The sequence below is a fragment of the Oncorhynchus gorbuscha genome, linkage group LG01 (genome assembly GCF_021184085.1).
Source record: "Oncorhynchus gorbuscha isolate QuinsamMale2020 ecotype Even-year linkage group LG01, OgorEven_v1.0, whole genome shotgun sequence".
In the NCBI taxonomy this organism is placed as follows: Eukaryota; Metazoa; Chordata; class Actinopteri; order Salmoniformes; family Salmonidae; genus Oncorhynchus; species Oncorhynchus gorbuscha.
Window position 1 is genome coordinate 57,267,488 of NC_060173.1, and position 57,628 is coordinate 57,325,115.

The window sequence follows — 57,628 nt, forward strand, 5'->3', positions numbered from 1 at the left end:
CGGGTCGTCTGACATCTCACTCATCAGACTATCCTCCCAGGCTCCCGTCAGCAGCTCCATCTCCTCCTCAGTCCCCTTCGGACGGACCTCCTTTACTGCACTTTCCCCCGGGGCTTTTGCCACCGCTCGAATTTCCTCGAGAACCTCCTCTATTGGCCATAGGGGAGATCCCGCCGCGCCTTCCTCAGGGCCATCGCCGGCTGCCTCAGCATAGGTCCGTTGTCTATTTGGACAGTCTTTAAACAAATGGCCCTGCTTCCCACGGCCATTGCAGACTCTAGCCTCCCTGCAGTTGGCTGCACCGTGACCTGGTTTCCCACAGTTTCTGCACTTCAGCAGGTTGCACCCCGTGGCCAAATGACCGAAGCTAAGGCAGTGTCTACAAAAACTTGGTTGGCCTGAATAAAACAGGTATCCCCGGTCCGCTCCAATGGAGAAATAGGCTGGTGGGTGAGTTGCTCCTTCAGGGAAGTGGATCTCTCCCAGTCGACCGACCCGCCGAGGTTGCCTGCCTCGTACTCGAGATAGAGCAACCTTTGGATATGATCCACCTCCCTCCTTTCCTCCCTTTTTCTCCTCTTACAAAGACCCTAATCCTTACCTTGACTAAGTCCCACCACTCTAACACCCCCTTGCACATGGACCGGAGGCCTTCAAGCCCCCGAAACACACCAATAAAGGCATTAACGAAAGCTTGCTCATCCAGCACATCCCGATCTAATTTCCAGTACCCCCTACCGAAGAGGCAGACTGGAGAACTCACCTACAGGAGCACCCCGTCGTGATCTGAAAAGAAGACGGGCAACAGACAACTGACCCAAAGACCTAGATAGAGAAATATAGTCAAGCCTCTGCTTAACTCCCAGTGGGGCCAGCCATTGTCGGAGTAGTGTGCAGGCCTCCATCAACCAGACCATGGCAAGCCATTAGCCCGGTGATGGCGCCTGCACTGCTATCCCCCCCTACCCCTATATCTACATTAAAATCCCCTCCTATCACCAACTGCCTATTTGTGGCACACAGGGGCGTCAGACAGTCCATCTCCCTTCTGTCTGCCGCCACCTGTGGCCCATACACCACCACTAACCTATAACTACTATCCCTAAAAGTTATATCTACCCCCAAAACCCTCCCTTGCATAACAACAAAAGTATCCTCAACCTCCCTATGCCCACACAAAAAATCTACTCCCGAAGAGTGAACCCCCCCCCCTATACCCCAAAATGATTCCCTCTTATCCCACTCCCTCTCAAACCTCACAACATTCCCTCTATCCCTTAGGTGAACCTCCTTTAAAAAACAAAAATCATACCCCACACCCTCTAAATAACTAAAAACCGTCCTTCATTTTTACCCTATCCCTCAACCCCCTTACATTTACACTAACAAAAGTGATTGTATCCATAAGGAAACAAAAATATTATTCTACCTCCCAAAAAACAAAACAGGAGGCTCACCCGATGCTCCCCTGCTCCATCTCCTCCAGGGATGCAAAGATGCTCCCCTCGTTCGATTACAGGTCTTCTTCAGAAAAGGCCACCTGCTCGCCACCCACTAGGCTCTCCATGTTTTCCCCTTGCCCCAGATGCTCTGCCCATGACGGCGGGATTGGGACGCAGGCTTGCAGTTTCACAGAGAACCCCTGCAGCCCCTCTTCCCCCAGGGCCATAGACAGAGTGGAGATCGTACTGTCAATATCCTCTAGGGGCACAGGGACAGAGTCGTGCAAACACAGGGGGGCACCTCAGTCTTTTCCCCCCCCCCATCGCTCACCCACCCCCTCCCCTAAGCCCCCCACCTCCCTTGTTCCTGTTCCCAAGAGAGCTAAGGTAACTGAGCTAAATTACTACCGCCCTGAAGCACTCACTTTCTTCATCATGAAGTGCTTTGAGACAAGTCAAGGACCATATCACCTCCACCCACAGGTCCACAGATGACACAATTGCCATCACACTGCCCAAGCCCAATGGGGTGTTGTTTTTTAGAGGGTTAATAGTTGGTAAGGCAATTTTCCCTTTTCCCATTTATTATTACCGTATCAAGAATTGAATGGAGGTAACCAGTTCAGATCCACCAACCAAATCCTTTAATCCTAAATCTTTTTTCCATTTTCTCCTTCCAAAATAAATGTTATATTAGCCAAATTTAGTCAGCTTTCCCTCATTGTTTTAATCAAATCAACACCTTTCTCGATATACGAACGGAAGGAAGTGGTAATAATTAATATTTCTCCGTGATTCAAGTGTTGACAACTTTGTGGAATGTCTTGGTCATTTCAATAAGTGCCTATGTGATATAAAAAAAAACATTTAGCAAGCTAACTAGCGAAACTGATCGCGATGCCATCTGGTGACCATTTAGGCAATGGCGTTCTCAGCTGAGTTGGCAAATTTCACTCAGGAATAAGGGGTAGAAATAAAAAAAATGACTTAACATGCATTGTCCAATCAAAACCTAATAGAGGCGACAATTATCAGTGTGCCAGTTGACTTGTGGCATGCTGGCCTCAGATAACTACATATGAGCAATTCCCTCAAACCACTTCTCAGCTGAATGCATTTGTTTTTAAGTGGATGGGCAAAGGCTGAAAATGGGGTTGAGAATTACCCTTTAAATTAGGCCAAGCGGTTCATAGCTACGGAGGAGCAGCTTCTAGGAGGAACTTTTAATGTCCTTGAACTTCCCAGAGCTAGCTAGCAAGCTTGTGTGCGGAGAGTGACACCAGAATTAAAAACACATCTTTCCTTTTTGTAGTTAATAAATCCTATGTGAAACTATAGTATCCATAACTAGCATTGAAAATGTAATCCATTCTCTAATGAAAAGTGTCAGGCTACAGTAGTCTAAGCTTCAGAGGGGGAAGGGCACATTACCTACCAGCACACACAGGCAAATACTTTTAGCTGGTAGAGTAGTTTGTGAGAGTGAGGGCTTCGGCATATTTGGACAAAAAAAATAATTGCCCGGAACAAAGTTAACAGATTCCCATGCTTTAAAAAAATACTGCTGTTCACTTTCGTTCCAGTTTCTCTAGAAATGTATTCCAACCCCTGATATCGACACACTAAGCGACCGTTCTCTATGCATGGCATTTGGGGAAACGCATGTGACATACTGCCATTGTAGGAAAGATGCATCATTAAAACACCCGTAAGTTCCATCGCTATCGGGAAACCAGGAAATGGGCTGTAGGTTTAAATAACCAGATTGACTGAATCAGAAACAGGGGATGTTGCATAGCACCATTTAAATTAGGCCTGCCAAAAACAAAATTACACCATCAAATACATGATACAGTGGTGTTAATGCCACTAACGCCAACTTGAGGCATTGCTCTTTATTCTTACGACCCAAAGATTGAAGACTGACAGGGTAGTGTTTCTCAAACGTATTTTTTATTTTATTTGTCATAACTCTGCAACTTTATGCAGTCTTGGCAGCCTTGGAACGCCTCTTCACCACCACCACACGCTTCTGGCTCATCAGGATGGCGCTGGCACGACGCAGAGCAGCCTGGGAAAACATAAGACATCGTTCAACTTTAAGATGTTATACTTGGATCCATCTTTTACTTGATACAAGTCTGACCATAAACCCATTACACAACTTTAAGCCCTGTGTTTATTCATGTCCACTGCAAGGGTCGGATTCCTGTACACTAATACCCTGACTACACGACTCACATCGGAAAATACATTTAGAAATCTATATTATTAAATTATTGCACCCATACTGCTCGCTCGCGCCAACGGGGGTCTGCGTTGCCAAGGGCTAAAATAGAAGTCAGATCTATTTGTGACGCAGATTGCACTGCAAGTCCTGCCTCTCGCATCTCATTGATTTATAGACGCAGGTACCTACGTGCCATCTCAATGGTTATACCGGGGTGGGTGACTGAAAGACGAACGAGGTCGGTGGCGGTAATGCACCTAATTTATGAAAGTTGCCAATCGCAATATAATGTCCGGAGAAGGAAAAGCCTTGGAGGAGAGGTGACTAGAAACGATTCGGGTTGACCGTTTTATGTGTGGATTAATTGTCGGAGTAGAGGACCTTGTGCATTTCAGGTAAATTAACAACTCAATGTTTATATCCCAGGACAAATTTGCTAGCAACAGCAACCTAATGGGACAAATTAACTAGCAAGTGCAAGCTAGCTAGCTAAATTGCCATACATGTTTGATGCTTTTTGACCTGTCCCCAAATTAATGCACGATGGCACACGCACGCGCACACACACGCAGCCAGTTTGGGTTCTGTGTAAGCTGGAGCTAGACTAAAAAATACACTTTCAATTGCGAACTTCCATTAGACATACTTTAGTCCAGGACAAGACTCGGCCTCAATTCAATCAGATTGAGCTTAACCCGCGTTGGCAGACATCTGCACAAGAGGTCGACCGATTTCAAAATTTCACAACAATCGGAAATCTGTATTTTTGGGCGCCGAGTTTCCAAATTTTAATTTATAAATTATTAGTATTTTTATATCTATACACCTTTATTTAACTAGGCAAGTCAGTTAAGAACACATTCCTATTTTCAATTACGGCATAGGAACGGTGGGTTAACTGCCTTGTTCCAGGGGCAGAACGACAGATTTTCACCTCGTCAGCTCGGGGGATCCAATCTTGCAACCTTACAGTTAACTAGTCCAACGCAATAACGACCTGCCTCTCTCTCGTTGCACTCCACAAGGAGACTGCCTGTTACGCGAATGCAGTAAGCCAAGGTAAGTTGCTAGCTAGCATTAAACTTATCTTATAAAAAAACAATCATAATCACTAGTTAACTACATATATATGGTTGATATTACTAGATATTATCTAGCGTGTCCTGCGTTGCATACAAGTATCTGACTGAGCGGTGGTAGGCAGAAGCAGGCGCGTAAACAGTCATTCAAACAGCACTTTCGTGTGTTTTGCCAGCAGCTCTTCGTTGTGCGTCAAGCACTGCGCTGTTTATGGCTTCAAGCCTTTCAACTCCTGAGATGAGGCTGGTGTAACTGAAGTGAAATGGCTAGCTAGTTAGTGCGCGCTAACTAGAGGCATGGAATCTCTACTGTTACACTGGCAATACTAAAGTGCCTATAAGAACATCCAATAGGCAAAGGTTAATGAAATACAAATGGTAGAGGGAAATAGTCCTATAATTCCTATAATAACTACAACCTAAAACGTTTTACCTGTGAATATTGAAGACTCATGTTAAAAGGAACCACCAGCTTTCATATGTTCTCATGTTATGAGCAAGGAACTGACATGTTAGCTTTCTTACATAGCACATATTGCACTTTTACTTTCTTCTCCAACACTTTGTTTTTGTTTATTTAAACCAAATTAAACAAGTTTCATTATTTACTTGAGGCTAAATTGATTTTATTGATATATTATATTAAGCTAAAATATGTGTTCATTCAGTATTGTTGTAATTGTCATTATTACAAATAAAATGTAAAAAATTGGCCGATTAATCGGCTTTTCTGGTCCTTCAATAACCGGCATCGAAAAATTATAATTGGTTGACCTCTAATCCGCATAGGGGATATTTTGGCGGTGTCTGGTGTGAGCAGCTGCTCATGTCACAAACCTGCTCATATCCTTAACGTGTTAGAAGTTCAAAACAAAGAAAGTGTATTCTAATGCATGTTTATTTGAATGGGGTATAATCAGTGTAATCAAGGTGTATACGATTGAACATCACGCATTTGAGTGTTTGAACTTGTAAGACATCTGCATGTCTTACAAGTTCATGACATCTAAAGTTGGGTACTTTATCTGAAAACCCATGCAGATGTCTTACAAGTTCAAACACTCAAATGCGTGATGTTCAATCGTATACACCTTGATTACACTGATTATACCCCATTCAAATAAACATGCATTAGAATACACTTTCTTTCTTTGTTTTGAACTTCTAACACGTTAAGGATATGAGCAGGTTTGTGACATGAGCAGCTGCTCACACCAGACACCGCCAAAATATCCCCTATGCGGATTAGAGGTCAACCAACTATAATTTTTCGATGCCGGTTATTGAAGGACCAGAAAAGCAGATACCAATTATTCGGCCAATTTTTTACATTTTATTTGTAATGGTTTCATGGAAAATACAGTGGCAGTGTCCGCAATAAGGAAACGCAAGGAGCCGCTTGTGGATTTGACCACTAACACAGTTCCACTTCCTATACTGCAAAAAACAACCTCTATGCGGATGTCGGCTAGCACACATTTGATAGAATCTCGCCCTTTATCCATGTCAGGGAAAATCGGCCCATCAACGTCTAAGATGCAAACTTGTGTGGGACTACAGAAGTCTTCAATCCTAGTCCTGAATCGAACAGGGTTTACAGACTTGTCAAAGCCTGGTTGGTCCCTAGCACAAATATTGAAGACCAGTAGAAAAACAAGTGGTTTAGTAGTGTGCTCACCATGCGCAGGTCCTTTCTGTAGTTGCTCTTGCGGATGATGTGCCTCAGGCTGCTGAGAGTGGCACGTGAGTTCTTGTTGATGGTGATCTTCTCATATGAAGTGGCAGGCTTGCGCTGGCCTGAGTAATAAAACAAGCCGAAACTCCCTCAATTCACATTCTTAGAGTATGCTTTGACCTAAATCAATGACATGTCAGCCAGGTTCACAGGTACAACAGCTACCAATATCTTTACAGCAAGACAATTAAGGTGATTCATAAGAGGTGGATTATGACAAGTATTGAAGAATCTCCATAAACAGGTATGTGGTGGAACTGTACTTCATTTCCTGGTTGGTATAATGGAGAACCATGTTTACCTGCACGCTTCTTCAGCACGACAACGACACCCTTTCCATCAGCTGCAGGCTGAACACCAACAGTCTTCCTGTGCACCAGCCCGTTGAAACGGAAGGAGTTCTTGGACTTCAGGTTGTTGGGCTCCTGTTAAACAAATGCAAATTACATTTGACTAACAAATCCCATTGAACTTGTTTCTTAAATCCTCAATCTGCAGCATTGACAAATCCTGACCTTGCATGGTCAATCCATGTGTATACTGAACAAAAATATTAACGCAACATGACCTGAAATAAAAAAATCCCAGAAATGGGTTCACACATTTGTTTACACTCCTGTTAGTGAGCATTTCTCATTTGCCAAGATAATCCATTCACCTGATAGATGTGGCATATCAAGAAGTTGATTAAACAGCATGATTATTACACGAGTGCACCTTGTGCTGGGAACAATAAGGCCACTAAAATGTGCTATTTTGTCAACACCACAGATGTCTCTAGTTGAGGGAGCATGCAAAAGGCATGCTGACTACAGGAATGTCCACCAGAGCTGTTGCCAGAATTGTATATTAATTTCTCCTTTTGTTCAGTGTACATTCATCTTTGTTATGTGAATAAAGAAGTGACAGACCACAGACAACTTATCAACATTTCAACAAACTCAAAGAACATCTGACTGCAAGCATGACCTAGTTCATGTTCCACCAGGTATGTGGGGTACATTTACTAGGACCACTGATTCTTGGCCGTCTGTTAGTTGTACTCACGGTGCTGTAAGTCTGTCCATTCCTCTTGATGAGGAAGCTGGAGCAGTTCCTAATGACCATCCACTGCAGATGAGAAGACATGTTGACGAACCTGGGACAGACAATAAGCGTTAAGGGAATAGCAGATACCCATAGACTTCCAGTCATTGCGCCAAGGCTAGTTAAAATTGGCTCGCGAAACTTCCTCCATACTGGACAGACAAATGGTACCGAGTTTATCGGACTCTGGTGAAGTCGATAAAGGGATTTTGGCAATGAGGCCGTTTAATACAAGTTAGTCAAGTAACACGGGAATCAAAGGCACATTTAGCAGAAAACGAACGTTAATAGAACAAGTTCATTGTTTGTTTGGCTAACGTTAGCTAAAAGCCAGGCTATAAAACAGAGCAACTTGGCAGGGTCGTTTTGTCACCTTCCTATAGTTGGCAAAAATGTACCCAACTAGTAATTGGCTACCTCAAACGAATTAAATTAGCTAGGATAGGGAGTTAGATACCTAAATTGCTTGAATATGGTCCAGTTGAGTGGGACTGTGAAGATCGCGTGTTCCGATTAAAGGGATTTACAAAATGCTAAATATATATAGTTGACAAAGCATTAGCTACACCAGATTACAAATGAGGGCGCACGTCGAAGCCCCGTGCTCTGTATAGGACAAACAACCACGCCAGCTAACTTTACTTCGTAGTATGGCAGACTGATTTAGGGCCTAGCAGCAGGCTGACCGATTTGAAATAGTTCGATTAGAAATGTCTATAAAAAGTATCGCTACAATCAATATCACACCTATGTAATAAAAATGTACGCTGTTATTAAACAATTAGCAATCTAAACATAGCAGACAGGTCAAATTGTTCGACATTTTTTATACGACTACAAGAACACCAAACAACCACGTTACCTTCAAGCGGAAAAAGAGGACAGAAAAGGGCGGAAACCGCATTACATTGAGTATTTGATAGATCCATGCACGTTGAAATATGTTTTTTTCTCCTGAGAAAATCAGAAGATGAATCAGAAGTCAAAGGGCAATATTTTCAAAAAATGTGTTTATAAAATAATTTTTGTTTGAATAATTTTCAATGTACTTTTTATTTAAATGTATGTCGGAGGGACACTAACAGAACGTTGTAGTTTGTCTCCGACGTCATCACTGTGCGCCTCTGTTGATCGGTCATGTCTTACATGGGTCGAGCTCTCATTAAAAGTAGTTGTTTTTGCCTTTTCTAAGCCTAATTATCCCAATCTGCTATGAAAAGTACATTCTGATAAAAGCATGATTCCTTCTAGCTATTACCTTGTTTTCTAACCAGAGTCGTAGCTATCAGGTCTCTCTTTAAGTAGTGCTGTCTCACTTGTGATGTGTGTTTTGTCCTATATTTATATATATTTTTTTTTTATCCCAGCCTCCGTCCCCACAGGAGGCCTTTTGTCTTTTGGTAGGCCGTCATTGTACATAAGAATTTGTTCTTAACTGACTCGCCTAGTTAAATAAACCAACAACAAAAAATCAGGGATCCGTTGGACGCCCCTACCCTAAACCGATTTTATATTCACACATTCAACATACATATGCCAAATGCCATTTTAAATGGTAAAAATCAATAACTAATTAATTGTCACAGAAACATAATATATATAGTTATTCTATAAATGTCTAGTATACTTTTACAACCCTTGTTTTGAATAAAAATTCCAGTTTTGATTTGATGGAAATGCATACAATCTTTAAAATGCCATTTAAAGCTGTATAAATCAATAACTAATGTACAATTTGTCACAGAAAAATCAAAACTAGGTATGATTTATTATGTACATTTCTAGCATAGAAATAATACAACCTTTGTTTTGAGTAAACATTACAGTTGAATTTATAGAAATACATAATCAAATGCCATTTTAAACTGTGTAAATCAATAACTAATTCACTGTCACAGAAACATCAAACTAGGTATGATTTATTCTATAAATGTCTAACATACTTTTACAACTTTTGTTTTGAGTAACAATTCCAGTTTTGATTTGATAGAGGGCATGTAGTCCGTCTAGAGGGCATGTAGTCCGTCTAGAGAGCGTGTGGTCAAAGTTCTAACGAGTCTGTTATACCCTATTGGAAGGGGCCTGGCATAAAATGCTGCATCTTCAGTCATATTAAATTAGATTACAAAAAAGACAGGTGGATGGATCAAGAGAAAGTAGTCCTCTCTCTTTTGCGTACAGAACGGCGTTTGGGTCTTTTGCATACGGAACGCTGTTTGGGTCTTTTGCGTACGGAACGCTGTTTGGGTCTTTTGCGTACGGAACGCCGTTTGGGTCTTTTGCGTACGGAACGCCGTTTGGGTCTTTTGCGTACTGTCAAAGTTGTATAAAAAAAAGAGTCTGCAAACAAGTACACACCGGCATCGATGTCTTTACAACTTAGCGATGGTAATAAGGCATTATTTGTTTGACCGAATGGGAAAAAAATATTTGTGGGAAACATCTGAATGGGAAAAGATCTTCCAAGGAAACAGCTACTATTGCTGGAGTCCAGCAAAACGTAGGCAGTTTATACAATTTTAAAAAGATTACAATACATTCACAGATTTTACAACACAGTGTGCCCTCAGGGCCCCACTCCACCACATATCTACAGTTCTAAATCCATGTTTATGTGTGTATGTGTCTGTGTTGCTTCACAGTCCATAAGGTGTTTTTTTAATCTGTTCTTTAAATATAATTTTACTGCTTGCATCAGTTACTTGATGTGGAATAGAGTTCCATGTAGTCATGGTTCCAAGTAGTACTGTCCGCCTCCCATAGTCTGTTCTGGACTTGGAGACTGTGAAGAGACCTCTGGTGGCATGTCTTGTGGGGTATGCATGGGTGTCCGAGCTGTGTTCTAGTTGTTTAAACAGACAGCACGGTGCATTCAACATGTCAATACCTCTCATAGTGATGAAGTCAATCTCTCCTCCACTTTGAGCCAGGGAGAGATTAATATTAGCTCTCTGTGTACATTCAAGGGCCAGCCATGCTGTTCTGAACCAATTGCAATTTTCCTAAGTCCCTTGTTGCGGCACCTGACCCCACGACTGACCAGGTGCGACAAAACTAGAGCCTGTCGTTCCTGCCTTGTTGATAATGCTGTTAAGGTAGAGTAGCGCTTTATTATGGACAGACTTCTCATCTTAGCTACTAAATGACTGATGATTGGCTGAGGGAAATTGGTGATAAAAATATTATTTTTAGACTTCAGTGCGTCTTTTGACATTATCGATCATAGTCTGCTGCTGAAAAAAAACGTGTTAAAGCTTTACACCGGTTAGTTTTTTTTTCTCCCTTGATTTAACTAGGCAAGTCAGTTAAGAACAAATTCTTATTTACAAACGACAGCCTACCCCAGACGATGCTGGGCCAATTGTGCGCCGCCCTATGGGACTCCCGATCACGGCCGGTTGTGATACAGCCCGGGATCGAACCAGGGTCTGTAGTGACACCTGCCTTAGACCGCTGCTCGACACAGGTTGTATTAATAGGTTTTGACCATTAGTTTACAATCCAGGGTTACTCCAAGCAGTTTAGTCACCTCAACTTGCTCAAATTCCACATTACTTAATACAACACTTAGTTGTGGTTTAGTGAATGATTTGTCCCAAATACAATGCTCTTATTTTTAGAAATATTTAGGACTAATTTATTCCTGGCCACCTCTCTGAAACCAATTGCAGCTCTTTGTTAAGCGTTGCAGTCATTTCAGTAGCTGTAGTAGCTGACGTGTATAGTGTTGAGTCATCCGCATACATAGACACTCTGGCTTTATTCGAAGCCAGTGGCATGTCCTGATTCTACCTGGATTATGATGGAGAGGCTTCCATTAAAGAACGCACTCTGTGTTCTGTTAGACAGGTAACTCTTTATCCACAATATAGCAGGGGATGTAAAGCCATAACATATATACGTTTTATGTATTGAAGACATCTGCAAAGAGGCTCAAAGCAAAATCAGGCTCAGGTTTCAGTGACTTGTTGGGAAGAAAGAACCAGCAACAGGCAGGTAGCAGTTAGATGGGGGCCAGATAGGATTGGACCAGGCACATCCAGGTAAGGCCAGGGTGTCCTCAGTTGTCGTCATAGAGCCTCAGGCCATCCAGAAGGGGAGACAGAAACAAGTTGGGAGTTAGTGAGAGCATGACTAAGAGCATAGTACACCACATGCACTGGATGTGGAGAATAATCAATAGCGTTGCTGTGGGCACTGGATAAATCTGACTAAAACACAACTGTTTGACCTCGCTGTGATACTGTAGGTCTACTTATGTTACATTTCTGAGTCAGTTCAGGTAGAATTCATTGTCCTGCATTGTGTCAACCATGGCAGCCAGCATTGGAAATAGAGATAAGCAAAAAAGATAAGCCTATTTCTTAAGCCTTTCCCTTTATTGTATTTTTTATGCCAGGCCCATTTTATCAAGTAAACACAATTTATTTAAATCTCTACACTCTTAGGGGGGAAAAATTGTTATCGAGAACCTAAAATGGTTCTTCTGCTGTCCCCACAGGAGAACTCTTTGAAGAACCATCTTCACAGAGGATTCTACATGGAACCCAAAGTAGTTCTACCTGAAATCAAAAAGGGTTCTTCTATGGGGACAGCCAAATAACTGAGTAAACTATGTCGTTTTGTTCTGGTCACAAGATAATCCCGAAAAATAGTGGTTAACAGCGCCACACTCAGGCAGGAAACTGAATATTCTATTCTCAGCCAGGCCCATCTTTTCAAAGAAAACACAATTTAATTCTCTCTACTTGAGTAAAATATGTAGTTTTGTTGTGATCACAAATTCTAACAAAACAGTTTGAGCACCACAGTCAGGCAGAAAATCGGGTTTACATATTTGTTTTGCTTGAGCAAGACTGGCTATAATCGGTCTGCTAATACGGGACTAGTAAGGGCCCAGTGCACTGCTTTTGTAAAGAAAAAAATCATTCAGACTTTTCAGGGGGTGTTGCAGCACCCCTACTTCCCGCGGCTATGGTGGTAGAGAGAAGCTACCTTCTGGCCATTGAAGTCGATTGTGACGCTGGACAGCGTCAGTAACATTTTGAATAGCTCCCCGTGTTTATGCTACTTACCGTTTCGTGTAGTGGCTGCAGCTCAATTCACTCTTTCCGACAATATAAAGCTCGCGCCTATTTAATAACATGGGGCTTGTGAAAGGTATTTTTCCACATAAGAGGAACCAGACAAGAACATACTCACCAAACGTCGGTAAAAAAAAAAAAAATCACAATATTTTGAGCTACAAACGAATAAAGCACCGCCATTGAAAGATGACACCAACACGAGTGTCGGAGATTTTGCTCTGACATCACTAAATCTTTACGGCAGTCTGTTTTGCCATGTAAAAATGTGCTATTCAACGTGTTTCTTTGGGCTGTAGCAGTAAAGGCCGAATTCTGTGTTTTACCTTCAGAAGTCCCAAAATAAAACATCTATTGGCTTTATGATACATTATGACCAACTTGAAATAATTCCATATGTTAGCTTAGTAGATATTGGGATATAAAAGGGCTTAGAGACCTACATTATAAAATTTCCATAGCAATTTGCATGAGGCAAATGGAAGTTTATGGCGCTGTCTGAGAAATCATTACTTATCTGACACTTTTTCCTTATCTTTTGTTTTAGTTAGTGGAGACAGTCTCAGCCTCTGAGCTCTACAGTACTCGATTACAACAGCAAACTCCACTTGCGTAGTTTGGCGTCCCCAGGCTGTGCAAAATGTGCATACCTCCTTATAATAAAAATAAAAGCACACATGACAAGGCCAATATTATATTTACAGATATTTTTATGTTGCAAACAATCACATACAGATATATTGGAACACAAGTTTACTGTGCTTATGTGCATCTGTGTGAGTATGTGACAAATAGAGCAGTAAGAGTTCAGAAAGCAGAAGGAAATCCCTTGGTGAGGGACACCTCAAGAGGGTTAACAAGGCAGACACAGCAGAGAATGAGTGGGCATGGGGTGCTCTTGGGACACACAACAGCAGAAGTTTGTGTATGTATTTGGTGTGTGTGTAACACAAATATAAGAGTCTGCTCACCTATGCATCTTCCTTGAAGTGTGTGTATGACGGAGCGAGATAAAGTCTTCATTTGTGTGTGTTCTTTACAGCATAGGGATCTTTAAGAGCCTTGCGAGTATCTACTTGAAGCCAGTCAGTTACCAGTAAGTGAGAGGGAGTATAAACAGTGGGACAGAATGCCTTGCCTCCACACACACAACCTCTATTCTCTACCGCCATACACACAGACTACACAAAGTACGCACAGACACTACCATTCATCTCTTATTCTACTCCTCAAGTCACAATTTTCTTCCTTTCACACTCTTCTCTCTCTCCTAGGTAGCGTCAGAATAACAGTGGCAGGAAGAAACTAAATAAAACCCAAACCAAACCCTTAAAGAACAGACGTGATTGGTTTATGTGCACAGTCACAATTACCCAGCATCCACTGGGGAAGGACACAGGAACCATTTACCCTTTGACCCCCATGTCATGGCAAATTTACAGTATGCACGTTTTTTGAGAAATCACTAGCCAAGGAATACTGATTTTTTTCTTTTAGTGTGTGTGTGCGAGAGAATGTGTGTGTAATATTTATTAAGCATACTCTACATCCAGAATAATTTACATAAAAGGACAATCAATATTTATTTTAAAACAGGGCCGGGAGATGAGGGGCAAAGCCTGGATAACAATGGTATAGAGTGCGAGAGGTTGGGCTTAGGTGAGTGTCAGAGAGAAAGTGTTGGATTGTGGGTAGGAGGGGGTATAGGGCTGTGGTTGGAGGATAGAGGTGGTGAGTAGGGGAGGAGTGGCTGCTATTTAGGGGAGCACTAATGCTGCTTCTGGAAGAGAAGAGCAGGAGATTGGGGGGGGTGTATAGGGCTGTGGTTGGAGGGTAGAGAGGAAGATGAGGAGAGGGAGGTAGCAGGCAGACTCAGCGACACTCCCACACTTTGACTGTCTGATCAACGCTGCCAGTCACCACGTAGGGAGCAGTCCGGTGCATATCTAGAGAAAAAAAATACAAATACAGACTGGAATAAAAGGTTGCACCTATTTGCTCTCCGGGAAGATGGTTTGACCACCCTTGATGTAAACAGTGCCTTCAGAAAATATTCATAACCCTAGACTTGTAACACAGCAAAATGTGGAATAACCTGAAATAAATATGAATAAAGCATACTGAACAAAAATATAAACATGTAAAGTCCTGGTCCCATGTTTCCTGAGCTAAAATAAAAGATGCCAGAAATGTTCACACACAAAAAGCTTATTTCTCAAATTTTGTAAACAAATTAGTGCACATCCTTGTTAGTGAGCATTTCTCCTTTGCCAAAATAATCCATCCACCTGACAGGTGTGGCATATCAAGAAGCTGATTAAATAGCATGATCATTACACAGGTACACCTTATGCTGGGGACAAAAGGCCACTTAAATGTGCAGTTGTCACAATACCACAGATGTCTCAATTTTGAGGGAGTGTGCAATTGGAATGCTGACTGCAGGAATATCGACCAGAACTGTTGCCAGAGCATTTAATGTTAATTTCTCTACCATCAGGCGCCTCAAACATTGTTTTAGAGAATTTGGTAGTACGTCCAACCAGCCACAGAACTGCAGACCACGTGCAACCACACCAGTACAGGACCTCCACATCCTGCTTCTTCACCAGGTGGATCATCTGAGACCAGTCAACCAGACAGCTGATGAAACTGAGGAGTAATGAAGCCCTTTTGTGGGGAAAAACACATTCTGATTGGCTGGGCCTGGCTCCCATGTGGGTGGGCCTACCCACTCCCAGGCCTAACCATGGCTGCGCCCTGGCCCAGTCATGTGAAATCCATAGATTAGGGCCTAATGAATGTACACTGCTCAAACAAATAAAGGGAACACTTAACACAATGTAACTCCAACTCAATCAAACTGTCCACTTAGGAAGCAACACTGACAATAAATTTCACATGCTGTTGTGCAAATGGAATAGACAACAGGTGGAAATTATAGGCAATTAGCAAGACACCCCCAATAAAGGAGTGGTTCTGCAGCTGGTGACTACAGACCAGTTCTCAGTTCCTATGCTTCCTGGCTGATGTTTCGGTCACTTTTGAATGCTGGCGGTGCTTTCATTCTAGTGGTATCATGAGACGGAGTCTACAACCCACACAAGTGGCTCAGGTAGTGCAGCTCATCCAGGATGGCACATCAATGCGAGCTGTGGCAAGAAGGTTTGCGGTTTCTGTCAGCATAGTGTCCAGAGCATGGAGGCGTGACCAGGAGACAGGCCAGTACATCAGGAGACGTGGAGGAGACGGTAGGAAGGCAACAACCCAGCAGCAGGACCGCTACCTCTGCCTTTGTGCAAGGAGGAGCACTGCCAGAGCCCTGTAAAAAGACCTCCACAGCAGGCCACAAATGTGCATGTGTCTGCTCAAACGGTCAGAAACAGACTCAATGAGGGTGGTATGAGGGCCCGACGTCCACAGGTGGGGGTTGTGCTTACAGCCAAACACCGTGCAGGACGTTTGGCATTTGCCAGAGAACACCAAGATTGGCAAATTCGCCACTGGCGCCCTGTGCTCTTCTCAGATGAAAGCAGGTTCACACTGAGCACGTGACAGACGTGACAGTCTGGAGATGCCGTGGAGAACGTTATGCTGCCTGCAACATCCTCCAGCATGACCGGTTTGGCGGTGGGTCAGTCATGGTGTGGGGTGGCATTTCTTTGGGGGAGCCGCACAGCCCTCCATGTGCTCGCCAGAGGAAGCCTGACTGCCATTAGGTACCGAGATGAGATCCTCAGACCCCTTGTGAGACCATATGCTGGTGCGGTTGGCCCTGGGTTCCTCCTAATGCAAGACAATGCTAGACCTCATGTGGCTGGAGTGTGTCAGCAATTCCTGCAAGAGGAAGGCCCGTTCCCCAGACCTGAATCCAATTGAACACATCTGGGACATCATGTCTCGCTCCATCCACCAACGCCACGTTGCACCACAGACTGTCCAGGAGTTGGCGGATGCTTTAGTCCAGGTCTGGGAGGAGATCCCTCAGGAGACCATCCGCTACCTCATCAGGAGCATGCCCAGGCGTTGTAGGGAGGTCATACAGGCACGTGGAGGCCACACACACTACTGAGCCTCATTTTGACTTGTTTTAAGGACATTACATCAAAGTTGGAACAGCCTGTAGTGTGGTTTTCCACTTTAATTTTAAGTGTGACTCCAAATCCAGACCTCCATGGGTTGATAAATTTGATTTCCATTGATGATTTGTGTGATTTTTGATGTCAGCACATTCAACTATATAAAGAAAAAAAGTATTTAATTCATTCAGATCTAGGACGTGTTATTTTAGTGTTCCCTTTATTTTTTTGAGCAGTGAAAGATGCTTTCTTGGCCAGGGCTCACTTGTACAATAGATGTAATTCTCAGTGTGTCCCCTGGTTAAATAATCAATAAAAACATGTGTGGAGTATGAGTGAAATAACTCTGTTGGAGAACCATAAACAATCAACTGAACTATCATGTTTACTACTACTCTCGTCGTCATCTTTTCCACACCTTTATCTTCACTCCCCCTTGATAAATTTGATTTCCATTGATAATTTTTCAGTGATTTTGTTGTCAGCACATCAGACTATGTAAAGAAAAAAGTAGTTAATAAAAATATTTCATTCATTCAGATCTAGGATGTGTTATTTTAGTGTTCCCTTTATTTTTTTGAGCAGTGTATTTCATTTACATTTACATTTAAGTCATTTAGCAGACGCTCTTATCCAGAGCGACTTACAAATTGGATTTCAATTGGGTGATTTCTTTATATGAACTATAATTTGGAAATTGTTCTATGTTGCGTACATATTTTAGTATATATATATTTATATATTTTAGTATATATATATTTATATATTTTAGTATATATATAAATAAATATATATATATATAAATAAATAAATATATATAAATAAATATAAATATATAAATAAATATATAAATATATATAAATATATAAATAAATATATATATATAAATATATAAAATATATAAATATATAAATATATAAATATATAAATATATAAATAAATATATAAATAAATATATAAATAATATAAATATATAAATATATATAAATAAATATATAAATATATAAATATATAAATATATAAATAATATATATAAATATATAAATATATATATATATAAATATATAAATATATAAATATATATATATATATATATATATATAAATATATAAATATATATATATATATATATATAAATATATATATATATATATATATAAATATATATATATATAAATAAATAAATAAATAATATATATAAATATATATATATATATATATATATATATATATATATATATATATATAAATAAATATATATAAATATATAAATAAATATAAATAAATATATATAAATATATAAATAAATATATATAAATATATAAATAAATATATATAAATATATATAAATATATAAATAAATATATATAAATATATAAATAAATATATATAAATATATAAATAAATATATATAAATATATATTATATTTATATAAATAAATATATATATAAATATATATTATATTATATTATATATATATTATATATATTATAATATTATTTTTTTCTCTCACCCATCTACACACAATACCCCGTAATGACACAGTGAAAACATTTAGACATGTTTCCATATTAATTGAAAATGAAATAGAAACAGTGCATTCGGAAAGTATTCGGATGACCCCCCCCAGGACACAATACCCCTTAATGCAAAAACAAGTTTAGAAATTCTGGCAAAAAAACTATTAAATAAAACGTAACATTTACATAAGTATTCAGACCTTTTAACTCAGTACTTTGTTGAAGCACCTTTGGCAGCGATTACAGCCTCAAGTCTTCTTGGGTATGCCGCTACAAGCTTGGTACACCTGTATTTGGGGAATTTCCTCCATTCTTCTCTACAAGTCCTCTCAAGCTCTGTCAGGTTGGTGGGGAGCGTCGCTGCACAGCTATTTTCAGGTCTCTCCAGAGATGTTCAATCGGGTTCAAGTCCGGGCTCTGGCTGGGCCAACTCAAGGACATTCAGAGACTTGTCCCGAAGCCACTACTGCAGTGTGCTCAGGATCGTTGTCCTGTTGGAAGGTGAACCTTCTCCCCAGTCTGAGGTCCTGAACGCTCTGGAGCAGGTTTTCATCAAGGATATCTGTACTTTACTCATCTTTCCCTCGATCCTGACGAGTCTCCCAGTCCCTGCAGCTGAAAAACATCCCCACAGCATGATGCTTCCACCACCATGCTTCACCGTAGGGATGTTGCCAGGACAGTTATAACCCGCGTTGACCTCAAACTAAAGGCACATTGCCTGCTAATTATCTTTAGGCTGTTCAACTTGTCAATTTAAAATTATTTTCTAACAGTTTGAATTGAGGTGTGTTCCACCCCATTAATTCACATGAGAAGCATTTCACTGTTGCAGACAATTTATGTTTGAGGCTTTACTGAGCCGGACAAAACTTATTTCTTCAATGAGAGCCAAAGCACTTCCCTAGTGTTTCCCCAGATCATGTATGAAGACATTGCGCATCTCTAGTCAGAACAGGCCATGCAAACTTTTCCCCCCAGCACATTTTATGACTGGCAACCCGCATGGTCTTCATTGTTGTTTTCCTTACAAATTGTGGACATGTGTGCGTTCCTATCAAAAAGGAAGTGGCTTATTTTCTGTATATCAATTTGTTGTTTCTACTGTAGCATACCATATGTATGGAGCATAATGTATTTACGGTTTTATTCACATTTTCAAATACTGGTGACAAGTCAGGCATTCCAATTCTTGCATAGATTGTAATGGACACATATGTAAAATACTTTTGAAGGTTCTACTGATTATGATGAGCAAATGCTAAGCTATTTGCCAGCTATGTGGGGCGTCATGTTTGTTGACATCATACAATACATTCTGGTTGTCACGTAAGTGTCTGTCAGACCAAAGATGTTACAACAAGGAATTTTTCATGCGACCGACTTATGGTGCTTTCAAGACAACTGGGAATTCGGCAATAAACAAATCATGATGTCAGTGATCTTCAAGTCGAAGCTGTAGAAAGAGGCCTGAGTTCAAGGTGGAATTCCGAGTTGGATGACCATTCATAACGATTTTCCCAGTCTCGTTTTTTCCGAATTCCCAGTTGTCTTGGACGCACTGAAGTCGGAAATTTCCCAGTTCCTTTGAATGTGCCCCCCCCCCCCCAAAAAAAGGTTTTATCCCGGTTTAGCTTTCGCGCTACGGTTAGGCTAGGCAGTAGGCTTGTATTTAGCATGATGATCTGCGAGATCATAACATTTTATTTGTTTTGTGATTTGTCAAAAAAGTGTTCCAGTTCTTGTATACACAAACATGTACATCGAAGATTTGGAATATGCTGAAAAGTGGCCAAACTAAGTTCATATTTTTAAGGCAATGTCCACAGCCATTTTTGACTTATTTGCATTTTATAGTGAATGGCATTCTGTGGTTAGGGAGTTTTTGCTAGTCAAACTTAACATGGCTGCCATCATAAAGAATTTATCTGCTGTTAGCTTAGCCGACGCGCACCTCTTTTCTAAACAATATTACATTTCTCCCTTGTGCTCACCAGAGATGTTACATTGTAAACAAGTCCAGCTATAAGCTTGCTCATTTGTGTTTGGCTGTAAAGACCTTTATTTCCAATCAAGTACAAAACATTGTTTAGATGCTTTTCAGAATGGCAGGGATCAAACAAAAACTCAACAATGATCACAAATATGTGATCGCACATGTCAAAGTGCCTTGTTGCGAGGAACACGAGGAATGTTTTGGAATATTGATTTCTATTCGGTACAGCCTTCCTTTTCACTCTGTGATTTAGGCTAGTATTGTGGAGTAACTACAATGTTGGTGATCCACCCTCAGTTGTCCTATCACAACCATTAAACTCTTAACGGTTTTAAAATCACCATTGGCCTCAAGGTGAAATTAATGAATAACTTCACCATGCTCAAAAGGGATATTCAGCATCTGCATTATTGTATTTTTACACCTCTACCAATCAGTGCCCTTCTTCACAAGGCATTGAAAAACCTCCCTGGTCTTCGTGGTTGAATCTGTGCTTGAAATTCACTACTCGATTGAGGGACCTTAAAGATAATTGTACATAAGTGGTACAGAGATGGGGCAGTCATTCAAAAATCATGTTAACCACTATTATTGAACACGGAATGAGTCCATGCAACTTATTATGCAATTCGTTAAGCACATTTTACACCTGAACTTTAAGCTTGCCATAACAACGGGGTTGAATACTTATTGACTAAAGACATTTCAGCTTTACATTTTTTATTAATTTCTAAAATGTTCCACAAACAAAATTCCACTTTGACATTACGGGTATTGGGTGTAGATCAGTGACAAAATCTCAATGTAATGAATTTTGAATTCAGGCTTTAACAACCTGGAAACGGTAAAGCGGGGCAATATCCCATTCATTGGATGCCCAAATCAACTGGAAGTATCTACAAAACAAGTTGAAGCCACAGAATCCAGAAGACGACATTAATCGTTTTTTCCAGAAACTATGATTCGCAATTCACAAATTATTATTTCGATTCACATGAGCAACGGCCCACTCGTCTCTCACACATGCAGGTGACGCGCGCAGTGTCATTCCGATCCTCGCTGATATGTTGATTTTTATTTGATTGATAAAATATAGATTTAAACTGTGCCTAAATAAATGACATGAAAATTTAGCGATGTATGTTAATAACTTTTCCAAAACGTTTAGGATTTTATCATTTTCTAAGCCTGGAAACAACCATAAAAAATTCCATGACTTTCCCAGAATTTTTATGACCGTACGAACCCTGATGATGGACTGGGTGGAGGTAGAACTGTGGAACTGGCAGAAGTGTTGGCGATTACGCACACACAAACAGGTGGGTTTGACTAGTTCTACAATATTTAAGGGAATGCACAGACAGACAGTCTTACCCAGAGAGGTAACAAAGTGTTCGTGGGCACACAGGGTCTTCATGCAGCGCTTGTTCTTGTAGTCCCAGATCCTCAGAGTCTTATCATCAGCACAGCTCACTATGAACCTGCCTCCAGGGTGCACCAACACACCACGCACCCAGTTATCATGACCCACCTAGAGGGAGAACACACACAACCAACCTGAGAAACAAAACCTGCTTTGGACATCCTCACATACCCAGTTATCATGAGCAATCGTGCTACCTGAGGGGAAGGTAACGAACAAAATCCTACTTCCCCTAACCTTAACCCCAAAATAGCCTTTTTACAAATGAGGACCAGCAAAATGTCCCCACTTCTCTAACGGTGTTGGTTTACTATTCTTGGGGACTTCTGGTGCAAACAACTATAGTAAAAGGTGCGCACACACACACTTACCAGAGTCATAAGGCACATGCCAGTGCTGATGTCCCACATCTTGATGGTCTTATCTCTAGAGCCGGAGAGAAGGAATGGGCCGGGCTTCCCACTCTTCTTACTCTACAGAGAGTAAAGAAAAAATGCTTATAAACATGAACAAAAAACAAGTTGTATTGCCGAAACACGTGTCATCATTTCAAAATACCTCACATAGTATAGAGGTTCTCCTCACCTCTGAGCCAGTAGCCTCCAGGATAGTGGGGTGAGCGGTATCGGGGGCCCAGGCAATACACTCCACCACGTGTTCGTGCTCCCGCAGCTCAGCCTTACACTCCTTGGAGGCGGCCACCCACACACGCACCGTCTGGTCGTTGGAACAGCTGGCGATAAGAGAACCATCCTGGTTGGGCCGGACCATCCTCACCCATTCTCTGTGGCCTGTGAATGTCTTCACACAATACCTAGAAAAAGAAACCGACTCGACCAAGTTACACACAAAAGTATATGGACATACTTCCAATTAGTTGATTCGGCTATTATTTCAGCCACACCCGTTGCCGAGAGGCGTGTAAAATCGAGGAAAATCGTCTGTCCTCAGTTGCAACACTTACTACAGAGTTCCAAACTGCCACTGAAAGCAACGTCAGCACTAGAACTGTTCGTCAGGAGCATCATGAAATTGGTTTCCATGGCCGAGCAGCCGCACGCACACAAGCCTACAGTAAGATCACCATGTGCAATGCCAAGTGTCGGCTGGAGAGGTGCAAAGCTCGTCGCCAATGGACTCTGGAGCAGTGGGAACAAGTTCTCTGGAGTGATGAATCATTCTTCACCATCTGGCAGTCGAATCTGGGTTTGGCAGATGCCAGGAGAACGCTACCTGGCCGAATGCATAGTGCCAACTGTACAGTTTGGTGGAGGAGGAATAATGGTCTGGGGCTGTTTTTCATGGTTCGGGCTAGGCCCCTTCGTTCCAGTGAAGGGAAACTTTAACACTACAGCATACGCAATTCTGTGCTTCCAACTTTGTGGCAACAATCTGAGGAAGGCCCTTTCCTGTTTCAGCATGACAATGCCCCCGTGCATAAAGCGAGGTCCATACAGAAATGTTTGTAGAGATCGGTGTGGAAGAACATGATTGGCCTGGACAAAGCCCTGACAACTCCACTGAAGCAAAGGGGAGACCAACTCTATATAAAAGCCCATGATTTTGGAATGAGATTTTCAAAATGTGTCCACATACTTTTGGATATGTAGCGTAGCTAGACAAACACACACTTCTCCAGCAAAACCGTAATACTAGACACCAGAATGTGTCAGTATGGATGCGTTGGAACATCTCTTCACTGGACTAATATAACAAGAGATACAGTATTTCAGCACCTGATAAGTGTGTGTGTCTCACCCAGTGGCCACCTCCCACATCTTGATGGTCTTGTCTCTGGAGGCAGAGACTATGTGGTCTCCATTGGGCATGATGGCTACAGAAGACACGTTGTGGTCATGACCTGAAACAGACAAACCGGAAACAGGAAAGTAACATCAGTAAGGCTAATACAAAAAAAATATGACTTTACAATACCTAGTACACCACAGTAATTACATTGTAGTAACCAAAGATAGAATCATTCTATTTCTATCACATAAGTACACTGTTGAAGTAACCACGTAAGTACACTAACAGTGTCGGTAGGTGCACATTGGGTAATAGTGCTTGTTTGCTGTTGTACCACTTGGAGGAACACAACAGACACCCACCCAGACCCTCACCGTGCATGGTGCGGATGCACTCAAAGCCCTGGAAGTCCCACAGCTTGATGGTCATGTCTGCAGAGCAGGAGGCCAGCAGCTTGCCCGTCTGGTCAAAGGAGATGTCCTGGACAGAGTCTGTATGACCCTTCAGTGTCCGCTCAAAGTCCCCTGCCTCATAGTCCCACACCTAGAGCAAGACACACACACACACACACACACACACACACACACACACACACACACACACACACACACACACACACACACACACACACAGTCATTTGAAACATTTTTCAACATGACAGGGCGATAAACTTATTCTGGGTCAATGCATAAGAGTGAGTGTTACAAGACATTTACATTACATTTAAGTCATTTAGCAGACGCTCTTATCCAGAGCGACTTACAAGAGAAATAAAAGAGCACAAAGCAAAGAGAGGAAGAAGTTGAGAGCAGGATGAGATTCACATGCATCTCAGGGTGCAGTGCTCCATGCTCTACCAGCGTTGTCCCGGTTACCAGAGCATCACCCCATCTCGACAGTGATAAAGAGGAAAGATAAGGAGGGAGAGCGTGAGAAGAACAAGAGCGGGGGAAAGAAGGGAGCGAGTGAAAAGGAGAGAGGAAGAGGAGAGAAAGAATAGAAGACAGGATATCGAGAAGATGAAGGGGAGGAATAGCAGCTGCAGAGATATCTAACGTAAGTTTGCAAATTGAATTTTAAAAGTGAACACAAATGGCTTGAACAAGGTTATTGGCACCCCAGAGCTAGTACCTGGTTTCACAGCCTTTGGGCAAGATAAGCGCAGGCAAACGCTTCCTGTAGCCTTCAATGAGCTTGCTGCACAATTCTACTGGCAATTTGGCCCACTCTTCAGCAGCATGCTGCACTAATTATTCACTGTTTGAGGGGTGCTCTCCACCAACTGCTGTTTTCCGATCTCGCCATAGGTTTTTGGATGTGATTCAGAGCTGGACTCTTGGTTGGCCACTCCAGAACAATCCAGTGTTTCTTCTTAAACCATTCTTGGGTGATTTTTGATGTGTGTTTGGAGTCGTTGTCCTGCTGGAACACCCACAACCTCCAATAGAGATCCAGTTTTTGGACACTGGGTTGAATATTGGACTCCAAAAGATCTGATTATCTCCGCGTTTTATGATTCCCTGTGCACGTTCAAAGCCTCCAGTATGAGAGGTGGCAAAAGCAGCCCCACAGCATTATCAAACCTCCATGTTTGATTGTAGGAGGGCGTTCTTTTCATTGAATGATTCATTTAGTCGTCAGTAAACACAGTGCTGTACTACCTAAGAGCTAACATGTTGTATTACTGGGTCACAGAACATTTCCCCCAGATTTAGGGTGCCCGACTTTATTTTCTAAATTAAATTTGTAAACTTACTTTAACAACATTCTATTTGGTTCTGCAATGTTGAAAACCCAACAAGGTGTGGAGAGCAATTATTTAAATTACAGATTTTAGAAGAAATAGGGAATTACTGAAGAAAAGTGCAAGGGTGCCAATATATTTGGCCGCAACTGTATATATGTGCTAGATAAAATAAAATTGTATCTTACATAGAGCTATGGCTCCCTGGTACACCAAGATCTTAGAAAATGATTGACACATACAGACCTTGATGGTGGCGTCCTCAGAAGCAGTGACCATGACAGAGAAGACCGGGTGGAAGATAACCCGTGTGACGGGGGAGCGGTGGCCGCTTAGGGCGTATCTCTCTGGGGGACGGGGGATCCACTCCTTAGGATCCCTCTTCTGGGCCACAGGACCCCCTAGAGTCATCTCCTCCTTGGCCTCGTTCAGCTTAGACTCCAGCTCCATCACCTGGGGGAGAGAGGGATGGGAGAAGGTAGGGGAGTGAAGATAAAGGTGTGGAAAAGATGACAATGAGAGAGTAGTAAACATGAAAGTTCAGTTGGTTGTTTATGGTTCTCCAACAGAGTTATTTCACTCATTCTTCACACACGTTTTTATTGATTATTTAACCAGAGGTCACACTGAGAATTGCATCTATTGTACAAGTGAGCCCTGGCCAAGAAAGCATCCTACACTGCTCAAAAAAATAAAGGGAACACTAAAATAACATCCTAGATCTGAATGAATTAAATATTCTTATTAAATACATTTTTTCTTTACATAGTTGAATGTGCTGACAAAAAAAAAAATCAAACAAATTATCAATGGAAATCAAATTTATCAACCCATGGAGGTCTGGATTTGGAGGCACACTCAAAATTAAAGTGGAAAACCACACTACAAGCTGATCCAACTTTGATGTAATGTCCTTAAAACAAGTCAAAATGAGGCTCAGTAGTGTGTGTGTGGCCTCCACGTGCCTGTAAGACCTCCCTACAACGCCTGGGCATGCTCCTGATGAGGTGGCGGATGGTCTCCTCCCAGACCTGGACTACAGCATCTGCCAACTCCTGGACAGTCTGTGGTGCAACGTGGCGTTGGTGGATGGAGCGAGGCATGATGTCCCAGATGTGCTCAATTGGATTCAGGTCTGGGGAACGGACGGGCCAGTCCTTAGCATCAATGCCTTCCTCTTGCAGGAACTGCTGACACACTCCAGCCACATGAGGTCTAGCATTGTCTTGCATTAGGAGGAACCCAGGGCCAACCGCACCAGCATATGGTCTCACAAGGGGTCTGAGGATCTCATCTCGGTACCGAATGGCAGTCAGGCTACCTCTGGCGAGCACATGAGGGCTGTGCGGCCCCCCAAAGAAATGCCACCCCACACAGTGACTGACCCAGCGCCAAACCGGTCATGCTGGAGGATGTTGCAGGCAGCAGAACGTTCTCCACGGAGTCTCCAGACTGTCACATGTGCTCAGTGTGAACCTGCTTTCATCTGAGAAGAGCACAGGGCACCAGTGGCGAATTTGCCAATCTTGGTGTTCTCTGGCAAATGAAAAACATCCTGCACAGTGTTGGGCTTGTAAAGCACCTGTGGACGTCGGGCCCTCATACCACGAGTCTGTTTCTGACCGTTTGAGCAGACACATGCACATTTGTGGCCTGCTGGAGGTCATTTAGCAGGGCTCTGGCAGTATTCCTCCTGCTCCTCCCTGCACAAAGGCGGAGGTAGCGGTCCTGCTGCTGGGTTGTTGCCCTCCTACGGCCTCCTCCACGTCTCCTGATGTACTGGCCTGTCTCCTGGAAGCGCCTCAATGCTCTGGACACTACGCTGACAGACACAGCAAACCTTCTTGCCACAGCTCGCATTGATGTACCATCTTGGATGAGCTGCACTACCTGAGCCACTTGTGTGGGTTATAGACTCCGTCTCATGCTACCACTAGAGTGAAAGCACCGCCAGCATTCAAAAGTGACCAAAACATCAGCCAGGAAGCATAGGAACTGAGAAGTGGTCTGTGGTCCCCACCTGCAGAACCACTCCTTTATTGGGGGTGTCTTGCTAATTGCCAATAATTTCCACCTGTTGTCTATTCCATTTGCACAACAGCATGTGAAATTTATTGTCAATCAGTGTTGCTTCCTAAGTGGACAGTTTGATTGAGTTGGAGTTACATTGTGTTGTTTAAGTGTTCCCTTTATTTTTTTGAGCAGTGTATATATAGTAAAACATGACACAAAATAACTTTTTTTCTTAACTGTTAAAATGGTGCAAAGTGCATCAGAGCTTAAAAACCATCTGCAATTCCAATATGGGATGGAAAATCTACACACACACCAAATACCATAACACCATAAAAGTCACGTCAACCCACCTTCTTCTGTAATCTGATGACAGAGGTCCATTTCTTCTCCAAAAGACCAGCGTACTTCTTATCTAACTCCTCATTCTGTGGGAGTAGGAGACAGAAATTGAAAAATGAGAGCGTGATTCCTAGGTTTCAAATAATTGCAAGGAAATCTAAGAATAGGTTAGTGTGGCAGTTTTGGAGCAAGTTAGTGTGCGTGCGTTTGCTTACCATATCTAACTCCGTCTCTTTCTTGAAGGTGGAATAGGCTTCTTCATAGCCGTTTGAGCGGAGGTAGTCTCCTATCGCTCGGTTTCTGAGAAAGAGAGAGAGAATAAAGAGCACAAAACAACCGTCAATATGCACATTATATTCCAAGGTTGTCTTCATAATCATGCTGGGTATGTGACAATCTCAAAATCCAGTTTTAACCCAGCATGTTTCATTCAGTCAGTGTTCTGATTGCAGGTAGCTCCCATACCTCCTTAAATACTGTATGAGAAAAGTGTGTGTGTGTCCAGTGAAATGTTTCCTCTAGGAAAACAATGCTGAAGAATGAGTCACAGCCAGTGTTTCTGGTCGTCATGAAAACATGACGACTGCTGGAGGGATGGAACACTCAGAAGAAGCATAAAGTGGCAGCATGGTTCCGTTCTCTGATGTGGGCTAAATGTTTTATGAGCAGCAGGACATCAGCACTCCTCAAGTGGCTGCTGGATCAGTGTAACCTGTGTGAGTGAGTGTGTTCAAGTATGTGTGCGGCTGGGCACACTTTCAGAGAGAATGTGGTGTGTGTCTATGAGGTCAACCTTTGGCCCAGTGTGCCATCAGAGAGCAGTGTGTTTCTACAGGCCGTTTCCTGTCTGCAGAGCTACTGGACTGTACTATACTACGGAGACACGCGACTAAAACCAAGAAGCGCCTGGAACTTACAACCATACCCCGTTCAAAGGCACTTAAATCTGTAGTATTGCCCATCCACCCTGTGAATGGCACACATACACAATCCATGTCTCAATTGTCTCAAGGCTTAAAAAAACACTAGAACCGCCAAACGCCAACGGCCACTGACATTTGATTTTGTAAATGTAAAAAATTATTTATTTTACATTGTTCACGTCAGAATTTTGAAATCACAAACAGAAAAGTATTTAGAACTTTACCGTTTTTCTTCACCTCAGACCTATTGCCAACTTAACCCGCCAAGACAACGTGCTGTCGCACGTTGGTACACAGCCCGGCGCTAATGAGTCTCCCTCCCCTCACCTCACTGAATGGACACATGATTGAATGGGTGAAAATTGTGCACTTAAATTTACAATTGAATTTAAAATTAGGCCTAACTGATATGAGGTTGACTTAATTCAGAAAGACTATATATACTGTAATGATTCACATATTCATCAGCTTTGTCATTCATGTTTATAGCAAATAATTTGACCATACGCCTTGTGGTTTGATATAATTTGAATATACATTTTACTTTGTAAAATGAAACTGACGGGACTTTTACTTACTATAACGTTATTGCTAATGATAGGTGTTTCAGTAGGCTTTTAGAATAATGCTAAATTTATCCTTGACTATCCGAGCGAAGGAAAGCAAACGATGCCAGCCCACTAAATGGATGACGAATGGGCGATAATTGTGCACGTTTCTTAACAACCAAATTTTAAAATGAGGCCTAACTGAAGAGGGTGAAGAGGTAGATATAATTTAGATCAACCGTTTAACGATGCGGATTTATCATCGTTGGCGCTCATCTTAATATCACAACCGACTTGGGGGTTGATGCATTCTCTGTTACACTTTACTTTGTAAAAATAAGTTGATATGGGGCCGTTTTGTTTACTATAATGCTATGACTAAATTACATTTATTGTAAGGGAAAGGAAAACATGCTACGTGTTGCAGTATGCCTTTAGAATAATGCAAAACATATCCTTGACTTTATCCAAGTTGATGACCAAGGGGAAACAAAACCATGCCAAACTAAACTCTTCAAAAACAAATTACACACAATAAGAGTTAGCCTATAGGCAAGACTAAATTGACAGTCTGATGAGTGGCAGTACTTTCAGTTGTCAAATTGGACAAGAAGAGATCTTGTAAGCACATCTGGTAATTGACAGACAGGAAAAGGAGCATCACTTTATAAAATGTTACCCTCTTCCTGTGGAACCTTAAGATGTAAGGATTGTCCAGAAGTGTGCAAAGTGGGGATATATATATATAATATAATAATATATATGCTGCCATATATATTTTATATATATATATCCCCACTTTGGACACTTCTGGACAATCCTTACATCTTAAGGTTCCACAGGAAGAGGGTAACAGGATACTAAACCCTTATTACTCCCTTCAGGGGATCTGACCTGACTTCAACCCCTCTACCTAATCCACAGATGTCCATCTGTTTCCCCTATAGCAATCCTGTGATCTCCTCCCTTCCACCCAGCACATTCCACAGCCACACTGTCTTTCTACAGATCTCACTCCTTTATATACTATGCGTCTGATCTATCATGTCTTTAATATCTCAATGTTCAAAGTTTAGAATCCAACAAGCCTGGAAAACAAGTCATTTTCCATAACTTATCCAGGATTTATGACTGTACAAACCCTGTGTCGTGTGTGCGTGTACTCACAGTTCATCTCGTTGTCTCTGTGACAGCACCATGGTGGCTGTAGTGGCTGCTCTCGCCCTCTGGACTAGGGGTGAGGGTGTAGGGGGGGGGGTCCTCAGGTCAGCTGCTCAGTCCTCAGAGACTACAACTGGTACTCCAAACAGAAGGGCGGATACAAGGGCAAGAATAAGGGGAGAGAGCAAAACAAAGAGGTGGAGGGAGAGCAAGAAAGAAAAATTTAATTAGTTTACAGTTATTGACAGAAAAATTTGATTACTAATCAATGCGGTACAAACACAATGATATCCGCCATTCTGCATAATGGCAAGGCCCACTTCTCTCATTCTGGCCTCTGACAGGTGTAGAACATATATAGGCTAATAGTGCGGCATATTGATAGGGTAGCCTAATCTACTAATAAACAGAAACAAAACCAACACAGCCATTTGTGGTTCTGCAGCAAAGCATGTACTTCCTGAGCCATAAGACTGCTAGTAGCTGGGGTGACAGTGGCTTTAAGCTGCTTATTGGCTAGACCACAAAGAGTCTATCTGTGTGTGTACACATGCTTACAAGTGTTTGTGGGGGTGACATCCTCTTTGTAGAAATGTTTGTATGCGTGGGATCTGTGTGTGTGCGTGTGTGCCAGAGACTAGTGGTCCAGACAGCTGACAGTGCAGGACTGAGGTGTATCGCTGGGAATTGCCAGACTTCACGATATTATCACAATACTTACAGTATGTGCCAATACGATATGTATCACGATTCTATTGCGATGTGATACTGCAATTCTAATGCGATTTGATGTTCCAAACAATGATGCCAGAGTTATCTTTTAAGTTTACTGTACCGATTTTGTATATTCTGTATGAGGTCTATGTGAACTATTCTGTTGGTTTAATGCTGACTGACGGGCACCTTTCTCACGAAGGCAAATTCCAGACAGGTGTAAATAAATGTGCAGTACCAGTCAAAAGTTCAGACACACCTACTCATTCAAAGGTTTTTCATAAAATGTTCAATATTTTCTCAATTGTAGAATAGTGAAGACATCAAAACTATAAACACATGGAATCATGTAGTAACCAAGAAAGTGTTCAACAAATCAAAATATTGGAGATTCTTCAAGTGGCCTTTGTCTTGATGACAGCTTTGCACACACTTGGCATTCTCTCAACCAGCTTCATGGAGGTAGTCACCTGGAGTGCATTTCAATTAACAGGTGTGACTCATTAAAAGTGAATTTGTGGAATTTATTTCCTTCTTAATCCATTTGAGCCAATCAGTTATGTTGTGACAGGGTAGGGGTGGTATACAGAATATGGTATTTTACCAAATAGGACTAAGCCCATATTATGGCAAGAACAGCTCGAATAAGCAAAGAGAAATGACAGTCCATTCTCCCAGCTGACAGATCCACAAAAATAATGATAAAGGGTTTAAGACCACAACACACCAGAAAAGGACACAAGGATTCACAAGTGGGAATCAGTTTGTTTGTCTGTTGTCTCTTGTTGAGACACTGAACCACGAGAATAAACTATGCCATCAAGTCATTCATTCAAACAAACTGTATAGGCTACCTACCAAAAGCCATCGTGGGCTGGCTTGTTAAATCACCAGTCTCACAGGACTGTGGAGAAAGGAGGGGACAAGGGAAAGGTGAGAAGGCAGGCAGGAAGGCTCCGGGCAGCACCGACTGTCCAGCTCATAAATAGGCCGCTAACCAAATTAGCCTGACCTCTCACATATGACATTGTCACCAAGCCTATGCCAGCTCTGACACCTGCAAGAGCCAACTCAGCTCTGCCAGGACTGGTGTGTGTGTGGGTGTGTGTGTGTGTGTGTGGTTGAGTGACAAGTGGGTGTACTCAAGCGTGTTTCGTGAACAAGAATGTTAACGTTTATATTTAAACTAACTGTTAAAGTTGCAATGTTTTTGAGAAACAGGCATTACTTTCATGATCAATACCTTTCAATAAAACGAATTACTCATTCAATGTTGAGTCAATCAAAATACTATAGAGTTCAAGATCCCATGCACTACCCTTATCATACTGGAAGTAAATCTGTGTACATGTGTGAATAACTTTCACTGCAGTCCAATCCCTTCCAGTCAAACTTTCAGTGCAACAAAAGTTGACATATCATTTCAAGGTAGGACTTGGCCAGTTGTTTGTCTTCTGTCCATCTGATTGTGTCTGTGTACTTGCCAGGTTTTTGTCCTAGCACTACACAGCTGATTCAAATAGCCAACTCATCATCAAGCTTTGATTATTTGAATGTTTGGCCCACCACCACCAGGAGCCTGGCCCACCACCAGGCTCCATTCACTTAAAGCCCCCGGTCAGGTAGTCAGTTAGACAGCAACAGCCTTTAAAACTGCAGAGACAGCGCTGTCTTGTCACACATTTCCCAAACCAAATCCCCCTCTCAGCTTAAAAAGCTATGAGAAGCCATAATGGGTCATGAGGCGAATCCAGACATAGCAAAAATAGGGTGAGTCAGTGTACAATAGGATCTAGTCAGTGTGTACACTGCATCTTGTGTGTGTGTGTGTGTGTGTGTTAAAAGACCGGCACCTGCATGTTGAGAGAGCTAGGAAACTATGTGAGATGCGAATGAGGGTGACATCTTGTATAAAGTGAGTGATATGTGGACAGAAAGAGTTATTGGTTGGTTTTAAAAACACAGGGTTTCCGTTAACCGGTAATTGCCGGCTTTTGGCCAATCAAATCTATTAAAAGTCGATAAATAAAATTGTAGCCAGACAAATGTTCCGGGCTTCAGCACCACTCTCACTCCTTGAACGCTGCCTTACAGGCATGTCTCACCTGCTGCTGAGAGAGCACGCGACAGGCGCCTACTGTTGATTATGAAGATGGATCATACATGGTGAGATTGTAACTCCTCATTTGATACTGCAGTTTCAGGGATTTTAACAACTCGCTAACTACTTCACATGCTGATATTGACTTTGGTATTGTGTGTAGCTACGTGTTCTAGCTAGCTAGCCAGCCAAACCTTAGAGAGCATTGCATTTTGAGTTTTGTAGTCGACTTGAGCTCTGCAGATTTCCACAACAGTTTTCACATATTACTTGTTAACTTATGACAAAATGCAATTGTTTTTTGACCCCATATATTGTTCACATATGTGGTGTAGGGAATGTTATCCTGCCACACATTGGGTCCCTTGATACCAATTGAGCAACGTTTCAATGCCCCGACAATTCAGTCTGTTCTGGACGCTAAGGGAGGTCCGACCTGGTATTAGACTGGTGTACCTAATACACCATGCGTGGGAATACTTTGGAACACATTTACAAAATTAAAAATCACTTGGAGCTTATTTGTTGGTGCTTTTATAGGTCTTATGACCAACAAAAAAATAAAATAATCTAGAATACAATATATATTTGTTTAGCTCAGAAAACTTAAAATCTACCGCAAACCAGATTTGGTACGCGGCCCCCTAGTTGGGGAACGCACCCATTGCAAATGGATGACCAGTAAATTTCTCAAATGTCCGATAAATAAAATCTCAACCAGCCATGATTGGGAGTCCCATAGGGTGGTGCACAGCGTCGTCCGGATAAGAAAAGCTGGACCATTGAGAAAAGCTGGAAAAAAAGCTGGACTCCGTTGAGAAAAGCTGGACTCCGTTGAGAAAAGCTGGACCAAAACATGTGTTATTGAAGCAGGAGCTTGCCGACACCTGTTGCAAAACAGGGACGACATCAGGATCGATTTTAGAAAGCCTGGGTTTAGTCCTGTGTTATGGATTTTGCATTTGATCAAACCATGTTCGACACAAATAGAAGAGTCGACAAGGTACAGAATATCTTCCCATGTTTCAACAGTTTACCTAGCTCCTAGGTAGGGCTGTTGTGGTGACCATATTACCACCACACAGGTAGTCACGAGTCACGAAGGCAGTCAAATTCCACATTACTATTTAGTCAGAGTAATTAGGCTTATACAAACTATGATGCTGCTGCTGGTCATGAGTAACCTACCAAACTTGCTAACTGCCTGGTACTCAGCACTCTATTGTGCCTTTAAATCACCGACATCGATGCAAATGTGCAGTCATGGCCAAAAGTTGAGAAAGTCACAAATATTAATTTTCACCAAGTCTTCTGCCTCAGTTTGTATGATAGCAATTTGCATATACTTCAGAATCTTAAGAGTGATCAGATGAATAACAATTAATTGCAAAGTCCCTCTGCCATGCAAATGAACTGAATCCCAAAACACATTTACACTGCATTTCAGCCCTCCCACAAAAGACCAGGTGACATGTCAGTGATTCTCTAGTTAACACAGGTGTGAGTGTTGACAAAGACAAGGCTGGAGATCACTCTGTCATGCTGATTGAGTTTGAATAACAGACTGGAAGCTTCAAAAGGAGGGTGGTGCTTGGAATTATTGTTCTTCCTCTGTCAAAAATGGTTACCTGCAAGGAAACACGTGCTGTAATCATTGCTTTGCACAAAAAGGGCTTCACAGGCAAGGAATATTGCTGCCAGTAAGATTGCACCTAAATAAACCAGTTATCGGATCATCAAGAACTTCAGGGAGAGCAGTTCAATTGTGGTGAAGGTATCAGGGCGCCCAAGAAAGTCCAGCAAGCGCAGTCTCCTAAAATTGATTCAGCTGCGGGATCGGGGCACCACCAGTACAGAGCTTGCTCAGGAATGGCAGCAGGCAGGTGTGAGTGCATCTGCACGCACAGTGAGGCGAAGACTTTGAGGATGGCCTGGTGTCAAGAAAGGCAGCAAAGAAGCCACTTCTCTCCAGGAAAAACATCAGGGACAGACTGATATTCTGCAAAAGGTACAGGGATTGGACTGCTGAGGCCAGAGGTAAAGTCATTTTCTCTGATGAATCCCTTTTCCGATTGTTTGAGGCATCCGGAAAAAAGCTTGTCTGGAGAAGACAAGGTGAGCGCTACCATCAGTCCTGTGTCATGCCAACAGTAAAGCATCCTGGGACCATTTATGTGTGGGGTTGCTTCTCAGCCAAGGAAGTGAGTTCATTCATAACTTTGCCTAAGAACACAGCCATGAATAAAGAAGGGTACCAACAGATCCTCCGAGAGCAACTTCTCCCAACCATCCAGGAACAGTGATGAGCAAAGCCTTTTCCAGCATGGAGCACCTTGCCATAAAGCAAAAGTGATAACTAAGTAGCTCTGGGAATAAAACATCAATATTTTGGGTCCATGGGCAGGAAACTCATCAGCGTAATCATAGCCTCAAACGCATTAGCATAACGCAGCGGACAAACTTTTCCTATTCATGAAAATCGCAAATGAAATGAAATAAATTCAAACACAAGCTTAGCCTTTTGTTAACAACACTGTCATCTCAGATTTTCAAAATATGCGTTACAGCCAACGCTAGACAAGCATTTGTGTAAGTTTAACATGGCATAATGCTATGCTAGGCTCTGCTGGCAGCAGGCAACATTTTCACGAAAATAAGAAAAGCAACCAAATGAAATCATTTACCTTTGAAGAACTTCAGATGCTTTCACTCAGGAGACTCCCAGTTAGATAGCAAATGTTCCTTTTTTCCAAAAACATTATTTTTGTAGGCGAAAAAGCTCCTGTTTCTTCATCATGCTTGGCTGAGAAATCGACCGGAAAATCCTGCAACTATAACACCAAGCCTTTTTCAAAATTTGCTCCATAATATCGACAGAAACATGGCAAACGTTGTTTAGGATCCATCCTCAAGGTGTTTTTAACATATATATTCAATAATATATCCGTCGAGGCAATTGGTTTCTCATAAGCGATTGGGAAAATGGCTACCTCAGTATTTTACGCGAGATTTTCTGCGGGAGACACCATGTGACCACATGCTATATATGGTCCCTTACAGCCATTCTTCAATGGAAATGCCTACAAAGACATCACAATGCTGTAGACACCTTGGGGAAAACGTGGAAAACGTAAGCCACAGTCATATAAGGAGTCATTGGCATGAGGTGGTTTCAAAAAAATGCGGCACTTCCTGGTTGGATTTTTATCTGGTTTTCGCCTGTAACATCAGTTCTGTGGCACTCACAGACAATATCTTTTGCAGTTTTGGAAACGTCAGAGTGTATTCTTTCCAAAAGCTGTCAATTATATGCATAGTCAAGCATCTTTTCGTGACAAAATATCTTGTTTAAAATGGGAAAGTTTTTCCATCCAAAAATTAACATAGCACCCCTTACGTCCAAGAGGTTAATCTCATTGAGAAGTTGTGGTCAATCCTCAAGAGGCAGGTGGACAAACAAAAATGCTCCAATTCTGACAAACTCCAAGCATTAAGTATGCAAGAATGGGCTGTATTCAGTCAGGATGTGGCCCAGAAGTTAATTGAGGGTAGGGTCAACACTGCAAATAGACTTTGCATCAGCTTCATGTAATTGTCAATAAAAGCCGGACGCTAATTAAATTCTTCTAAGTATACTCCAGTATTCCATAGTAACATATGACAAAATTATCTAGACAATGAAGCAGCAAACTTTGTGAAAATTTATATTTGTGTCACTCAACTTTTGGCCACGATTGTATTTGAAAATGTAACAAACACTTATCGAGAGCACGTGAGCTCATGTTGCGCAACATTTCTATAGTCTATGCAATTGCGGGAGAAAACAGAGCGATGGCCGCTAAAAACAATTTCTGTAGGCTGGGACTACTGTATTTAAAAAAAAAACTTTTATATTTAAAAACGAGAGTATAGCCTACCTGGCTGGCATGAACATAAACCATGGGGGGGGGGAAAAAAAAGAGTCCTCCATTAGCTATGTAACCTCTCTGGGATATGTGGGACCTGGCCAAAAGCCAGGAAATGCAGCGTGCCAAATTCAAATAAATTACTACAACAATCTAACTTTCATGAAAACACACATGCAAGATAGCAAATTAAAGCTACACTTGTGAATACAGCCAACATGTCAGATTTCCAAAAGGCTTTTTGGCGAAAGCAAACTATGCTATTATCTGAGGATAGCACCATAGTAAACAAAGAAAGTATATTTCAACCCTGCAGGCGCGACACAAACCGCAGATATAAAAATATAAATCATGCCTTACATTTGACGAGCTTCTTTTGTTGGCACTCCAATATGTCCCATAAACATAACAAATGGTCCTTTTGTTAGATAAATTCCGTCGATATATATCCAAAATGTCAATTTATTTGGTGCGTTTGATACAGAAAAACACTGGTTCAAACTTGCGCAACATGACTACAAAATATCTCAAAAGTTACCTGTAAACTTTGCCAAAACATTTCAAACTACTTTTGTAATACAACTTTAGGTATTTAAGGTATTTAAAGTAAATAATCGATCAAATTGAAGACGGGATGATGTGTGTTCAATACAGGAGTAAAACAAACTATAGCTAGCTTTCTGGTCACGTGCCTCTAACAGTACACTTAAAGTTACCCTCGTTCAAGATGGCTGTAATTCTTCATTACACAAAGGAAAAACCTCAACCAATTTCTAAAGACTGACATCCAGTGGAAGCGATAGGAACTGCATGAAGGTCCCTTTGAAATCTGTATTCCCATTGAAAAGAGAGTGAGCGCAAAAAAAAAAATCTGAATAGTTTGTCCTCGGGGTTTCGCCTGCTAAATAAGTTATACTCACAGACATGATTCAAACAGTTTTAGAAAATTCAGTGTTTTCTATCCAAATCTAATATAATAATATGCATATCTTATCTTCTGGGGATGAGTAGCAGGCAGTTTAATTTGGGCATGCATTTCATCCGGATGTGAAAGTACTGCCCCGTCACCAAGAAGTTAATTTAACCTCTTGAACCCCCCCGGATCCGGGATAATTGTCATCAACTACGCCAAATAGCATAACGCAACGGTCAATTAATATTCATGAAATCACAAGTGAAATAGTGAAACACAGCTTAGCCTTTTGTTAAATCACCCTGTCGTCCCAGATTTTAAAATTATGCTTTACAGCAAAAACAATACAAGAGTTTGTGTAAGTTTATCGATATACTAGAAAAACATTATGTACACCTAGCGGCAGGTATCTCGGTCATGAAAATCAGAAAAGCAATCAAAAGTAATCGTTTACCTTTGATGATCTTCGGATGTTTTCACTCACGAAACTCCCAGTTACACCACAAATGTTCCCTTTGTTCCATAAAGATGATTTTTATATCCAAAATACCTCCGTTTGTTTGTCGCGTTATGTTCAGAAATCCACAGGAAAGAGCGGTCACAACACAGATGAAAATTTCAAACAGTTTCCATAATGTCCACAGAAACATGTCAAACATTTTTCATAATCAATCCTCAGGTCGTTTTTAAAATATATAATGGATAATATATCAACCGCAAATGTCTTTCACAGTAGTAGAGTGAAACGCAATACCTATCCAAACTCTGTTGCACGAGCAAAACTCATGTGACCACTTGACGCAATGTTATCGTTCTGGCTCATTTGTCAAAATAAAAGCCCAAAACTGTGTCTGAAGACTGTTGACACCTTAACTTGTTGAATCTAGGGTTTTTTTTTTTATATATTTTTTTAAATAACATTCCCAAAGTAAATAGGCTATTTTTCAGGACCAGAAAATAGAATATGCATATATTTGACAGCTTAGGATGGAAACTTTAGAGTGTTTTCTAAAACTGTTAAGATATTGTCTGTGAGTATAACAACTGATATTGCAGGCAAAAGAATGAGAATAATCCAACCAGGAACGCAGCGGTTTCTAAATAAGAGTCCCTTCCTATGCTTCCCTATTGAGCAGTGAATGGGATATCAGCGAGATTCCCTTTTCTATGGCTTCCTTAATGTGTCTAGTATCACAAGACACAGTTTCAGGCTTTTATTTTGAAAATGAGCCTGAGCGACAACATTGCGTCAGTGTGCACCCGATGGCTCTGTGTATTTCTCGCGCAAAAGACAGAGGTAGCCATTTTTCCACCTGGTCTTACTGAAGAAAGCTCTGTCCCGGTTTATATATTATCGAATAGATATTTGAAAAACACATTGAGGATTCATTATAAACAACATTTGCCATTTTTGTCGATATTATGGAGCTAATTTGGAATATTTTTCGGCGTTTTCATGTCCGCGATTTCTGGTCGTTTTCTCAGCCAAACATGAAGGACTAACGGAGCTATTTTTGGCTACAAAAATCACCTTTATGGAAAAAAGGAACATTTGCTATCTAACTGGGAGTCTCGTGAGTGAAAATATCCGAAGCTCAAAGGTCAACGATTTAATTTGATTGCTTTTCTGATTTGTGACCAGATTGCCTGCTGCTAGCTAGGCATAATGCTATGCTATCGATAAACTTACACAATTGCTTGTATTGCTCATCAAAACCTTGCAACATTAAGGGCCCTGACCACTCAGTTTTGAAGTTTGACCAGGAGCACTCACTCTCCAGTTAGAGGGTGCATTAAGAGATGACGCACAACAACGGTTTCTACCACAATTCCAATAACCACCGCAGTCCAAATAACTGTAAAGCACGTCGCCATTGAAAAGACTGCTGCTACAAGTGTCAGATTTCACAGGTAACAAAGGGTTGACGGATGATCAAAACGTAGACCAATGTTCTCCAGAAGTTCAACTACGTGAAGCACTAAAGCGAGAAGAATGAGAAAAATTTGAGAAAAGGGTCAAAGATAAGTCACAAGGACTTGACGGGGAATTGTGGGACACCAGGCCAGCAGGATTTAACACCCTTAGCAAGGAGGTTGAATGAGAGGAATTTGATTTAAGACGCTATCCGGGGCCCGCTTGATCAAAAAAACAACCCCACAGGCTGTGTCTATAGACCATGATACAAAGGTTGTGAAGAAAATTGTCAAAGCTCCGTTAAAGCAGAGAACACTGAAAAGTCGATCTGCTTTCACCTTGAACAGAAATGACACATCACATCGTTGCGAACAACCACTCCACTTTGTAGGGAATATGTCCACTAAGTGCAAATCTTAACAGCCATATCTGGAAACGGTCCTGGAGTAATGCTTAACCTCTTACCTCCACCCGACAAGCAGGCGTCCCATCTAGACATCTGGAAATGCAAATGTGCTACGCTAAATGCTAATAGCACTCGTTAAAACTCAAACGTTCATTAAAATACACATGCAGGGTACTGAATTAAAGCTACACTAGTTGTGAATCCAGCCAACAAGTCAGATTTTTAAAATGCTTTTCGGCGAAAGCATGAGAAGCTATTATCTGATAGCATGCAACACCCCTAAAGACCCGCAGGGGACGTAAACAAAATAATTAGCATAGTCGGCGCTACACGAAATAAAATATAAAACATTCATTACCTTTGACCATCTTCTTTGTTGGCACTCATAGATGTCCCATAAACATCACTATTGGGTCTTTTTTTTTATTAAATCGGTCCATATATAGCCTAGATATTGATCTATGAAAACAGCGTTTTATAACGCAACGTCATTTTTTTAAATTAAAAAAGTCGACGATAAACTTTCACAAAACACTTCGAAATACTTTTGTAATGCAACTTTAGGTATTAGTAAACGTTAATAATCGATCAAATTGATCACGAGACGATGTATATTCTATAGCTGTACGTCTTGAAATAATGTCCGGGTAAATCTCAACCAAAATATCCAGTCGGAGACCGGAAGAAATGGGCTGCCTCTTGTCCGTTTGACCAAGAAACAAATCCTAGGCAAATGACAAGACTTGACATCGTGTGGAAGCTGTAGGTATTGCAACCTCGGCTCCAGGTAATGTGGTTTCTATTCAACAATACATTCAAGTGGCGCATTGATATATTTTCCAGTTTTCAGTGATCAGATTTTCCTGCGCTTTTCGATGAAACGCACGTTCTGTTATAGTCACAGCCGTGATTTAACCAGTTTTAGAAACGTCTGAGTGTTTTCTATCCACACATACTAATCATATACATATACTATATTCCTGGCATGAGTAGCAGGGCACTGAAATGTTGCGCGATTTTTAACAGAATGTTCGAAAAAGTAGGGGGTAGGATCAACAGGTTAATTGATTCTGGCGTGACAATATCACTCACCTCTCAAACTTTGTTTGACAATCTCAAAAGGGATTTGAAGCCAACTAAACGTTGGTTAAAAGTGGAAAGATGCGACACTACACTTCGAGGTTTCACTCAGACTACCTCGCCTCTCACATTGAAAGTCATGCAGAAACTACACTTCCAGGACGTAGCGCTCATTCACCCTGTGTATGTTACCAGCCTCAAATCGGAACCCCTGCTACTCAGAGCAGACTTGATGGATCAGAAAACCAACCATGTATTGTCACAGGTCACAGTGCCTTTTCCACTGACCACACAGTCTTCCCCTAACGCTAGCTGCAACACGGTCATCCATGGGGGGCATCTGTCGAAAGCACCCCTTGGAAAAGAGACGTTTGGAAACCTCTCGGTGCAGAATCCGATCCAAGGAGATATTACAATCTCATTCAATCAGCAAACCTGATTGACTATTATTTTTATGATTTCGAGCCAGCAGTCTCTGTGAATGAGCAACTTCCCTCCTCCTTGAAGTCGTGCAATACTGTAGCTGAGATTAACTTATCTTGCCCTTCGGACACTTCCGCAAGCACTGCGGCCGTCTCCGCGAGAAAAACATTGACATGCAGAGTGTACTCTGCTTCTGATGATCCATCTTCTGCTTTGTGGGGGACTGTCACCCCTTACAATTACACTAATGGCGTCAATCTAGAAAAACTGACCTGATGACTCTTTGCGATAACAGACAGATATCCTTGTCTCAGTTCGCAGGTACTGAAGAGGTTACCACACTCAGACGCTGTGGTGACTGACAGGCCTCGACAGCCACTGAGCATTTTGAAGCACAAACACCAGGAGATTTAGTTGAAAGGTTACAGTCATTCTCATTATGCAGCCGCTGACATTTTGTACATAGGGTCCAACCTTTTTGGTTGTGATACCAACCGCTGGTGGTGGTCGAGACTACGTGCATCACCGTACAAGGCTGCCAGAGCAGAAAACAAATCTAGTTGTAAACTCCCCTATGAGAACAGTGAGGAGCAGACAGGCCCCTAGACAGGGGTAATCTTAGAACACATTAAGATATTACTGAGATGTCCCACACTGGTTGTAAAAGGTGGAGTCCAGTGGACTTCCACCTCCAAAACAAATCGCAAAAATAGTCATGCCATGTGTAGATTCAACTACAATAAAACTAGTCAAATGCTCCATATCATGTGTTCCTGTAGGATAACATTTCTGAATAAATAAATTTAAAAAATCGGTAGGACAACTGTTCCCATTGAGTACCAATGCTAAACGATATCATAACCGCCATCGATAAAAGACCATACTGTGCAGCAGTCTTCATCGACCTGGCCAAGGCTTTCAATTACCACATTCTTATCGGCAGACTCAATAGCCTTAGTTTCTCAAATGACTGCCTCGCCTGGTTCACAAACTACTTCGCAGACAGTTCAGTGTTTCAAATCGGAGGGCCTGTTGTCCGGACGTCTAGTAATCTATAGGGGTACCACAGGGTTCAATTCTCGGGAAGACTCTTTTCTTTGTATATATCAACAACGTTGCCCTTGCTGCGAGTGATTCCCTGATCCACCTCTACGCAGACAACTCCATTCTGTATACATCTGGCCCTTCTTTGGGCACTGTGTTAACCAACCTCCAAACGAGCTTCAATGCCATACAAGTCTCCTTCTGTGGCTTCCAACTGTTCTTAAAACGCCAGCAAAACCAAATACATGCTTTTCAACCGTTCGCTGCCAGCACCTGCCCACCCGACTAGCATCACTACTCTGGACGGTTCTGACCTAGAGTATGTGGACAACTACAAATACCTAGGTGTCTGGCTAGATTGTAAAATCTCCTTCCAGACTCATATCAAACATCTCCAATCCAAAATCAAATCTAGAATTGGCTTTCTATTTCGCAACAAAGCCTCCTTCACTCACGCCGCCAAACTTAACCTAGTAAAACTGACTATCCTACCGATCCTTGACCATGGCGATGTCATCTACAAAATAACTTCCAATACTCTACTCAGCAAATTGGATGTAGTCTATCACAGTGCCGTCCGTTGTGTTACCAAAGCACCTTATACCACCCACCACTGAGACCTGTATGCTCTAGTTGGCTGGCCCTCGCTACATATTCGTCGCCAGACCCACTGGCTCCAGGTCATCTATAAGTCTATGCTAGGTAAAGCCCCGCCTTATCTCAGCGCACTGGTCACAATAACACCCACCCGTAACACACACTCCAGCAGGTATATCTCACTGGTCATCCCCAAAGCCAACACCTTCTTTGGCTGCCTTTCCTTCCTGGAACGAACTGCAAAAATCACTGAAGCTGGAGACTTATATTTCCCTCACTAACTTTAAACATCAGCTAACCGATCACTGCAGATGTACATAGTCCATCTGTAACTGTAAATAGCCCAACCAATCTACATACCTCATCCACATAGAAAAATAAATACAAACTGCTCTTTTGCACACCAGTATCACTACTTACACACCATCATGTGCTCATCTATCACTCCAATGTTAATCTGCTAAATTGTAATTACGTTGCTTCTATGGCCTATTTATTGCCTTACCTCATGCCATTTGCACACACTGTATATAGACTCTTTTTTTCTATTGTGTTGACTGTACGCTTGTTTATTACATGTGTAACTCTGTGTTGTTGTTTCTTTCGCACTGCTTTGCTTGATCTTGGCCAGGTCGCAGTTGTAAATAAGAACTTGTTCTCAACTAGCTTACCTGGTTAAATAAAGGTGAAAAAATAAAAAATGCTACCAGTCAGTCCAGCAACAACCAGTAAGAGGATTAGAGACCGCACAAGTCAAATGAAGGAGTCTAATGGTGTAAGACACATTAACGTGCAGTAAAACTACTACCGGACACCTTAACATATGTGTTGAGGTTGACGTAAACTCTTACTGACCTCCAGGCATCGACATGGAAATTATCTGTTGAAGTCAGGTTGCAACCTGTTCAGAATGAGTCCATCAGGATACTTGGTTCTTTCCCTTGGCGTGTGCGCTTATGTAAACATAAACGCACACGTACAATGGAATATTTACTGAGGACTTATGCTCGGATCACTTAAGGGTCCGAACAAAATACCAGCCTTAGTAAAGTTGAAAATAAGTCAATAGGTCATCCCTGTAGACTGCCTTTCAGCTGGTGCCTTTCAGCTGTAGACATATGTAGTTATCAACTTGGGATAGTGCCCTAAGCAACACACCACAAATTAGGAACACCCTAGACATGACATCAGACAGATTGTAAAACTGTCATGGTCAGAACATATAGATTCAAGGGCTGTAAAGATGGGGGAGATCTGTCCATAATATAGAGATGCTATGCTTTTTTGACACCACACTCCAAAAAGCAAGTCCTGCCGGCTCTAGTTTTAGCTTATCTTGATTATTGTCCAGACATATGGGCAAGTGCTGCAGCTGGCAGAGAACAGAACTGCATGTCTTGTGTCACTTCTTGTTTTTATAAGAAACATTAATGTTACAAATTCCAAAATTGATTGAATATTCAACTTACACTTACCTCACCAGACATGCCACAAGGTGGTCTTTTCACTGTCCCCAGGTCCAGAACAAATTCAAGGAGATGTACAGTACTATACAGAGCCATGAGTGCATGGAGCTCCCATCTTAGTACAAGTGAACAGCAAACCTGGTTTCAAGAAACAAATAAAGCAACACCTCACAGCACAATGCCTCTCCCCCATGTGACATACTTCTGTTTATATACTGACATGTGTAACTGAGATGCACACACACACTAAATGATTTTAAAATGTATGTAAATTGTAAAGTCCTGTCTGTAATCCCTTTTCCAAGACCAGCTGTCGCCATTGGGGTCAACTAATCGGGATCCTAATAAATCAAATCAAGCCTCATTCCTTGAATCTCAAGACAATCCCTATCTCAAGACTATCCCGATAGTGTTTTTTTTTCTCACAGTTGACGCCATGTTGCACACTACTTATCGGTACACTGCTAACAACTTAAACATTACGAAATGTCTATTTGAGCAAGTAACAATTCCATAGCAAACAAGCCATACATTTTGGTTTACCAAATTTGACACCCATTGCCCTCCACACAAACGCCTTGCTTGGTGGGCGAAACGCCACCTGCTGGAGGGAGACAGGTTCTGCCGCGATGGACTGCTCTTCCTCTGAAAGGTGGCCGCCAGCTAACCACAGGACCACGTTCTGTGTAACTTATTTATGATGAACCACCGCCAAAGCAAGAAAGTATGTTACTAATTTAGTTAACAGGAAACCATTTAGATAGTTAGCTAACCTTCTGAAATGAAGTTTGTTGACTAGCTAACTTTCCAAAAGGCCAGCTAGGTAGCTAACGTTAGTGGTTAACGTTACATAAATCGGCAACTCCTTAGCAAGATTAAACATTTGCATTACTGCAAAGGTGAGACAAAAATGTTGTTTAGCCAATTTACCAGTGCATGATATAGCTAACATTGAAGGATTTTTATCAGCTAACGTTAACTAGCCAGCTGGGACAAGGTTGCAGCGATGGCCAATTAACACGTCCTTCCAGCTAACTAACTAGCCACCTAACGGGATGGCTAAAGAAATGCAGCTGATTCGTTACCATTTTACTACCAAAGTCCTCTTGTCAAACATGGCATTGTCGTCTCAACATAACGTACATAAATATCTAACGTTAGTTAATCAATCCACCTCCCGACCATTAAAGTGAACCAATTGAACCGTGGTTAATTGCTATATAAATAGCCATGTTTAAAATCCATCCAGTTAACGTGCCATGTACACAAACTCGATGCAAATGCCAAAACATTCACTGTGAGGCAACATAAGACATGTATCAGAGCAAGATTATGACATTATCTAGCTACAAGAATCAGTTTCCCAACCTTATGTTACTGTAACAGCCTCTTCGCCATTTTGAGACAGACGAGAGGCGCAACAAAAATAAATCTGCAGCCACATCGTCATCATTACCGCTTCGTTTTATGGCAAAACAAGATCAACTCACCCTTCTATGAATGATCTGTCTCATAGTCCTTGTTCTGCGATAATAAAAAAAGCCGATCAAATGTTTTGTTTTTGCTCAGACCCTGCTGGGTGACATCTTGTTTTCTGCTGCTGTATTTCAGTCAGGCGTCACTACCGCCTCCGGACCGCGCGTGGGCTGGCAGCACGGCGCGCACGCGCAGTCCAACTGTCCTCGAGGAAGGTTTGGGACACCGGATACTAAAAGTACACACATGTTGAATTTCCTGGTCGCATATTGAGATCCGATAAACAAATGTGTTAGTTCATTTTGCAAGTTTGTATCATAATTCGCAAATGTGTCATTTAATTTCGCAACCTTGTATCATGTGTGAAAAATGTAATTTCACATTTGCAAGCATTCAACTCATAAAAATAAAAAAATCGAATTATGAATCTTCTGCGAATAAAACATGTTTGCACATGCCGAATCTGGAAGCTCGGGGTTGACAAATTTAACGTCTAATTTGTTTCAAAATGGTTTGTAGTTGTAAATCCGGGGTTTGCACAGCTGTAACACATGCTTTTGCTTGTAATCTGTCTGCATTAGTAAATACACGATGGCTCTGGGTGCAGGACGTTTTACTCCTGACCAATAAATTCCCCGACACCGCCGCCTATTGCTGCAACCATTGGCTGAATTTTTCCATCAATCAAATATCAGGCCGTTCCTTCCCACAGCACAGGGTCGTAACTGGTTACCACAGCCACAAAGGAATAGACCCTGCCTATTTCTACATTTGATCTTCTTAAAATCTGATTTTAAACCTAACCTTGACCACACTGCTAATCGTATGCCAAACCTTAAATTAAGACCTCTTTTTTTTAAATCATACATTTTTACGATAAGGCCAATTCTGTGGTAACTAGTGACCACAGCACTGGAGTCTTAGAGTGTTGAACTAATGAGTGTTTGAGGTGGAGGGACTACTGTGTTTAGCATGTCCCTGGAGGGGGCTAAAATTATATTTTGGCTTGGAGAAGTTTAATATTGAGTCAGGTATTTGGTTTAAGGACATGGTTATGATAGATACGTTTGGTCCAGTGTGAGTGATATTTTTGAAGAGGGTGGAACCAGGCCTTTTGGCCAGTGGTGTAAAGTACTTTAAAGTACTACTTAAGTAGTTTGTGTTATCTGTACTTTACTATTTATATTTCACTACTTTTACTTCACTACATTCCTAAAGAAAATTATGTAATTTTTACTCCATACATTTTCCCTGACACCCAAAAGTACTTGTTACATTTTGAATGCTTAGCAGGACAGAAAATAGTCCAATTCTTACACGTATCAAGAGAACATCCCTGGTCATCCCTACTACATCTGATCTGGCGGACTCACGAAAAACAAATGCTTTGTTTTTAAATTCTGTCTGAGTGTTGGAGTATGACCCTGGCTCTCCGTAAATACGAGAATAAAAAACAAGAAAAAGTGTGTCGTCTTGTTTGCATTAATGGAATTTTTATTATTCATACTTAAGTATATTTCAGCAGCTCCATTTACTTTTAATATTCAAGCATATTTAAAACAAACTACTTTTGGACTTTTACTGAAGTACTATTTTACTGGGTGACTTTCACTTGACTCATTTTCTATGACAGTATTTTTAACTTTTACTCAAGTATGAGATTTTTGTACCTTTTCCACCACTGCTTTTGGCTGATCCATGGGTGGTTTCAGGTTTGTTGGAAAAGTTGGTGGGTCCACCCGAAGTGGACTTTTGTGTTTCTTCAGATCAGAGGGATCAGGCGCTCTGTGTGATGCAATTTAAGGATAGACCTGTATCTTGCACCATTGAAGGGAGTCATTTCTGGGGTAGCGTTAAGTGTGGAGGTGGAGAAATTTAAGTTGAATATTCCTGGTGTTGGTGATGCCTGCCATTTGGTGCGACGCAGACCCGATGGGGAGAGTGGTGACAGATCTTTTTTTGTTGTTGCTTTGATTAAGAGTTTTTACCTGACAAAGGTAAAATAATCCAAGATGTGGGAAGTGTGTGCAGGAGGACATGGGACAGAGGAATGTGTAGATTCTGTGGGGGGAAATGGTGTGTGTCAACTGTAGGGGTGCCCATGTTGCTGGGGATCGGAGGTGTCCAAGGTCAGAGTTGTGCAGAAGATGTCGTATGCTGAGGCAGTGAAGAAAAATCTGCTTTAATATTGCATATAGATTGTGGCTTTCATCAATGTAATTGTCTGCGTCATTTCCAATTGATTTCTATTTGCCATGTATATTTCAACTGTGCTGTTTAAAAATACGTTTCTGAACTTTTCTATTCTCAGTTTTTACAGATTGTAAATTAAAATATATACTTTTAGCAAAAATATGTTAGTATATTATTGATCGATTGACTGACTTTTCAAATCACCAGCAGTGCTATTTGCAGAGTTAGCTCCAGGTAAATGTTGCAATTCTTCAGCCATTCCTAAACCTGCGACCAAAAACAAGCTGCATACTGTATGGACTGTAGCAAAACAACTGATCTAATGATTCTGTCTCTTCGCAGCAAAATCTGCAGAGCTGGGATAGTTGTATCCCCCATACATATATACAGTACCAGTCAAAAGTTTGGACACCTACTAATTCCAGGGTTTTTCTATATTTGTACTATTTTCTACATTGTAGAATTATTGTGAAGACAAAAACACACATTGACACATGTAGTAACCAAAAAAAGTGTTAAACAAATCTACATTTGAGTCTCAAATATATTTTGATTTGTTTAACACTTTTTTTGGCTACTACATGTGTCAATGTGTGTTATTCCATTGTTTTGAAGTCTCACTATTATTCTACAATGTAGAAAATAGTAAAATTAAAGACAAACCCTGGAATTAGTAGGTGTCCAAACTTTTGACTGGTAGTGTAGTTCGACAACTCCCACATCAGGTGGGGTTTCAGTGATCTGAAAGTATGTTATCCTAAAATAGTAAGACAAACAACTCCAAGTCAATCACAAATTTGAAAGACTACAGTATATGCAATAATTGTTTATATAATTGCATTGTTTACCTCAGTCAACAGGTGTGCCTCCCATCGATATTCGGTGGAGACCTGGATGCTGTTGGGTGCGCAAAGAGAATTACCTTTGCACAATCCCCGTCGGGCATTCTGGTTTTAGACTATACCTAGCTAACGTTAGCCAAAACAAATTGGAATTAGTCAAATAAGTTTTGCAAACTCGTAACATATTGTATGAATTGCAATTCATAACATACACTACATGACAAAATGTATATGGACACCTGCTCATCATACATCACATTTCAAAATCATGGGCATTATTATGGAGTTGGTCCCCCCTTTGCTGTAATAACAGCCTCCACTCTTCTGGGAAGGCCTTCCACTAGGATGTTGGAACATTGCTGCGGGGACTTGCTTCCATTCAGGCACAAGAGCATTAATGAGATTGGGCGATTAGGCCTGGCTCGCAGTCGGAGTTCTAATTCATCCCAAAGGTGTTCGATGGGGTTGAGGTCAGGGCTCTGTGCAGGCCAGTTCTTCCACACCAATCTCAACAAACCCTTTCTGTATGGACATTGCTTTGTGCACAGGAGCATTGTCATGCTGAAACAGGAAAGGGCCTTTCCCAAACTGTTGCCACAAAATTGGGAGCACAGAAATGTCTAGAATGTCATTGTATGCTGTAGCATTGTTCGTACGTGTACACAGACTGACACATTCTGGTGTCTAGTATTCTGGTTTTGCTGGAGAGGTGTGTGTGTCTAGCTATGCTACATGACTAAGAGTATGTGGACACCTGCTCGTTGAACACCTCATTCCAAAATCATGGGCATTTATATGGAGTTGGTCCCCCTTTGCGTCAATGGAGTTGTCAGGGCTTTGTACAGGCCAATCAAGTTCTTCCACACCTCTCTCTACACATTTTTGTATGGAACTCGCTTTATGCACGGGGGCATTGTCATGCTGAAACAGGAAAGGGCCTTCCTCAAATTGTTGCCATAAAGTTGGAAGCACAAAATTGTGTATGCTGTAGTGTTAAGGTTTCCCTTCACTGGAACTAAGAGGCCTAGCCCGAACTATGAAAAACAGCCCCAGACCATTTTTCCTCCACCAAACTATAGAGTTGGCACTATGCATTCGAGTAGGTAGCATTCTCCTGGCATCTGCCAAACCCGTTTGCACTGCTCCAGAGTCCAATGGCTGCGAGCTTAACACCACTCCAGCCAACACTTGGCATTGCGCATTGTGATCTTAGGCTTGTGCGGCTGCTCGGCTCCCGACGAACAGTTCTTGTGCTGATGTTGCGTCCAGAGGCAGTTTGGAACTAGGTAGTGAATGTTGCAACAGAGGACAGATGATTTTTATGCGCTTCAGAACTCCCGTTCTGTGAGCTTGTGTGGCCTATCACTTCGCAGCTGAGCCATTGTTACGCTTAGACGTTTCCACTTCACATTAACAGCACTTAGTGATCCTCCGTTAAAGGTTGTGAGCATGCACCGCGGGACTTGAGGTACCCAGCTTCATTGCTCCAGACCACCACAAGGGGGAGTTGGGACCCAAATGCACAAGTGTTAAGTTTTTTTATGAACAGTGGTTCCAATGACGAATATTCATGCGAGCCATGTTTTGTCAGATGGCTGACAAAACATTACGGCGGAACTAAATGTACATTTCTATGAAGTCGAGTCAAGCAAAAAAAAGTACAATTGAGAGGAATGTTTAATGTAGAGACGTTTGTGCATATTGTCATAGTTCATGAAAACCTCCATTTAGCAAGTTACCTGACTAGCTAGTGTTAGAATTAATTTGTAATTTGTGTTAGTTTTAGGAACACAAAAACCAGCAAACCAGGCTGTCTTGTGAAACAGTAGATGTAAAGAATCTAGCTAGCTAAAGCATTGAATGTACAATTTATAAGCTTGCCTTGCAATGCAGCTGAAGTAAGGTAGCCAACTATTTACTTGCTTATTGTGTGGCGGAGGATAAAAATAACTGCCTATGGATGTGTAGCTAGCTACAGTACGTAGCTGATCTGTGTATGGACTGTAAAAACGTTAGATGGGTATGACTATTAGTACAGAACCTAAACCTCAGCTATCATAGTTGTATCAACTTCAAGTCTGAATGGCATTGAAGCCTATGGATAGGCCTAGAGTTTAATATAATAACTTTGTGCCAAGAATGCAAGTCCTATATACATGTACTGTAGTTATTACCATGCATGAGATTCCCACATCATAGCCTGTACATTGAATATTTTCACTGCTCGTGTACTCTTCCTTGGCAAATAAAAGTGCGGTTCAGGTATGAATCTGAGACATTTTTTCAGTCATATCAAATTCCATTATTTGAAAGATACTGTGTCTGCATTACAATTATACACTTCAGTGTTTGCTGCTCCTGGGACAATGATTACATATTGTAACTATACAATAGACTAGAAACATGATCATTTTCTGTATACATGCATAGTTTGATTTGTAATTCATATCTAACTCCGTTCATCTGCATTAATCTGAGGACACAGGATAGTATTTCAATGTGTAATGAATTTCCTCCTCTTCTTCCGAAGAGGAGAGGCGAGAAGGATCGGAGGACCAATATGCGGCGTGGTAAGTGTCCATGGTTCTTTTTAATACGTTAAGGTACACATGAACAACTGACTACAAAAAACAAGAAATGTGAAAACTCAAAACAGTCCTATCTGGTGCAGTCACAGAGACAGGAACAATCACCCACAAACACACAGTGAAACCCAGGCTACCTAAGTATGATTCTCAATCAGAGACAACTAATGACACCTGCCTCTGATTGAGAACCATACTAGGCCGAAACATAGAAATACCCAAATCATAGAAAAACAAACATAGACTGCCCACCCAACTCACGCCCTGACCATACTAACTAAATACAAAACACAGGAAATAAAGGTCAGAACGTGACACAATGAGACACTTAATTTCAACCAGTGGAGAATGTGAAGCACTTTATTGAAAGGTCATTATCCAGGTGTTACTAAATACATGTATTTATAATATTACAATTATTTTGCAAGTTCAATCTGTACTTCAATGCACATATGGTGTGCGTTATAAACCAAGGAAGACGCGGTGGGGAGAGGTAAGAACAGCGGCAGACAGCATATGTTTAATGAATTAGAGTGCTACCCTAATATTCTCTCAGTTCATCACAATTGCGGTGTCTCCTAACCAACCGTCGGGCCAACTAGGGGCCCAAGGTTATCTTAAGAGCGGGTGAGGTGGCAAGGATGGGCCTGGCTTCCTCACATCAAAACATACCTGCAGACGAGAGACAGATGGATAGAGAGAGAGCATGATTAAACCCGGTTTGTTTTATTCTAACACGGCCAGTCATCTTAAATCAGGAGGTGAAATTCCAAACTGAACTTGGATCATTAACTCTGGGACTACTACATCTGTCTGTATTTCAATGTAAAGTATCTTTAATAATTATTCCTGCTGATCCAACCAAGTGACATCTCACCTATGAAGAGAGATTGTTATTGTGTGTGGTCTCACCTGGTGTCCACACTAAGTGGCTACAGAGTACTTTATACTGAAAAACAGACACGAGGACAAACAATAGAAGATACTATGTGACGCAGACACCTATTGGAGTGTACCTGAAACATTTAAATATAGAGGGCTATGTGTCTCATCACTTGGTTATTGCAAGGCTAACCCGCAGGGAAGTCATAACTTGGCAGCAACAGATAGCCATTTTCACTGGACTGGACTGTGTTTATGTGGTGTAAATCTGAAAATTAGCAGCTGACATAAAAAATAAATAAATGAATGCATGTGAGACAGGTTCCATGTACAACAAGACTGGCAGAGATGGAGAAAAACAGAACAGCTTAATTACCCCTGTTATGGACACTTGCCAGTAATAAAGCTTCCACCGCCTGTTCCTTGGACAGTGAACATCTGGCAATATCTACATTTGACCCCTTGATCAGCTCGCTCTCTGAAAGAGAACAGCTTTTTTATAGATATGAAGATAACCAAGATATGACCGTACGCAAAAGTAAATGTGAAGCAGCAGAAGTCATTTTCAGGATACGTCAATACAGCCCAGTGCTGCTTACCTGAGATGCCATCTTCGTATGTGTCCGCTTCGAATTCCTTTGTTTTGGAAAAGAGTTGGTTTCAGAACAATCATTTTTGATTGGAAATAAAAAAAGTTGCTTGTGACAAATACACAAATGTATCTCCATAGCATATAACAATTTACTTGTAAATAACCACACCTTCATACAAATGTGCTACTGTATGCAGAATTCTTGACAACTGAAGATGCTGCCATATCCTGCCAGCACGCCCACAAGTGAGCAACTCAGGAGCAGAATGATGCGTGGAAAAGGGAAAATAATGAGATGGGAACAGCTGAACAATAGACTATTCAACCTTTACTAAAGAATAGTCTAATAGCTGTGCTAACGTTATTTTTTTCACACCTATTAGGCCAGATTTGCCCTAACGACCAAGGGTTAGCTTGCTACTCTATGTAATAAAGTAATGACTTTTCAAATAAGTTACCTTACGTTATGTTGCCAGACAATGTTAGCTACGCTGTCTTTACGAACCAAATAGCATATCATTACAGCAGTATGTACCAGTATGTTAGTGTAACAGAATAACTTTACGTCCGTCCCCTCGCCCATACCCGGGCGCGAACCAGGGACCTTCTGCACACATCAACAACAGTCACCCACGAAGCATCGTTACCCATCGCTCCACAAAAGCCGCGGCCCTTGCAGAGCAAGGGGAACTACTACTTCAAGGTCTCAGAGCAAGTGACGTAACCGATTGAAACGCTATTTAGTGCACACCGCTAACTAAGCTAGCCGTTTCACATCCGTTACATTAGCAAGCTACCTAACGTTAGTAGTTATACATCAAACTTGCCAGTATATTAACTATAGGCTATCAAACTACCCAACGTTTATTGACTTGATTATTCTCATCATTCTTAGGTTAGCTAAATGGTATAGTCGTTGTGCTTTCTCAATGAACATTTGGGTGGTTTCGTAAATTCGCTCTGGCTATCTATAGGCTGGAAAATAGAACGAGTCACCCAAGGCTGAAAAACAGCTTAACATTGGCTACACTGGAACAATGGCGTGAGCCTATAGCAAATTAATGGAATTAAACGTTCGCAGAGCCTGTTTTGACTGGAGTGACGCTTAGAATTAATTACATTAACCTCTGCGCACCGAACCCGTTAGCAGGATTAAAATTGACTACATACGGTGATCGCTACATAGTCATGTTAAACATTCATGAAAATACAAGTGTCTCACATGATTCGAAAGCCTAGAATCTTGCTAATCCAACTGCGTTGTCAGATTTAAAAAAGGATTTACTGCGAAATACAATGCGATTATCTGAGGATAGAGCCCCATAAAAAACTATTTCAACCAGCATAGGCGTAACAAAACAAATTGCAATAAAATAAAGCATTTACCTTTGACGATCTTCCTCTGTTTGCAATCCCAATGCTCATTGTTACACAATGAATGGTCTTTTGTTTGATAAAATACATTTTTATAGCCTAACACAAAACATTTTGTGAACCGCTTGTCGTGAATTCCATCTCATTCAATTTGACTACACATTCGATGTAAAAACACACTAAACGTGACTTTTCCAGTCATGTTTGGTTACATTGCAATTAACTGGTTTGTTCGTAACACAACCAAACATGATGGGTCATTTCGTGGGACATATTGACTGAAAGAAACTGATTTGAAGACAACAAGTAATGACATTGTGCACCAATGATTTACCCGCTGTTTCGTTGATTGACAGTATTTTAACCCAATGACCACTGATCATCTTGAAATCTAGCTGGGTAGATAGCCAATGAGCTGAGGTAAACAGCAATATGTAATGGTTGTGTTGGAAGACCAACCCAAGAAGTAAACTCCGATGTAAAGAGGGTCATTCGCCATTGAAGATTCATACTGGAAGGAGCGCATGTTACGCACAGCACTATTTGGTAAAGCGCATCTTCAGCTGTTTATATATCAATCAGTATGGCGACTAAGTCAGGGAAAGCTAAATCTAAGTCTAGATATACAGATGTACACACAATTTTAGAATAAATTGATCGGGAAAGTGAGACAGAAATTGTTGGACGATTCATTTAGTTAGCTAAGCTTTGATTACAAAATGGAGGAATATTTGGGCACAGGGACTATGGTGGTCTGCTTGAACCATGTAGGTATTACAGAGAGGACATCGTTTGGACTGGTAAGTTCTTCTCATGCTAATGCCATTGTTAGAAATTAATATAAAATATGTGATTTTTAAAAATTTTAGTAGCAATATATAAAAATGTAATGAAACGTATAACGTACACGTTGGCTATACATTGTGGGTGGGGGTGTTTGTATGTATGTGTATGACCCATAGACTGTGTGTATATATACACATATTGTGGATTAGAGGGAGCATGGCCGAGATGCGTGTCTGCCGCTCCACCCCCACATGAAATAGCCTATTTGAGGCTGTTAATGGGAGGGCAGGCACACAACAATGGCCAAAGTGAAATGGAGACAGTAGATACAGCTGGTCTGTTGTAATATAATAAAGACAGCAGTTCTAGCTGGTCTGTCATTATATAATAGACAGTAGATCTAGCTGAAATGTCATAATACAAATGAGACAGTAGATCTAGCAGGTTTATAATAATATATATACAATGCTCAAAAAATTAAGGGAACACTAAAATAACACATCCTAGATCTGAATGAATGAAATATTCCTATTAAATACTTTTTTCTGTACATAGTTGAATGTGCTGACATCGAAATCACACAAAAATTATCAATGGAAATCAAATGTATCAACCCATGGAGGTCTGGATTTGGAGGCACACTCAAAATTAAAGTGGGAAACCACACTACAGGCTGATCCAACTTTAATGTAATGTCCTTAAAACAAGTCAAAATGAGGCTCGGTAGTGTGTGTGGCCTCCACGTGCCTGTATGACCTCCCTACAGCACCTGGGCATGCTCCTAATGAGGTGGTGGATGGTCTCCTGAGGGACCTCAGCCACATGAGGTCTAGCATTGTCTTGCATTAGGAGGTACCCAGGCCAACCTCACCAGCATATGGTCTCACAAGGGGTCTGAGGATCTCATCTCGGTACCTAATGGTAGTCAGGCTACCTCTGGCGAGCACATGGAGGGCTGTGCGGCCCCCCAAAGAAATGCCACCCCCATGACTGACCCACCGCCAAACCGGTCATGTTGCAGGCAAAACCGGTTCTCCACGGCGTCTCCAGACTCTGTCACGTACTTAGCGTGAACCTGCTTTCATCTGTGAAGAGCACAGGGCGACAGTGGCGAATTTACCAATCTTGGTGTTCTCTGGCAAATGCCAAACGTCCTGCACTGTGTTGGGCTGTAAGCACGACCCCCACCTGTGGACGTCGGGCCCTCATACCACCCTCATGGAGTCTGTTTCTGACCGTTTGAGCAGACACATGCACATTTGTGGCCTGCTGGAGATCATTTTGCAGGGCTCTGGCAGTGCTCCTCCTTGCACAAAGGCGGAGGTAGCGGTACTGCTGCTGGGTTGTTGCCCTCCTACGGCCTCTTCCACGTCTCCTGATGTACTGGCCTGTCTCCTGGTAGCGCCTCCATGCTCTGGACACTACGCTGACAGACACAGCAAACCTTCTTGCCACAGCTCGCATTGATGTGTCATCCTGGATGAGCTGCACTACCTGAGCCACTTGTGTGGGTTGTAGACTCCGTCTTATGCTACCACGAGAGTGAAAGCACCGCCAGCATTCAAAAGTGACCAAAACATCAGCCAGGAAGCATAGGAACTGAGAAGTGGTCTGTGGTCCCCACCTGCAAAACCACTCCTTTATTGGGGGTGTCTTGCTAATTGCCTATAATTTCCACCTGTTGTCTATTCCTTTTGCACAACAGCATGTGAAATTTATTGTCAATCAGTGTTGCTTCCTAAGTGGACAGTTTGATTTCACAGAAGTGTGATTGACTTGGAGTTACATTGTGTTTTTTAAGTGTTCCCTTCATTTTTTGAGCAGTTTATATTTAGATTTGTTTAACCTTTTGTTGGTTACTACATGATTTAAAATGTGTTACTTCATAGTGGATGTCGTCACTTTTATTCTACAGTGTAACAAATTGTGAAAAAATATCAATCCTTGAATGAGTAGGTGTCCAAACTTGTGACTGGTACTGTATGCCTAGCTACTTGAAATTGGTCTTCCGACTTTCTGTCTCCTATTTATATGTTAAATATCAATATTGACCATCAGTAGGCCTATTTTATTTAATCAAGTAGGCCAGTTGAGAACAAGTTCTCATTTACCACTGCGACCTGGCCAAGATAAAGCAAAGCAGTGTGACAAAGTTACACATGGGATAAACAAATGTACA

General features: G+C 41.5%; 2 protein-coding genes across 4 annotated transcripts; both read right to left on the minus strand.

Annotated features, from left to right (window-relative positions):
- Window positions 1-3,376: 3,376 nt before the first annotated feature.
- On the minus strand, window positions 3,377-8,459 carry LOC124040335 (60S ribosomal protein L28-like). Of its 3 annotated transcripts, none has more exons than XM_046357459.1 (5): window positions 8,435-8,459; window positions 7,534-7,624; window positions 6,788-6,911; window positions 6,430-6,548; window positions 3,377-3,513 (listed from the first exon to the last, which is right to left on the minus strand). In XM_046357459.1, exons 2-5 carry the CDS (start codon window positions 7,612-7,614, stop codon window positions 3,424-3,426), a joined length of 414 nt encoding a protein of 137 aa, XP_046213415.1. In that variant the 5' UTR covers window positions 7,615-7,624; window positions 8,435-8,459; the 3' UTR covers window positions 3,377-3,423. The 3 variants fall into 3 exon arrangements, with proteins under 3 accessions (XP_046213415.1, XP_046213405.1, XP_046213424.1); XM_046357449.1 differs by lacking the exon at window positions 8,435-8,459 and adding an exon at window positions 8,030-8,093; XM_046357468.1 differs by lacking the exon at window positions 8,435-8,459 and having other exon boundaries at window positions 3,377-3,493.
- A 4,877-nt stretch (window positions 8,460-13,336) lies between these two features.
- LOC124040330 (lissencephaly-1 homolog B-like) lies at window positions 13,337-46,579 on the minus strand. Its single transcript, XM_046357438.1, has 11 exons — window positions 46,210-46,579; window positions 30,162-30,288; window positions 27,739-27,823; window positions 27,535-27,609; window positions 25,415-25,621; window positions 23,799-23,967; window positions 23,434-23,536; window positions 22,261-22,489; window positions 22,047-22,148; window positions 21,627-21,783; window positions 13,337-14,602 (listed from the first exon to the last, which is right to left on the minus strand). The coding sequence occupies exons 2-11, from the start codon at window positions 30,191-30,193 to the stop codon at window positions 14,529-14,531; spliced, it is 1,233 nt and encodes a 410-aa protein (XP_046213394.1). The 5' UTR covers window positions 30,194-30,288; window positions 46,210-46,579; the 3' UTR covers window positions 13,337-14,528.
- Between the last annotated feature and the right edge of the window lie 11,049 nt (window positions 46,580-57,628).

Coding starts and splice junctions, on each gene's coding strand:
- LOC124040335 (XM_046357468.1), bottom strand. CDS start 7,614: ATGTCTTCTCATCTGCAGTGGATGGTCATTAGGAACTGCTCCAGCTTC. Junction 6,549..6,787: donor CGTGCTGAAGAAGCGTGCAG/GTAAACATGGTT, acceptor TTTATTACTCAG/GCCAGCGCAAGCCTGCCACT. Junction 3,494..6,429: donor ACAGAAAGGACCTGCGCATG/GTGAGCACACTA, acceptor GCGTCGTGCCAG/CGCCATCCTGATGAGCCAGA.
- LOC124040330 (XM_046357438.1), bottom strand. CDS start 30,193: ATGGTGCTGTCACAGAGACAACGAGATGAACT. Junction 27,824..30,161: donor CAGAGACAACGAGATGAACT/GTGAGTACACGC, acceptor TCTCTTTCTCAG/AAACCGAGCGATAGGAGACT. Junction 21,784..22,046: donor GCATGTGCCTTATGACTCTG/GTAAGTGTGTGT, acceptor TTCTCCCTCTAG/GTGGGTCATGATAACTGGGT.